This window comes from Clinocottus analis, unplaced genomic scaffold (genome assembly GCF_023055335.1).
Source record: "Clinocottus analis isolate CAN_PGR_092001 unplaced genomic scaffold, fCliAna1.0.p SCAF_3, whole genome shotgun sequence".
Classification (NCBI taxonomy): Eukaryota; Metazoa; Chordata; class Actinopteri; order Perciformes; family Cottidae; genus Clinocottus; species Clinocottus analis.
Genome location: NW_027176042.1, coordinates 16,321,451 through 16,382,398, shown reverse-complemented (window position 1 = coordinate 16,382,398; position 60,948 = coordinate 16,321,451). Strand labels below are relative to the sequence as shown.

General features: G+C 41.7%; 1 protein-coding gene across 4 annotated transcripts; it reads right to left on the bottom strand.

The window, feature by feature from the left end:
• Window positions 1–6,750: 6,750 nt before the first annotated feature.
• pax7a (paired box 7a) lies at window positions 6,751–52,064 on the bottom strand. 4 transcript variants are annotated; one of them, XM_068593649.1, is made up of 9 exons: window positions 51,613–52,064; window positions 49,979–50,214; window positions 49,187–49,331; window positions 48,684–48,812; window positions 30,388–30,587; window positions 22,886–23,051; window positions 22,282–22,475; window positions 10,734–10,974; window positions 6,751–9,542 (listed from the first exon to the last, which is right to left on the bottom strand). In XM_068593649.1, exons 1-9 carry the CDS (start codon window positions 51,698–51,700, stop codon window positions 9,427–9,429), a joined length of 1,515 nt encoding a protein of 504 aa, XP_068449750.1. In that variant the 5' UTR covers window positions 51,701–52,064; the 3' UTR covers window positions 6,751–9,426. The 4 variants fall into 4 exon arrangements, with proteins under 4 accessions (XP_068449750.1, XP_068449751.1, XP_068449752.1 ...); XM_068593650.1 differs by having other exon boundaries at window positions 49,202–49,331; XM_068593651.1 differs by lacking the exon at window positions 48,684–48,812.
• Between the last annotated feature and the right edge of the window lie 8,884 nt (window positions 52,065–60,948).

Below are 60,948 nucleotides of genomic sequence, written 5' to 3'. Positions count from 1 at the left end.
TGCTCTTTTATTTAGTAATATGTTCTATCTATAAACCAATACAGGATAATTCATGAATGTATCAGATTGTATGTGCGGCAAACATATCAAGAATGGTACTAATTGATATGCAATTGTAAATAAAAAAGAAAACATCCATAATAATTTACTTTCAAAGAAAACCTGCACATGCATTTTATTAAATACCATCTCAAAGATTAAATATTAAAGACACACTGTTGGCAATGCTTTAACCCGCAGTACTATTGATTTGTACAGATATTAAGAGGCGGAATAAGGGTGCTAGAAAGCTTCTTCATCCAGCCTTTCTCCTATCAATCCTTTCATTTGACTTTATTATTCAGACAATTGAAAAAGCGTTCTTGATGCTGAAGTGTTCATTTACATGAAGCATGCGGCGGAATATACGTGATCAAGTGACACATTTTAGGGGTAAGAACTCAAGTGAAACAACACAAAGTAGATTTTTTTTTGGTGATTTTATGATTGGAATTCAGACGTCTTTCGAAGTGTCAGTCAGTGTTTGATTAGCGATTGCTTATTATTACACACTTTGTATTTGACTACATTGAAGAGACCAGATGATGGAACGCATCGCGGTGTGTTTTTCTGTATTATTGTTTGCCATTTGATGGGTGTTGACGGTTTAGGGTTCGGGCAGCAGGGAGTTAAGAGGCACCGCAAGTCTCACGCTGAGTCCCCTGGTGCTGCCCCCTCTCATCTACGAGAAGAGTCTCTTCCCCCCTGCTAAGTTTGCAAAGTCCAATTTTCAGCTAATATGGAGGTCGCAACAGCAGGCGCAGAGGGCGTAGTAGGACATAATGGCTATGGGATTGTAAATATTGGTTTTAGAGAGACACAATTGGAGGGCAAGCGGAGAGAAATTTCCATAGAGTATGTGCTAGCGCCATTGGAGGCCTTGGCGCGGCAGAATAGATTTTCCATTCTAGTGTGTCACATTAGATTTTCGGAGGTGCTCAGTGGCAGGTACATGTCATTAGTAACACTTTAGCACAGTAATGAACCTTTTTATTTATCCGGTGCCTCTCTCATGAATGAATAAGGAGCTGCTCCCCAACTGTGCCCAGCCGTGAGGAGCAGACAGAGGAGGCAGAGAGAGAGAGAGAGGGAGAGAGAGAGGGAGAGAGAGAGAGAGAGAGAGAGCGAGAGGGAGGGAGAGCCGGGAGCACTACGAAGTCGAAAGGGGAACGTGGAGCCCTGGGGAATGCTGAGGAGGGTTAAATGATCATTATTGTGACACTTGCATGCACACACACTAACACACACATGCACTCACATATGCATCAGTGAACAAAAGAGCATACACACACACACTCATGCACACTCCCCACCTCTGCTCCCTGGGGTCCTGATCTGACACTCTATTTACACACACATTTACACAGTCTACTCCCTCCTTTATAAAGCTGACAGGTACTTAGGCGGTACATTACTCTGAGGAGCTCAAGCCTCACGGCGGTGTAACCAAACTGTCCATTCACAGCTAGCCTTGTCTCAGTGTTCATTCAATAATGGCCTCGGAAGAAACGCGCCCAGTAACGAGCGGTTGCAACTGGGCAGGTCTGACGCTAACCATCAGGAGACTTTTAAGATGGCCCCGGTTCATGGGTGGTAAAAAAAAAAAAACGTTCTGTCAGGGTTCAGTAGCTTCTAGAAACACTGAGAGCCACATGAGATCTCAGCTCTCCGAACCTGCCGGTGCTAGTGGAGTTGCTTGACCTGCTTCTGTTAATTTCATCAGAAATCAATAGCACAAGTGTGTTCATCAGAGTTTCAACATCATTGAAAAGCCAATCAGGGCATATATGTCTTAAGGTCGGTGACTTTAACCATTGTTATACAGGTGACAAACCTCATTCGTAGCCCCTCCTCCGTGGCGCTGCTCAGATCCCAGCCTGGTGCAGTGAAGCGGTGAGAGTGGCAATAGCTGGCGTGGTCAGGGCCCCATGTCACCCCCCAGCATCCTCAGTGTTCATTTCCCTTTCATCTTGAGTGTGAAATCGCTGCCGGTGCAGCACTGACCTCAGCATTAAGAGGTCAACTATTGAAATCTGATGTGCGCCTCTCTGGCTGAGGGACTTCAACAGATGGAGGGAAAGAGAGGGAAGGTAAGAAGTGGAAGGAGAAAGGAGGCGCTTCACACGTTGTCCATCATGGCTCTCGGTCTGAAAAAGTTTCTTTGCTCAAAAGAAGTTGAAGAATCGTTCAGTGGGGCGTGAAGCAGTTTCTGATTTTGGAATAGGAATATTACAATGGGAAATATGAATCGAAGGTCAAGCTCAATACTTTGACATACATGGTTTATAGTAGTTCATATGTTAGATTCCCATTTATCTGCTCGAAACATTATGTTTCACTTTCATGTTTCTCGTCACAGTTAAAGGCACTAGTATGTCTGAGTAGACAAACTCCAAAAACTCCAACTTTGCAGCTTATGGCAGCTTTCTACAAAATACAAGCCAGAACTTCTTGTCTCCGTGTGTTTCAAACATAAGGTTCTGCATTTAAAGTCAATTCGACACCTCATCTCAGTATGAATCCCCTCCGAAAGCATATGTGATATAAAGCGTCAGAGAAGGTTGAGGTCTTGTCTCATATTTCCCATCGGCTACACTTTCATCCCTCTTTCTGCAGCAGACCACCTCTAGCAACCCTGCCCAAATAAGGTGTTCTGCCTTCAAAACCCTCCTCTCTGAAGAATCTGAGGAGTTCAGAATCTGCCGAAACTTTGGATCTCAAACACAAACATCTTTTATTCAAAGGGTGTCTGTAATCACAAATAAATAGCATTTCTAGCGATGAGCACAAGGCACAAGAGAGAGAGAGAGAGAGGAGGAGAGAGAGAGGAGCCTATCTCAGGAGCAGATAACTAGTAGATATGATTCCTTAGATAAGGAGCAGTAATTTGGCTTTTAGAGATAGCTCCGGGGACCGCTGTGCAGAGCTGCGCTGATTTACTGTGTGTATGGGAGGTTGTTTTTTTCCACATTTTTATCTCTCCTGTTGAAGAGCTTTTCATCTCTGATGATTTTCTCTCTTTTTTATGTATTTCCCCCAGAAGGTGAGATCACAAACCCACAGAAGGCAGAGTGGCATGTTTTAAAGCGATGGACAAAATACAAATATTTGAAAATGTATTTCATGGTAATTATGTCAGGTTTCATGGCCTTGGCACAGTACTGAGGCACAGCCTGGATGCCTTAATTTGTGTAGAAACTGTAATCATTTGTTCATTTCAAGGTGAAAATTGCATTTTTTAATTTAAATTGTATCCTGCGTGATAGGCTATTATCTAGAAAAATTGTCACTGTGTATGGCGGTCTATGCCCTGCCGTCACGCCTGTTTAGAGCCCACCTCTCCTGAGAAAGGGCTTATATATGAATCTCCTGTCTGAATGCACCCAGCTTGCTCTTCACTTAGGGCCGCAACTGCACTCATTTCCATTTTGTTATTAATATTAATTAGTTTGAGAGCACAGCTCAGATTTTAAATGTAAATCAAGCTTGGCTTCACAGTGATTTTTATCTCGTTCAGATTTCTTAGATTTACAACTTTACTTGGACTTTTTCTTCTTCTTCTCCTTTTTTCATTTTTTAAAGCTGCTTTAAGGGAAAGTGTGCATATGTGTGTGTGTGTGTGTGTGTGTGTGTGTGTGTGTGTGTGTGTGTGTGTGTGTGTGTGTATTTGTACATATATGTTAACGCTTCTATTTGCAATATCTGACAGATTAAATAAACTGATGAAATGCTATAGGTGAAATATGTTATAATTGGGACACTGTTTCTGTTAAATCAGACGACTTCATACTATGACAATATCCCATTTGAGCTCCTGCTTTTTGCTTATACATGACAGATTGTCTATCTATAATACCTGAGAGGGGTAACCATGAAATTCAAAATACCTCAAATGTTCTGAAAATACGATTTTCTCCCTATGCAAAGCACACAGTTGGGTAGAAGATATATGCACACCAAGCTGCGCGTCTGTGTCTGTGTCAGTGGGATCCTTGAGGTGACGAGCACAAAGCTGAGGCTCAGGTACACGGCGTATGCTGGCATAATTACAGGATTTGGAGGATTATTATACTGTAAGTGCTTTCATGGCGACAGCTGGGAGCTTTTTACTCCCCGTGACACATAATCTCAAAGAATAAAACCAAGACCCCCAGAGCATCTCTTAATCATTTCTTAGCATACCTGCACACGGCTCTGAACTCTCTTTCTGAAGACAGATTTGTATAATTATAATATAATTATCATATCTGGTATAAATCATTCTAATGTCATGTTTTCAAACATATTTTCTTTAAAATGGAGAATTTCTTTGGCCTGTTTTTCTTTCTCACTGGATGCCCTCGCTGGTGGTTTGTACCTTCCTCCTCTTCTTCATGGCTTTCCAGAGTCTTCAGCAGCAGGTTATTTATCCCAGCATGGGCAGGTTCAGGGGCCCGGTCCTAAATTAGATCTGAATCAGAGCCTCTATTCCATGGCTCAGTTTGAAAGTGAGTATGACCCGGGTGAGTCTGTGACTTCTCTATCGCTGCCTCCTGAGCGATAGGGCCTCCTGGTCTCTACAGCGAGGCTCAGGAGTTTCATTTCCATCCCTGTGATCTAAACAAACCCATTACCGCCAGCCATTTATGCACAGGGGCAGTACGCAAGCCCCGGGTCTGAGGACACAGCCCACGGCTAAGCTACCGTGGCACCGAGCCACCTTCAATGGCCGTATGTCCATATAGAGAGAGGAGAGGAGGAACGGAGAGCTCGGGCCTCTGCACTTTATCTAAACCACTCCAGAGAGGCGAGTGGAATCGGCTCTTGTGGGCTCTGTTTATCCTCTGCTCCTGTAGTCAATCAATTAGGGGATCAAAGGAGGAGATGAGGGAAGTGTCACAAAGCTCTCCCACACACCACTGCCTGAGCTTCCACCTCGTCCAGTCTGAGTGACAGCAGACCAGAGGGAGACAAAACTCCAGGGCCGGCTCCTCAGAAGACAAGCTGGAGCAAAGGGGACAACCATAGCACATGCCAAGGTCTAATCTGGACAACCAGAACACAAACTTTTAGAGGAATATATAAGAGATGACACACAGCAGGCAGAGAGACATCTGATAATGCATATTAAATATGTTGAGAGAAGGTTTCCGACATGAGTGAACTCATACAGAAAAATATCAGTTTAGTTATTGACCATTTTCCTAAAATGTCTCGCCAGAAACCAGGAAAAGTTTTGTTTAAAAAAAAAAGTGTATTTAGTTTTTAACACTGAAGAGAATTTCCACTTGCATGAGCCTCAACAATATAATGCAGTGATGACAATTCAGTTTGGAGCTGATTTGAATCAGTAAATCTAAAGCGAATGCTAAATATACCAATGTCTATTTATACTAGCAGAAACGTTCAAATCTAAAAAATATTGAACAAAGTCTGAAATATGAATACTAGTTACCTCATGATGACACTGTAAGTTTAATCAAATGAGTCCTGAATTTATTTAGCATCAAATTAAGTCCTGATACAATTTGATGTTAATGATGTTAATACTTGTGATTAGATGCATTTCATTAGTTTCATATAATTGCAAATTAACGGTAAAGTATTGGTTGTTATTTTTGCACTATATAAAAGGTAAATACATCTCTCGCAGCACAACTTGGCATGATTTGCTGTCTTTACTAATTTACACAAGATTACAGACATTTTATAGCTGCAATGGCGGCAGATATAGACACCGTGTTGGAGGTGTTTAAAATCAGTCAGGACTGGATGGCGTGTTTGACATACCTCCAGCAGTGCCGATGGTAAAAACTGAATGAGCTCAAATGCTCTGACGTGTAATACGAAACACTGCGGATGCTTCCACGCCACACCGGTTAGTTCCCCTACATTCACGCCATGCCACAGAGATTTGCAGACAACATTCCTCGGTCAGCGGCGGGAGAGGAGAGTGCTGCTGGTCAGTGGGCACAATGAAAGACTTCCTACAGCTGCAACCAGACACACTCTGAGTCTGAGTCTCTGAGTCGGGGACGTCTGAGCTCTCATCACTCCCTAATCACATCACATCACTAGCACTGGATCAGTCTACTGGTGGCCCACTGGTTCCACTGATGTACTTTAACATGGAGGACACACTCACTCACACACACACACACGCACACACACACGCACACACACACACACACACACACACACACACATACACATTCACACACATAAACACACAGGCAATATGCTTGTGTATGCATATAAACAGAATGCGCAAAAGGCTCATTCAAACTTCATAACAAGGCTGCAACCAAATTTGACAGGAAAATAACCATCAGAGCCCAAAATGATGTCGTCACGCTGCATGTTTTGTCCAAACAGCTGGCAGCTGATATTTTTTGTTAAAAGAATGACTTCAATTTAAGATATTGTTTTAAATAAATTTCATGGAATGCATCAATTGAAAGAATCTCACTACTTTACCCAGAGTAAAATAACGAACCTGTTGGGCCATTTGCTCGGCTTCCAGTATTGCTGCTTGCAGCTTTCTGCAGAGCCGCTCATACAAAACAGCCTCACGCTCAAGAATGCACTTCTTTGGGTCCTCAGCATTACGGCCTCCATGTGGGAAGTCCATCAGATGAACGGTTGTCGAAACGGTTCCATTTCATTTTGAATAGAAAACAATCAACACACACACGATTAAAAAAAGAGACAAATGTCTGAATCAGTTTTGGATCTTTAATTGATAACAGTTACGCCAGTGTTACAGTAAACACACCAACAGGCTGAAGGTAGTAAATACCAGTACAAGTTTCCCACTACTCTAATACTTCATACAGCAGAATAAATTATACCATGATAATATACACACATGCGAAACAGAAAAAGGAGTAAAGCAAAGCACAGATGTCAGAAAGCAACTAAACAGGTTAAGGGTCAAACAGACGGGAGAGGGGATAAGGAGTTGTATGCTTTAAATATCCAAATGTTTATTGACGCAAGTGTTAGAAATGGGTTTGATACACTAAAGACGATTCTAAAATTCTTCCTTTTTAAAATATACACATGAGTGAGGCGTCTAAGCGTCGCAGTTGGAGCTGCTGCGGTTCAGTGCGGAGTCAGCGTTTCTTTGACTTCTTCTCCGGAAGTGTTATTGGTCCACAAATCAAACGTGACTTGATTCAGTTTCCCAGAGCAGAGAGGCCGCGTTCACCAGCTTCATCACCATCCTGGACCGTTGGTTAAGTCCCACACCCAAGTGTCTGGGGTCAGGTGTGTTAGGTCCGTGGTCCAGTCAAGTCTGGTCTGCACCAATAATCAGTCTGTGAGATCAGGTGGTTAAAAACACCCTCAAAATGCTCTAACACATGTTTCATCCAGCCACCTTTCAAATATACAGCGGTCCTGTGGTCCAGGGAGTCTCTCTGTGTCAAGCTTTCATTTTCCATTGAGCTCAGTTGGATCCTCTTTTAAACAATTTTTTTTATGGAATTCATATTTTACTAATTTATACAAATTTATTTTTTTTACCTGGGCCCAAAATCAGAAACCAAAAATTTGGTCAAAACAGGTAAACCAATTAAATGCAATCGAAACAAAACCAACAGAAAAACAAGCCAGTTAAGGAAACTCAAATCAAACATGTACTTCCACAGATCCCTTGCTTACCTACCATGTAGTTTTGTTTTAGTATAAAACATACTCTTTATAAACAAACAATACACAATCTGCTCCAGCTACTGTACAGTTTTCAGTTTTTAAAAGGCGACTGAGGACCAAATCCTGTCTTGAGATAAAGTGAACTAATCATCATCGTTACAATGATGTCAAAGAAAATGTCACAGACACCTCCAGGGAGCGGCTGGTCCTGGAGCGTGTCAAAAGTCAACTATGAGTGCTACACAAATGTCTCATATCATTAAAATGTTTTCTTCTTTTTGTACATTTCAGTGAAAACGTCAAAGCGGGGGATTCGAGGGGAGGGGAAGGGAGAGGGGGGCAATCAGTGGTGTTACCTGTGCCCTTTCATGACCGACTGGATTATATTTTCCAGCGTGCACGTGAATGGCACAGTTTGTGTACTTTTTAATCTTATAAGAGAGCGTTGGAATGCTTGTAGTGTATTCGTAGTTGGAGAGGGAGGAATGTTTCGAAGGAATGCTTGTTTAGTCTGATAGTGGAAGCCAACTGAAGGTGAATTTACAAAATGAGCTAATTATTCTATAAAAACAGAAATACTGGCTAGCAATGGTAAGGGTCACTGTGAATTAGCGTTGACACTATTTTGTGTGATTTAATCTGCTATTAAAGTCACACAGGGTTCCCTGGCAGATGGGATTTGGAAGGAGTAGAGGGGAGGGGGGGCGGGAGCGGGGGGGAATTGAGTTAGCCCTCCTTGGCAAGGTCCATATTTCTAAACAAAATACATTAATTTCCCCAATCCTGTTTTTGCAAACAATGCCCCCCTCCCCATGGACCGCGGCTAAGGATGGGATGGAGGTTAGAAGGGGAAAGCAAATTTGCCGCCAAAACACTGCTTTAATTCCCTGCAGAATCCATCCAGCCAGACTTCCCACAGAGTGGCCAAGTTCTTTAGGAATGTCAAGATGAATATGAAAGTGGGAAGGTCAAATCGCTCATGAACATTAGAGCTCAGGGAACAGGCAGAGGAACAGCAGCTTGGAAAACAATCATCCTCTCTTTGTGTGTCTGCGCCGACACGCAAAACATGCACGAGCAACAGACACTCACTCCCGAACGGTCTCAGTCATTCACACTGTGTTTTACACACCAACATCTAACAGAGAAAAGAGATACGAATGGAATCAAAGAACAACATAAATCACATTAACCATAATCATATAACAGCAACAATAATCTTAACAATATCAAAATGGAACAAGAATAAGAGTCGTTCAAATGATATTGGCTTTGTCAACTACTATGAACAGCAAGGTCAAAGTACATGTTGTTGATGGCTCTAAATGTGCGCTGGACTGCAGTCATGACAAACAGGAACCCGCGCCAAGGCGGCCTTCCATCCTCTGGTGTTCTTGGGTCCTGTCTGGCCTTCCGAGCAAAACAAAACAGGGTTCGGGGCTGGGGAAGGAGTTTGAGAAGCAGACAGAGACGCACAGAGATTGAGCAGAGAGGGTGCAGAGCCGCCTGGTGGTTGACAATGGTGTGAATAGTCTCATTCAACTCCCCAAAGTGTCTTGTCACACCCGCAAGTGTCACTTTCTCTGACACACAGCGAGGCTAAGTGTCTGTGCGCTGATGTCATGGTTGGGCTGCAGAGCAAGCAGCAGAGAGGCGAGCTGGAGTTGGAGTCCAGGCTTGATGGAGCATGGAGGAGGGTAGCAGAGGGCGAAGGAGGGTGGTGCAGGGCGCGTCCTGGGGGGGGGGGGGGCTTTAGTAGGCCTGTCCCGTCTCCACCTGCAGCAGTCCCAGCACGGCCGAGTGGTCTCCAAGTTTCATCCTCCTCTGAGTGGACAAGCTCACGTTCTTAGCCAGGTAGTCCACGGCAGCTGCACAGAGACAAAAAGACAAAACCAGATGTCAGACAGGTGGTAGATTCCTGAGACGTATGTCCTATTCACTCTCCTTTCACTCCTCTGATTAAGGCTGAAATAAGTTGTGGCAGAAGCGAGTGAGTCAAAGGAAAAACAATTCACAGTGAGAGTGAAAGATAAAAAACCCTTCCCCTGTCCCTTGTCTGAGGTTGGCACGCTGCTGGCACGGAGCATGTGCATCCTGGTAAAGTCTCCATGCTGTCACTCAGACGGGTGCCTGTGTGTGTTCTGTGTGCCAGTCTTCATTACACTTGGCATCTCTGATTTCATGCCCTCCACACTCCACATGGCCGATCATTTTCATCCGCAGACAGCAGCTCTCTCCTCTCTCCTCCATTCATTACCCATCCACTGTGCTCAATCACCATCTTAATTAACCTCACATCAGCTCACATCCGCACTGCCATCAGTTTCTTGCTCGCTGACAAAACACTGCGCACACACAACACGTGACACATTGGTACGCGCTCACGTACGCGCGCGCGCACAACAACATGAAAACAAAGATGCACAATACAGCAGATCGACTTGGAGCTGCACATAAATACAAACAAATGTCGGCTAGCTGGCGCTGGCTGGCTTGTTGGGGAAGTGTGCTTCATTTTACCTCTTATGAATGGCTGTGACAGCATCAGTCAATTATGCTAATCTAATAAAGCAAACTCTTTCCTGCCCTAAGGGTGTGTGTGCATGTGTCTCTATGTGTGTGTGTGTGTGTGTGTGTGTGTGTGTGTGTGTGTGTGTGTGATGGAGAAGAGAGAAAGAGGGAGAGAGGTGGGCAAGAGGACACTGTGGCCCCTGAGGGTGTGCCGTTCTTTGAAGTAGCCCTCTCCTCTTTCCCATCCAAGTGGAGTGGGGTGTGACTAAGGCAGCTCTCTTGGAGGATGGTGGTAGTGGTGGTGTTGGTGGTGGGTTGAGGGGGGTCTTTATCAAGAGCACGTGTCTGCCTCCACCAACAAAGGTGCAAAGGTCAGGAGGCTCTCTTGCCGAGGAGTTGGGCATCACTTCATAGGCTTTTTTTTTTTTTGTATTTAGTCAACTCAAGAGGAGAATATAAAGGAACAACTCTTGTTTGGACAAAAGTGCATGCAACTCCAGCTAAACACAAACACACATCATTGAAATGTCAATGCAGGGTTTACTCACTCTGGCCGTACTGGCTGTACTGGTAGCCTGCAGTGACGGGGTCAACGCTGTAGCTGGTGGCGCTGTAGGTGGGGGGGCAGTATGACTGAGAGGAAGCCAGACTGTCCTTGATGGAGTCGGAGCGCTGGCTGCAACTGGCTGAGATGGGGTTGGAGCTCTCCAGGCTGCCGTGCAGGGGGGAAATGGAAAAGTCGTGCTGGGGCTGGGAGGCTACGGAGGGGTTACTCAGGATACTCATCACCTGGAGGGGAAGGGGGAACGGAGGATGTTAGAAATTTGGAAAATTGAGGATCAAAGCATTGACAGAGTTGAGGGAAAGTACTTTTTTCTGCAAATATAGTGCCATCCTAGCACTTCACGGTAGAGATGCCAATAGAAATACCCCATTTCAACTTTGAAATGGGGAAAGGGAAAAACTTCCCCTTTTTTTAAAAAAAGAGCAGGGGGAAGGATACAAGGAGAGTGATGAGGTTAAAAAAGGAGAAAGGGAACAAGAGAGACTGTTTCCATTAGCTGGCACTGCCAGTAAGTGTTCTGCTGTGGGACAGAAGGGTCCCAGGGTGATAATAGACCCACCATCCGTGCCAGACAGCCCCTGTTCCGAAGCCTGAGGCCTGAGCCCGAGCCTACAGCACAACAAGCACCAAGGGAGTCCCTAATCCCTCGCCCCTAGCCTACCCATCTCATGAATAGTAATGGAGTTGGAACTGGTAAATGATCCCCTCAGATCCCCACACAAAGTAGCCTCTACAAACCTTACTGAGGGGCCCGCTGATACTGCAGGTTGAGGCTGGCCTGAATATCACAGTGTGTATATTATTCATAGTGTATAAAAGCTTGCAATTCAATATTCTAGATTAATGTAATAGCATGTGACATTCGTCAGAAGAAGGTCTCAAAATATGTTAAAATGGAAGAGATTACTTCTAGTGCTCCCTCAGTCTGAAGCACAGCGGCCCAGAATACTGTGAAGAATGTCGTTTTCTTATGCTGCGAGTTTCTTTAAGTGAAAAAGGAAAGTGGAGTGTGTGTGTGGGAGGGGATGGTAAAAAAAGGGAATTGTCCCACACATGCTTCATTCCTATAGCATGGAAGCCTTCCCTTCAACATCAGGTTCATGTTGAGTTTTGCTATGCTGCACTGGCCTTTGGCCCCTTGGCTGCTAAACCAATTAGCCCATCATGGAGGTGGTTACACAGGGGTGATACACACGCAGACATATGTTTGCATGCATGCACACATGAATGGACACATGCGTGCCTGCGCACATACGCTGCAAACATATATGCAGACAATGCAGACAGGGCAAGGCGCAAATGTCCACAAAGTCCACAAATGATGCACTAAGCCAGGAATATCCCACAGAGGGAAAATTAACGATATTCTGCAAGTTAATCATATCTTCAGGAAAGGCCTCCCAGGAAATATGAAGCACTCGAAGTACATCAGAAACATAACGTCTGGTTAGTCATTTCCACATGTTAATTCTATCAGTATGGAAACCCCCACCCATCGTCCCCTCCACATCTGTGGTCCGCGGACAAAGCATGTGACATGTATCCATAAGAGGGAGATTCATGGCTCTCTTTTTATGCTGGACACATGTGATGCTTCCTCCCATATGGAGCCGAGCTGCACACTATGAGGAGGACAAGAGGACTATGTGTCCTGATGTGCTGAGTGAAGGAGGGAGAGCTTGTTAAGTGTCCTGAGAGAGACAGCTGGAGGGCATGAGTCCATTTTAGTCATTGGTTATTAGTTAAAGCTTGATTACATCGCTTCCTCATGAAATAGAATAGCCAACAATTGAGCCGAATATTATTCATGCTCATAAAAGTTCTTCAAAAGAAAATTAATTCTTATCACTTATATTGTAGCAGCTTTGCGATTTTCGCGAATTAGGATGGGTCAACCACTTTAGAGGCTAACGAGTGTTGTCATCTGTGAGGACTTTGCTATCCTTAAGTCGTCCTTCCCCCAAAGAGGATTCTGTCTCAATGATTTGAGTTGTGCTAGACGGAGAAGGTGAGCTTTTACTAGAGTCATCAGGTTCTTATTGGATGTGCGTCAGTTACATTTTCTGTTCACACCACTGGAACAAAAATTCAAGGCTGTTTCAACATTGTTCCCTCAATCTGATGAAGGTGCTAAAGATGAACTTAGTTCACCCAGATCTACGGTATTTTATAATTTTCATCGGTCAATTTAGATGACTGACTTTGCTACTTTGATGTCCCCATGAAGTTCTCTCATTTCCCATTCAGGGGTTAAATGATACTTAGTCAAATAACCCGTAAAAAGAATTTGCACCCTTTGTAGAACAAGACTATTGATAATTCATTTGGGCACAAAGTGCAGTATTCCTGCTGGCAAAGTCATATCCATTGAATTTACTCACGGAGAGGAATGCAACGCATAAAAAAAGCATTTTGTAAAATGTGTTTATACATACATAACATATAGACAGCATGATAGATATTAATGGCATCCAGTTCCACTGAATGGGGTCTGGTGCACCAGGATGTCACTCAAGTGTTAAAGTACACCTCTCAGTACACACTGGTGCATTAAACAAGACTTGTGGAGTTTAAATTAATGATACATTTTAGTGCTGAGAATTTTCTTTTCACATCCATATTATTTTCCTCACCCAGTCTTTACACTCTTGTAGAGAAGACTTTCTCACTGCGTCTCTCCCTCCCTCTCTCTCTCTCCCCCTCCTCTCTCCCCCACCCCCCACCCCCACCTCCCTCTTTTTTTCTTGCATACAGCGTCCTCAGCAGCCCAGAGTTCGTTTGTTGTTTGACGTTGTGTGAGTGCTGGTTTGGGAGATAATGTGAGCCAGGACCTAGTTTAAAGGACAATGCTCCAGGGCCTTCCCTGCCTCTCTCACCCCCTCCCCTCACCCTCTCCTTTTTCCGCTCCCTCTCTACAGATAGATTACTTTATAAATAATAATAAAAAAGTAATTAATTCTCTCAACTTCTGAGCCCTCCAGCCTGTGGCGAAGTGAATGGGGGAGTGTAAATTGATACAATGTGCATCCTTTCAGATAAATAAATAGCGCACTTGAAACACAAAAAGAGGCCCTTTCATACCTCCCTAATTTCTTCAACAGTCAAATTACATTTATTTTGTTTGCGTGAATGTTTGACGAGATGTTCTTTGTTGGATTTCTTTCCAGAATATAACAATATGACAGAGCTGAGAGAAACAGTGAGTGTTACAAGAAAAAAACAAAAAAAACACACACACACAAAAAAGGAGGAAAAGTCTGCAAAGAAATAGAGTGCAGATGTTCTGCAGCAAGCCTATTTTTTCATTAAAAGTTGTTGTTGTAATTACATTTTGACAATTTAGCTCTTATATCTTTAACAATATTTAAATGTGCAGCATTTATGTTTTTTTATACTCGGCCGTATGAACTTAAATTGCCTCACATCTGTGACTCAGAGTTAGTTCTCGTTCAAGCACCTGACGATGATAAGTGGGCGCCTGAACTCTTGTGTTGGACTAAAACAACACAAATTCACGAATGTGAAAAAGGAAACGGAGCAGTGAAAATATGATAGCCTATAGAAAGAGGGCGAGAGGGGCAGAATAGGGGAGAGAAAGTGATATAGAGTGAGTGAGAGGAAAGTGGAGGCTTTGGGAAGTACAAAGACTCCTGTAGGACTGCGCTGGCCTGAGGGCTAGCCTGCCTGGAGAGCTGATAGGAGCCCCTTCTGTTCCATTCCCGGCGCCAGCTCCAACACACCCCACTCCACAAATACTCTTAATCTGCGCAAGACTGGATTAGTTCCTCTGTCACCGATAGCACCCTGTTCTGCCCGAATCGAAATGCCCCCAAGATGTACCTTTAAGTTAGGCAGAGGTCACCGGGGCAGACAGGGAAAAATGAGCACTCCAAATGTCTGTAAGTTATCTGGGTGGTGCAGAATAGCATCTTGCACCTTAGCAGATCTGCCCGGCTGATACTCGCTTCAGCTGAGAGTGATTAAAGACAGTGATGACATGACACTGAATTTTAGATCAATATTTGAAGGCCAGTCCTGAGGGTGTGATTACAGGACGAGAATATACTGTTTAATTCTGACACCGAGGACTCCTAAAGATCCAGTGTCTGACTTTGAGAACTGCCAAATATTGAACATATTTTAGACATATATGGACATAAAAACAGAATACAATATATATATATATATATATATATATATATATATATATATATATATATATATTCGTATGTATATACACAAACATATGTATGAACTCTAAAAGAGATTTTCTTTAATAACATTAGGAAATGAAACATACATTTTTATTAAATCCAATCCTCCTTTAAAAAAATGTGAATCAAACATCTAATTACCTAAAACAAAACAAAGATGAAAGAATAAATAGCAAATGAAAATATCAGGGACCCCAAAGTCAGTCGACTCCTGCTCCCACAATGTCCCACCCTTCCCCCATCCCTCACATGAGAGGGCCGGCCCAGCGGGCAGTAAGGCCCCTCATCTGAGCAGACAAAATGACTATTTAAAAATAACAGTGATTGCATAAATTGAATTAAAGCGGTTTGGTCACGGTGGAGGTGACGCGAGGGGTGGCGCGGGGCCGCAGCAGACAGCCGGGATGGTGGCAGGCAGCAGATGACGGGCTCTGGCCCGCATGCCACTGCGTTAATTGGCCGCGGCACATTAATAAAAACTGAAAAGTGTCTTCCACCATCGCCATAGGATGAAGAGACAGAATGAGAGGTAGAATGGGAGGAAGGGTGAAGGGTGCTGGAGGGAGCGAAATGAGCCTTTGAAGAATGTGGTGCGCGTGGGGGAGGGGGTGGGGAGTGCTAATTGTGTTCAATTAATTGGCTGATTGGCACTGACAGAATCTGGGCACTGACAAGTCAGGCACAGATGAGGACGATTAGTGGGCACTGGAACAAGCTGTCACTCCTCACAACATGTTAGCCATCTCGCGCCTGTGTCCCTTCTCCCTGTGAAGCTGTTCATGCATACAAAGGAAGCTAAAACAAGTGGAAAATGAATATTTATTTTGGGATTGTCCATACTTCTTCTCTCTCTTTGCAAATTTTCATTAAGCTAAATCCTCTCCAGCCCACTTTGGCTCATGCTAGTTTTAGTGTTGAAGAAAGCACAGCTGCTCCAGCTGAAGGAAGGTCCCCCTCCCTCTTAAACATCCCACAGTTTAAGCTATAAACTTGGCCCCCGCGCTAACCAGAGGTTAATATGCCGTCTATTGGACTGCAATTGGAGAACGTGTGGGGAGCAATCCTCTATTCTCTGCTAGTGATATGCTTGAGTAACTATGGGATGGATTCAGCCACTGGGAACAAGAGAGGCCCCTTCAAAGTGCACACACACACACACACACACACACACACACACACAAGCAGACTTCAACTCTCCGCACCTTGCACCAACGCCTCTTTTAAATTAAACGGCAGATTTTCTGATTCCAGGAGAGTGGTTTCAGCGAGGCAGGGCTTGTGTGTGTGTGTGTTAGTGTGTGTGTGTTAGTGTGTGTGTGTGTGTGTTAGTGTGTGTGTGTGTGTGTGTGTGTGTGTGTGTGTGAGGGAGCAGCTACAGAAGGAAAGCGAGGCGGATCGAAGGAGAGGAGAAAAAAAGGGGAGGAAGATGAGGAGGAGGGTGGGGGTTGTTTGCTAAAAACCGCAGGGGCCAGGTCTAGTGAAAAATGTCAGGTCAAATTGTTCTTGACAGTGTTAATATCTGCACCTCATAGCCATAATTACATGTAAATAAATAGTGAAATAGCTCTCAGCTGGAGACTGAGTGTGGAGAGCTGCTGCACGAGGCAACCAGCTGAGGACCCAACCTCCTCCCATATTCTCATGTTATTCTGAAGAGGAAGAGAGGAGGAGAGAGAAAGAGACACGAGCAATGAACCATGCTGGCAATAGATACTTGTATTTCAACCTTTTTTTAAAAAAAAGGCTAAGCAAACTGTGAGTGTTAAATCAACTTTGCAAATGGGTCACCAGCAAAGCAAAGTCCACAGCGGAGCAGGGACCAGGAAACCAATGAGGGACATGCAGGAGGAGACCGGGGGAAGGAGGGACAGAAGGAGAAAACGTGAGAGAAAGTCAGAGAGAGTATTAATCACAGCTATGCACCTGTCAGAGTGGCATCTGGAACTAAGAGGAACCACATGCAGATAGACAACAACCCGAGACCTCCGGCTAGCAGGACAGGTTCACAGCGAACCAGCCCTTCTTCTTCCCCAGCCGTCCCATAACCCCCTGCACCCTGACCCGTGACCCCAGAGATGGTCATCTAGCGTATGCACCACAGCCACTTCACCTGCCCTGCTGTTACAGCTCATTATTATCCATAATATTATTATTATTATTATTATTTCAGTATAAGTCACCTTCAAATTGTGTATGTATGAGACTGGGAATTGCCACAGATGAGCATGTGACACAGTGCATGTCCGTGTGTAATAGGTATTTTAGATAGGATCAATGTCTGTGCCTATAATAAAGCAGTATCACTCTCCACCTTATAGGCATTTCAACTGCGTAGGACACACAGCATGTGAATCAGTCTCAGTCATTTTCCTCCTTAAATCCCCATCTTCTAGGATTTACTGAAATTCATATTGGCTGCCTCTGCAAGATAAATGTAAATCACATTCCCTTATATTTACTATTTATCAGGATGCAGCAGCTCACTTTCAGCAGGAAATATCTCTCACCCGCACACAAACACCCTTGCATTTAAATAGCATTTTTATTGTCCGCCATAGCCTTTCATCTGGGCGTAGGGAGAAGAGCTGCCTCTCCAGGGGAGAGAGTTGGAGCAAGAGAGGAAGGTGGGGAGAGAGAGAGAAAGAGCAAAGCACTATTGGCAAGGCATCATGGGATGACAAAACGCCAAATGGAGGGAAGGAAGGTTGGTAGGTGAAAAATAGATTATGAATACATAAAGCTCCAACTGAAAATATTTTGGAATGGAAAAGAAAATGGCTTCACTTGGTGCTCGGGAGACATTAGAGATGTGGGGAGCAACAAATGGTATACAGACGGTTAGGAGGCTTTGGTACTGTCAGCTGCTAGCAAATGAGAGCCGTGTGTGAAGCTGCAGCTATGACCGTGATGTGCTGCAAGGTGTCACGAAGCTTTGAGTTTAGAAGGAGAACCCCATCCTAATTGTTCTGTCATACTTCATAAAAACTACAGTCCGTCCAGGCATAAGTCTCTTCAAGCTGCAGAAACAAACCAAGATACAGAAGACGAAGAGCCAACGCAACACGACGACGACGACCACGGTGTGCACAGAGGTGTATTTCTGGTGTCACAGACACAGAATCTTTCCTCAGAGTTCAAAAGTGTTGCAAAACAACAGCAACGACTAATAATCTGTGCAGAAACAGTATAGCCAGTGGATATGATTTACAGTCCCTGGATTTTCTTGGCAGCTGCCAACAGCAGGTCTCTTTTTTCTGAAAGCCTCTTACATCTTTTTTTATACTTGCCAAATTGAAACAGTATTTGTTTTAATGGGAGTTCTAATTAACCAGTATGTATTCCCCCTCTTGCTCTGCGAGTGGCTGAGCTATGAATGCAGGCTATGTGCTCATCCCCTTTGATTTGTTGTCAGTGGAGCCTGCCAGCTGACACAGTGCCCGGTGAGAGGCTTAATGCCCAAGTTTTAATAATGTGGGGGACTACATGAATCTCCCCCTCTCATTGGTATTCAGGTGCAGAATGTCTTGTTAGAAGTCAGGGAGGGAGGCGGAATGAAGCCAGAGCTCCAGATTGTTCCGTATATTTTCCCCTCTCCATTTTTTTTTTTTTTTTTTTTTTTTTGGCAACGGTAGAGCTTGCTTCTTAAAAATAATTCATCCCGTTTTTAAAAGAAGCGTCTGCGCTAGCTAATGGAAGAGCAGCAGCACAGTTTGGAGTCTCCCCTGGCTTATCTCTCTCAGACAGTTGTGGGGAGTCGCTGGTGAGCATGGTGTCAGCGTGCGTGGTACGGTGCAGCGCTGCGCGGGCAGGCAGGCCTGGGGACACAGATCAAAGGGAGGCAGGGGTGAGAGCCGCTCTGCCTCTGATCCCGTGTACGTGTGTGTGTGTGCGTGTGTGTGTGCGTGCGTGTGTGTGTGCGGAGGCCCGGCCCACTCACACAGCCCAAAGGCCCTCCTCAGATACAGACACACATCCTTGTCATTCCAAAACACACAACACTTTCATAAAACTGCTAAACAGAAAAGAAAAAAAGTTCCCCGCAAAACTTTGTTAACTTCCTTGATTAAAACGGAAATCAAATCTCTGTCCATCATACCTTTGACTTCTCCCGATCACTTTTCCTTATCATTTTAAATAGCATCATACGACATCACTGCAAAGCATTTCCTGCTTTTACTGCAATTTTTAGGTCTTATTATTTAATTTATATATATATATATATTCTAGAAATTTCTCTGAAGAGTGAAACCCAACTCTGCCACTGAGCTTCTCTTGCATCGCCTCAGCGCTCCACCAGTGCAGTTGTTTTCTTTCCTCTCCCAGCAGGTGTCCCTGTCATGCAATAATGAGGAATTCAGCCCAAACGTCTCCCCACGTATAAAATGCTCATGAACACTGCTTCAAAGAAACATTTGAGAAGTATCTAAAAGGCTCTTTAGAGTTTCATATTACCAGGTTGTTGTTTTTTTCTTTACGTATAGCATATTCTTAATAGATGACTGTGTCTGGCTGTCGAAGCATGCCCTCTTCAATTATAGGAAGACTGCTTGTCTTGTTGTTTTCTAGTCAACATATGCAAAATTCAAATTTAAAGCATCGTGGTGGCCATTTGGGGCCGAGACAAAAGCTTATGTCAAATGGATTATTAAAAATGAAAAAATGCCACACAGTAAAAAAGCAAACGTGAGCTTAAATCTTTAGGTAACAACAGATAGAAAAATACTGGACTGGCTGTCCCCTGTGCCCTTGCCTTTCCTTCTTGCAAACCCCTGCTGTGCCGCTAAACGAAACAAGACCAACAACAAAACACACTTCTAGTTTCATACCTTTTGCCCAGCCATGCACAGCTTCACTCTGACCCCTAATATATTGCTCCCTCAACCAGCCAAACACGTTGTATATCCCACAATGACAGCAACCAGTTTGAGTGCGGACGGTTTTTCCACCGGCTGTAATGGGAAAATGTGTGCTGTCGGGATAGGTTATGGGATTGGGATGGACGCAAGCTCCTGTCGGGATCGCTGAACGTTGCAGGATTCCATTACAGACTTGGCACCATGCCACCACAGCCCATTTACTGGGAATCAGAGAATTTTTGTCAATCTTTACAGCAACCGCTAGGCCATCAATGCCAGACACTTGAAGAAATAACTTGCACATACCAATGCACAAGCATATCTCACGCAAACAGATGCTCTCTGTAACTTACAATATCACATTCTCAATTCCATCTCGATAGAGACTTTCTTTGTGTGTCTTTTTTTTCCATTAGAGGAAAGGGAAAAAACAGGAAGTTACGGAAAAATCAACAGTGAGGTGTTGTATGTGTGTCGATGATTTTACAACGCTGAAACAGATTTTTTTTTTAAATTGTTAAAATGCAAAGACTAAACAAGGTCGGATATGGAAAACTTTTTGTAATTTTCAGATATTTTTTCATGCGCCGTGAGATTTTTGGATAGAGAGAGAGAGAGAGAGAGAGAGAGAGAGAGAGAGAGAGAGAGAGAGAGAGAGAGAGAGAGAGAGAGATGGGGGCTGCCCAGCCCAGCAGGACGCTGCACCACAGAGTGAACTGTGATTCTGCTGTCAGTGTGAACATTCATCTCCATGCTGAGAGACTGATGGGAATGCCACACAGCATTCTGCATGCATTCAATACATTTCAATTCGGTGCCACGCAAACATCCCATCAAAACATCCACACCACATGCATTTCACAAAAAAAAAAATAAATCCACAATTTAAGTTACAAATAAAGAACTGCATTACAAAACTGGTAAAAATGTATTTCAGGTGTTTTTCTTTTTTAAAGACTTTAATCAAACACTCTTGATAGAGTAATTGAATAGTGAAAATCCATGCTGTACAGTTGCCCAAAGGCCTCTGTCCTAATCCTCACTATGACAGGAAATGTTTAATATCCCGAAACATTCTTGAATGCCTGTGAAGAGGGAGCGAAAGCGACACTGCACCCCATGCCAGTATTAGAGAGAGCCATTAATGAAAAAAAAGCGACTCCATGTTCCTGGTGTTTTTCTGCAGGTTTGCAGTGAGAGCATTAGCAGTTAAAGCCCCTGTGCCACGATTAACAATCAAACACGCTGTGAGCCTCCATGTTATCCTCCGTTGCTCCAGCAGGAGAGAAAATCTCTTTTTTGTCACAAAATCCTTAATTCTTTCTTCTCTGAAGAAAGAGGGTAATACCAAGAATGTTTCCAATCTGCTTTGAGAAATATTTGAAGAAGAAGAAAAAAAAAACTCCCAATAAAACACGTGTGAACGACGGGGTAATTGTGGACAAATGCAGCATTGAAATTCATTTTCAACTCTTTACACACCATTTCAATCTTATTTTCTGCCTGTTAACCACATCCTGTTGGTGAGGGTGGGCAAGACTGGCCAGTATTGATGGGTAATTATGTATAATTCACTCCGTACACACGATTTGCATCAATACAAATCATGTTTTATTCTGTGCTACTTAAAGCTCAACCCTTACCATAGAGTCGAATTTAAACGCTCATTAATGGAGGTGTCCGAGGAGGTTAAGTTGGTTAAATCCAGCGCTCTTCCAAAGAAGAAGCAAACAAACCTGCACATACTGTGTGACACATTAAGATGGCACAGAGGAGAATGTGTAGAGAAGATATTTTAGGGATTTAAACTGCAATTAAGAAACCCAGAAACCTAAGTAGCCTGGGTAATATTCTTCTTTATCATGACGGGAGCGCACAAGAGCATGTGTCCGGTAGGAAAAATCTACCAGAAAACCTCACAAGAAGAGAGCACATCGCCTCTGACACTCTGAACACATAGAGCTGCCATGGAAATCATGCAGTAAAGAGATGAAGAAAATCGTGAGTCTTCCAGCTGCAGACAATTACGTGTAGAAGATTATGGGGCTACATTTATAAGCTTTAGCTAATTATTTCATCTGCATGTGTTCTCACTGCGCTGCGCAAGGATTTAGATGTCCCAGGAAAGTCGAAATCGCTGTTTGGAGCAGCTTGAGTACTTGCGGTACTATCAAGATGAATTTTAATTTGTTGATGTTAATCCAATTGTTTTACAAATGTAGCAATTTAGAGTAGCTAAAATAAATCCAGGGCTTTGGAAGGCGAACATAAAAGCCCACACTGACAGTTATTTTGCTGAACATGCTGTTTCTGAATTTTAATTTCAGTCAAATACAATTAAATATGGTGAACAGCGAGAGGAGGAGGGTGGTAGATGAATGACGAATGGGAATTCTCACCTATTTGTGGGAACGTTATATAAACGGGTAACCTTCGTGGAGGTGAAACTTGTTGGACTGACCTGTGGGGAGAGCCCGTTGCCGACAGAGTTCATGTGGTTGCTGGATGCCGAGGGGCTCATGAAAGTATCGGAGTAGCTGGAGAAGCCGTGGCGATTGGACGAGAGACCGTAAGCAGAGCTGCCGTCTGCAGTCAGGCCTCCCTGGTGCATGGAGGATGGAGGCAAGGGTTGGGGTCTGTGCAACGTGCTGCCCTCTGACACCAAGAACAACAGAAACAGGTCAGAGAGAATTTAGGAAAACTGAAGCTAAGCAAGAATCCATATACAGCAGCCTCAAGGTTTAAGGTCCTAACTCAAACATTAAGTGTCCTTCTTCAAATTGATTACCAAAAAGAAAAGTCTCTTGATGCAAAGACTTTATTACGTGAAGGCTCATTTCTGTTTCACTATGACAGGATGTGATTGTAAACTGGTTGCTGCATGGTTGTTATAAGCTGCACATGGTTCATATGTAATTCATAATGCTATTCCCATGAACATAAAATAAGGATGGCATACCACAAATAAATAGGGCTAATGTAATCTTTCTTAAAAATTAGATTAAACTCAAAGTACAGAGCATACTTAAATTATCTTTCCTGTCTGAACTATTTTGTGCTCTTACCCTGCGATAGCGTGGTGCCGGGGTAGCTGGACTCTTGTAGCTGGTATGTGGGTAGACTTGGCATCCCTGTGGGAGGGAATCCTCCAGGAAGCAGGTGGTTGAAGGCCGCTAGCTGATTGGCCCCGGCCTGTTTACGCCACCGAGCGCGCCTGTTGCTAAACCACACCTGAAAGAAGAGCGTTAAAATGATTAGTTTAAACTCATGAGTTTAAACTCATTTTCATCTTTGAATGTTGAGCTCCTGCAGGTTACAAGTTGTTTTTGTTTAATTTTCAAATTCACTCAAACTCCATTTATGTTTGCTCTGTGAGCATTTGACTGCAGGAGACTCTCAGTGGAGTCTGCTGGCTCCTGCCACCTGTGATTAATCTGCCAGTTAGTGCGAGTGGTGGTGCTGGTGGTAGTTGAGAGAGTCCCTGTGGGAGCTGCCATTGAGGCTCAGTGGTCCGTCCCTGTTGTTCTTAAGTGGCTGAAGCTGTGATCTGTGTAAACAGGCTGCCCTAAGCCCCCTTCAGAGGGGAGAAGTCATTTAAAGGTCAGAGGTAGTCCACTAGCCTTCAAATCATACACCTCAAGTATGTTCGTGAAGCTAGTGGAGGCTTTGAAAGAGGCCATTTCTCTCGAGACGCAGATAAACAATAACTGCTATGCTGTTTAATATGGTTGTTTTTAAAGTCAGTTTAAAGAGAAGGAAACAGTTTTAAACTTTGGAGTCAAGACACAGAGTTCTAAGGCTGCAAATAGCAAAACGCTCACAAAACGAGCAGGACCAAAGCGCAGACACACAATGTCAATTCCCTGAATGAAAAGGGGGAAAAATAGGACTCTTTTGAACCGCCAAGATTTACACATTTTAAAAAGGCTTCTGCTTCAACAAAACATGAATATAATCAGGCCCTTTTGAAAAGAGCCAGCAACCTGTTCCATTTAACCAAGACAAGGCCCGGGCTTCACTGTGTGCTAAGGGTTGAAGGACATTGATCTATGCCTCGCACAGGCAATTCATCAGAGTTTAATACACTGTCAGCGCAGTTCATCTACTGTTGTGTTTCAAACGGCCCGGACTATTGTGAGAGCACATGAAAGAGGGGGACAAAAGCCCCTCCATACGCCACGGAGAACAGTGGACACAAAGAGGGGGCGTCCCTTTTAAACAGGTCTTAAAGAGGGACACTTTCAAGGGGACTTACCCAGCGACATACTCACTGCTTTTTGGGGGCTGCCTCTTTTTGTACACACAAACATACATATAAACTCGTATAGGCCTACAAGGGATCTCGGTCCAACGGAGATCTTAATTTGAATGTGGGTTCTTTCTCACAGAGTCGCTGCTTCTACAAAGAGCAGATGTTATTTTTTTTCTTGCCTATACCTTGGTTTAGTCACCAGAAAGAATATTGGATGCAACAGGCGATGACTGTGTCGGATGAACCCCAAACTCACAACTAAAACACTAACAGGGAATCTTTATCTCAGGCCTAATTGCTTCTAAAGACCCCGTTTGAATCCCTCAATCAGCTATTACAAAACAAATGTGGTGAGTGGCTCCAGTGAAATTTCTGCTATTGGGATGTAGTGGAGCGTAGTCCAGGGTCTGAACTAAGCTCCTACTGGGCCAGACAAACAGCTGCCTGGCCAAGGGGAGGGGGGCACGGGGGCACACCCCTTTCTTCCACACACTCCCCATCACCCCACCCCGCAGTGCCACTTCACCTCCGACCTCATCCACTCACCCCACCCTTCTTTTATGTTCATTTTAACTTCCTTCCCCCATTGTCATCCAAGCATAGGAAGGAGGTGTTCCATCACGGCAGACACAAAACACTTAAACGTTTAAGTCTGCTCTTTGCTTTTGCCATTTTCCTTTTGTCAGTGTTGCATTTCAGTTCTTTCTTCAACTCCTAACTATACTTTATCCTATTGTTTCTAGTGCATGCGTGGAATTATATGTTCAACAGTACATTTAATAATCATATATGATCTAATGGTTGTTATCATTGTAGTTTAAATGTAAATAAGAAAAACAATTTCAATAGGAAGCTGCTGAATTACTTTTCGAACACAAAGATTTGGGTTTTAGTTCAGCTCTGTGTCTTGTACTTCATGTCACTGTTGATTTGTCAATATCAAGCAAGAACCGGATCTTACCCTGACCAAGTGTTGTGAGTGGCTAAGCATAACCATAAAGAAGTTGAAGCATGCTTTAGTTGATTCAAGCAGATACATAAAGTGAAGGCTGATGCAAGCAACCAATAAATTAAATAAGTTGCCCGTAAACACTTGGCTCGCAGTATCTTGTGACGTTTCCATATCATGTTGATAGAAAATGTGACCCAGCCTACATGTTTCTTTAAAATGCGTTTGCTGTTTCAAATTAGTAGACTATAAACAATGTTCAGGAGGACATGGTTGTCCAATCACCAGAAAATCTCTCATAGAGGAATGTCATTGAAGGGTACCCTTGTAATTTATTGTAATTTAGAGTATTCTTAGGCTTTGAATAGGCTCGCTTCAACGTTGACACACAAAATGTACCTAAACTTTGAAACACGCGGAGGCTCTATTTAGTCTGAGAGCACAAAAGCCGGGTGCAGTGTGTTCACTTCAACATATGGGCATGCCCCACTCACTGAGTGGACAATTGTCGAGTTCTCAACACAGACTTGGATGAACATGTACGCAAGTGGCAAATCACAGTGTGCATACGCTATCACACACATGCATACAGTACGCACACACATTCACTCGCACATGGACTAACCCACAGCCTGAAGCTGAGGATTTGAGGCTGTGCTCTGGAACCTGATCACAAAGTCACCTTGGACCACAGATTCTCCTCTGCGCTCCACAATCCGGTTAAATTCTCTGCAGTACAGAGAGCTGCAGCGCTCCTCCATGTCTTCCCTATCTACCTACAAGTGTGCCGCCGAATTCATGTGGCTCACTTCTGTTTCCTTTTCACGCACTAAAAGGGTTCCCTGCATCTAGTGCACTTGGATACGTCTGCACTCTATCTCTGAATGGTTATGGGAAAGTTTTCGGAGGCAGGGAGGATGGAGGAGCAGTAACCCATCTTACAGAAGTCAAGCTTAGCCCTGCTTGTGAGACAAAAGAGGAAGGCTTGGAGGAAGACACAGTTGGAGGAGGGTGAAGGTTGTTGTTAAGCACAACTAGAAGAGGATCTAGTTGGAAGCCTCAAACAGCAGACATTCAGTTTTAGTCCCTAGTTTGGTGGCTTGCATTGCCTCATATGCCTTTAATCTCTCATTCACTCTCAGCCGACAGAATCAAAGCGATAAAGTGGCATTTTGCATTTCCTTATCGCCGATCAGCGATAACATGCACTCACAAACACTGTAAATGTGTGACACTGCACTGCAGTAAAAATCTCTCTCTGTTGTTTCTCTTAAATAGGATCACTCATATTTCAAAATTCCCCGTTCAGACAATCCTCCATGAATTATTTTGTCAAAGACGAGCACTGAATGTGTGACGCCTTTCAGGAGCCAATTTGCAACATTCGGTAGATGAATACCAAGAGCCGAGATAATGACAAAACAAAATGTGCTGCTGACTTCATATCCACAAAAACACAGAGGGGTGATGCAACCAACCTCAACATACAAATCCTCTTCTGTCTCATACCACGCAATACCCCCCTCCTTCTCCTCTCTGCTCCCCCTCTTCTTTCCCCCCTCTCTCTCTCTCTCTCTCTCTCTGATTCCCTCCCTGCTTGCCTTCCAGACTGGCACTATGCTAATTAAAGTAGCTAGGAGTGTGAATTTGAGAGGAGAGTGGGATTAGCTTGATAAGTATCAGGAGTACAGAAGCACTGTACCAAAGTCATTTAAATTCTAATAATAAGAAACTGTTAGAACATTCACACTGATGCATTGCAACAATTTCTGCCCTACAATCTACACAAATCCTATTTATTCCTTTATGAAACATAAACCCATACTGGCGGGAATACAGTTGCCTGTTGGGTTTGGTTGTCACCACTCAGCTCCATTGTGATTGTCTCTCTTGCCGCTGGTACTCTACTGGTATTATAACAATCAAGAAACTGTGTAGCACCTCCTGATACCTCCCGATGGGATTATATTCACACTATCTGTGTTGACAACTTATGTTGGAATTTGCCTATACTGATCTGTCACATGAAGCTATGAAGACCAGTACACAGTCTGCATATCCGTCTTTTCGCTCTGCTCATTCCATTGCATCAACAGGCGAACACAAGCCATAGATAAAGAGAGAAACTTTTTACCAAATTGATTTGCACGCTTCGTAAAACGCAATGCTTCTACCTTATTAGATTCCACTAAGTATAATAGCTACATGCAGAATGTTTATTGGTAATGAAAGAGGATCTATGTGACAGATTCTGTAAAGCGAGCCGGAGGCGGCATGCTGAGATGATGAGCCTCAGCCGAGTCTCAGGAGTCACTCTCTTAAAAACTTTCAGTCTAAATAGAGAAGAATGTAATTTGCTTCATCTGAGAGCGCTGATTTACAGCGGCCTGCAGCCTATTGCCAGTTACCCCTCCCCCCAGCGCTCCCCTCACCTGGTCCACTCTGCAGAGGAAACCGACACAAATGATGCCCTCTTCTCCTAATAGCTCAGAGAACGAGCTCTGCTGCCTGCTCCGGTTAAAACTGAGCGGTTATCAGATGGAAAGTGGCAGCGCACAGTGCATCAGCGGCGCACATACCGAAGGTGGACTTGGCAGTATCCCGTCTCACTGAGATAGCCTGGAACTAATTGCTGAGAGATACGGATCATATCCCACAATTTGACAGTGTGGTAATAAAAACCATTGCCGGGCTCATAGTGGTGAAGGAGCGCTAGTCGCTCTGCTGAAAGGGGCAGCGGGGCTGATAAAGATGGATGGTGGAAGGGTGTTAAAATGGTAGACGAGGGCAACCACGAGGGAGTTGGCTCTGTTTATGAGTTTAGGTTGTGAGTCAGCGCTAAGCTAAACACTCATCACTTCCTCAAGAACCTAGCAGGTTAATTTGGAACACAGCTTTGGGCTGTGGTGTTTTAGTGCCAGTGCAGCCACGTTTGTCTCAGAAATACAGTTTACCTCCAAATCCAACCTGAGAAAAAAATGCTCTGCACATTATCCCCATGTTTAATGACAAATGGGTGAACCCGTGAACCATGAACACAGATTCAAGTTAAAATATGAGACTGTGGGAGTACTGACACCCTCTGACTATCCTTCTCTCTCAGCCCCAAACACCAGTTTGTCTGCAACAACATCTGGAAGATGCGTCACTGCAGCTGTGCTGGAGAAGCTTTGCTCTCAGGCCAAAGGGTCTCCTCTCTCCTGCCCTGTGATGGGCCTTTTTGGTACCTATGTAAAAGCCCAGCTGGTGGACATTTTCAAAACGCTGTGAAGCAAACAATATCGACATGCACACACCATATAATTCAGATTTAAACTACATTATTCCAGATCGAGTTAAATTTATTATCTAATTCTCCATAAACAATGTTAGCTGTTAAGGTTGTTCCTTTGAAATGCATTTGGGAAAATACTACAAGAATACTTTATAGGCATTATTTATTTTGGCTACCGGAGACACTTTCTTCGTAACCTTCTCAGAAAATTAAGTTTGAGTTGACCTTTTGAGACTTTCAAAGCCTTTAAAAATTAGATTATGAGGAAAACAGCATTAAGAAATTATAGCCGTGACTCAAATTCCTCAGGTTTTCACATGACATCATTTAAGTCTATTATCTAACAGCAAACACACAGCAGTCACCCAGCCGTCTTTCTTTCTCTCACTTTCATGTTTAGATATTTTAGTTTGGCTCCAGAAATACACAGGTGCGGAAGAGTGGATTTTGTTTTCAAACCTGAAGTGTTACTGTCCTCCATGATGATTTTGAATTAAAGTAGATTGATGCATTTATACCTGACTTTTACTACCAGCGTTAAACATTTGACAGAAAATGCAGTTTTAGTAATTAGGAATGAATCTATTAAATCAAAGAACTAAATCTACAAAATGCTATATTGAATTTACTTTCTAGATACTTATTTCCTAATGTATTTGAGGAGATTTACAATGGAAATTATTGATGCTTTAACTTCTTCCCCCTCCACATTTACTTGAACATAAACTAATATATTGCCTTATAACAGCCATGAGATAAATTTCTCCTCCCTTGAGTGAGGCATTAAACACTCAGACATTCAGGACATCCTTGCGTGTTGGGGGGTTTCAAGACGGACAAAGACATGTGTGGAATTAGTTACCCCAACTGCATGTTTGTAGTGTGATGAACAGTTAGCATGCGGTGAGGAGTTTGGGGGGTTCAGAGGGAGTGTGAACGACTGTGGTAAGAGGAGAGGGTGCCCCAGACCTTCTTTTTTTTTACTAGCGGCTGATTGATTAATGTTGTTGTCGGGGCATTGGGTCCCTGGAGAGGATGAGGAACCCTGTGTGATATGTGGAGGGTTTTACAAGCAGCGGCAAGCTTGAAAGTGATGGGATGAGATCCTGGCCAAAGGCCGAAATGAGGAATCCATCAGGAATGCATTCCCTTACTCGCCTCTCCTCTTTTTTTCTCCCTCTCTCTGTCTTTGGAACAGCTGCTGCTATAACTCTACTGTATATATATTCCTTCAATCTTACATGCAACAGCAGGGCACCCAGGCTGTCAGACAGGTTCCTGTGTCTGAAGTGTGAAAGATTTGGAGCATTTATCTAAAACATCTTGAACATGAAGGCTAATGATAAGTAGCAAGCTCCCTTACAAGTGCAGTACTATACTGTAAGGACAACTTCTTCTGGACAGATGAGTAAATTCATTGCTGAAAGAAAGGCAATATTCATATGTTTTCAGAGCATCCGAGACGATGCTTTTTGCACACCGCGTCTGATGTTTCAGAGCATCAGAAGATGGTATTTGCTGTTCGCGCAGCATAGATCTAGTTGAGGCACGCACAAGGTGAAACGTAGTGTGAGCTACTTTTTCCTCAGGAGTCTCTGAGCGACTACAGAGCATTGATGTTGGCAGGTGGAGTTTTTAAAGTAAGCATATGTGTTTAAAGCATGGGATTACCTGAAATAACTTTTTTTCCCTCCCAATTACCTCTCGGTAATCTTCGGTTGCATTTGCCCGGGTTTTGAGGTTTCCGTATCTGAGATTTTTGCCCCAATACGATACTGATGAATCAAATTACGTTGAAGAGAAGTCGTGAGCAGTCCAACGTCTTTTTAATTTAGGCTGATCAACACATGGCACGGTTTGTTCTTTGGCTATCCAGAGTAAAAGGGACATTCATAATGTTGCTGTAAATTTCTTAACATCAAATTCATGGGTTCATTGGTGAAGTGCAGAAATCTCATGGACCAATTAAACTCAACCCCTCTGCAGAGCTAGGGACCATTATATGTAGGTGTATGTTTAGATAATTTGGGTAAAACGAAATGCAGGCAAACTGTAGCACATTGCTTGGTCTCACTGGTTCTGTCACTAGTACCTGTACTCTGGCCTCTGTGAGTTTTGTCCTCTGGGCCAGCTCCTCTCTGGTGTAGATATCTGGGTAATGTGTCCTTTCAAAAGCCTTCTCCAGCTCCTCCAGCTGCTCAGCGGTGAAGGTGGTGCGACTGCGTCTCTGCTTCCTCTTCAGGGGCAAGTCGGGCTCTGAATCTACATCTGAACCTTCGTCTGTGCGGTTACCTGAGTTGGAAAGGAAGAAGACAGAGGACTGTGTGATTATGAAGTTATGGAGTGTTTTGTGGAAATCAACTGAGGGGTGTCTGTAAAAAAAAAAGAAGCATGTAATCTGAGCTGCAACTGATCAAGAAAGGAGTCTAACAGCATTATCTACATTTTGGAGTCTCTTTTGTTGCTCCAGAGAGAGCGAGACTGGCAACACAGAGGATTCAAGTGACAGCAACTCTTCTCTAAATATACAACTGGGAGAATATTATCTTAATCTGTGGATATTTATTTAATATAGAAGAGGCCCTGATACACAATCCTGCCTCTGTCAGGGGCCCCAGAGGCTGTGAAGGCAGAGGGCTGAGGGGGAGCGGGGGTGTCGGTGGGTAGCGGGGTTAATCTGCACAGGCCACCTTGCTGCTCCTCACCCTGCTTTTCTCTCTCATTGGCCCAGGGCACACTGATCATACACAGCTCAGCCAAAGTGTATAAAATAGAACACAATATCACACCAAAACCATTCAGTCCCATGTGTTTCCATCTGCTGTCATTAAATGAATTAGAACATTTTTTACATTACTTTTTAGGCATTCAACTAAGCTGAATTTTTGCTCGAGGAATATAGATACAGCACAAAGCTGTACAATCCGGCCCGACAGGGAAATTTTTGACAGCAAATACGCATTACCATTGCACATTACCATTATAACTGAATTTAGAAAATTGCATCATTTTCACCTCCTCTGCATGTCTATTCAAACTACATGGCCCTTTTCATTTCATGTCATAAAATTCATATTTTCATAATTTCCTCATTGAGACATTGACAAGGCGGCATGATGTGCCAGTGTTGCTCCAGGCCTAGTTGGATTGCATCATGCACAGTCCAGAAAGTGTGGGAGAGAGAAAATAAAGGGAGATATTGAAGAAGAGGGTGTATGAAGAGATTTCTGCTTCTGACAGAGGCCCTTCACTATTCAGCTCGAATGAAAACTATAATGCTCACCTGAATGTCTTCCCGGGTGAGTTCCTACCGCCTAACTCATTGTTTTTCAGCTTCGATCTGTGTTTATAGCTCACTCCAGTCAAATCTTTCAACATAAGTGGACAAAAGAATACTCAAACCTAGCCTCCAAATAACAACTGTGAGAACAAAAGAGCAACAGAGCTGGCGGAGTCTCAAGGCCAGCTCCAGAGTTTAATTAAACAAGGAATTATGGGATTATATGGAGACTATCATTACAGGCCACTCTATGAGTCGTCTACGAACATTTTTGTCCCCCTGAGCTCATGCTCAATGATTCTCTGCGGATTACATGTGGCTGCAGGACATGAGGCCGCATTCATTAAATCAATTCTTCAGTCTTATCCTTTTTAATAAAGATTGATTCTTGAAGCACAGGCTCACTTCGCTGCAGAACACCCTTGAACATACAAAGTTGAATATGTACATACACCACATATCCCTTTGTTGGTTTTCATGAGGATGCGTATATCCATTTGCCCGGTAACTTGCCATGACGACACTTGAGACCAGCCATGCAGTCTGCAGATCACTTTCCAAAGTCACCTCTGTGTCCTACGGGGAGAGGTGGAGCCAGAGTAGACACATACTCGAGGGGCTCTGAGGAAGACACTAACGTCCTCTCCACCTCAAATGATTTTCTTTTCCTCCCCTTTGTTTGAGGCGCTTTCACAGACTTCATTTTGCAAGTAAACTGCTGCGGCAATCTGTGTCACATTTAGCATGCTATCAGGCTAATGCCTGATAAAACTCAACAGACAATAGGTTGTACTGCTGCTCTCCATTAAGCCCTATGAGCCAACACATCTGCTCTTGTACATGATCCAGAAGCACAAGGTCAACAGCGCTTCCTGTAATGAGCAAGGGAAAATGGAAAATGGCACACGCTGCATGGGTCCAGCAGGGATTGGGGTTGGATGTAAATCTCATCTATATGCCGACTACATTTGGGCGAATAGACAACAGAAAATACATTAAAACACATGGCTGCTTTCCATGTTGATGTAAGAAAGAGCCTGATACTGACTTCTGGTTTACACACTGTGGTTTTACTGGAGTCCGCCCAAAGCGAAGATGACTTACAAACTGGCTGGAATACATCAGCCAGTCAGTATAGGCTCAAGCAGATATGAAGATATAAAGACAGCCATTTATCAGTCTTTTTATAACCAATAAAAGCCCTTTAAAATCTTAATTTCATGTCTCTTTTTCTCCTCACAGATGTGCAAATGTTAACAATCACAGACAAAATAGGACTCAGCGAACAAAATCCCTGCAGGGCTGTTGAGGTCAATTCCTTAATAGTCTGCTCGGCACAAAAAGGTACATTCTGATTAGACCTTCCTATAATACGACGGTGGTAATTCCATTCACAGGTTCATGGGATATTGATAAACCACTCATGCCTTGTCTCATTACTTATCATCCAATTAGAATCTAATTATGTGCCATCCAGTGGGCATGATTACCACCGTGTACTCTCCTCCAGGGGCCCTCTAAGGTTTTTCCCCAATATTGATTTAAAATAGCACCTATTATAAATAGGAATTAATCAGGTTTACACATTACTATTGCTAGACAAGTGCTTGATTGAGATTAGAAATAACACTAGGTATGGTTTGAGTAAAAGCTACCTTAACCTAAATTGTAATGAATGTCATGGCATGTGGTAGCGATGGTTTCATTACAGGAAATTGTTTAAAATGCAAGACGATCAATCCCTGACCTATAATAGGACTGTGCTGCATATAATTGACAAAACATTAAAAAAAAAAAAAGTGTTGTGCAGCAAGTCATGTTGTGACCGAGGCAATGTTGTACCGGAAAATAAATAATGGTTGTTCAATGACTGAAAACTATCAGTCGATGTATTTACAGTGAGATTCTCAATTCAAAATTCAGAGCACAGGGATTGTCTCCACACGAGTCTCAGCATGACAACAGCTGAGCCGGCGACTAGAAGCTAACGGTGCTAACAGGGCAAACAATGGCAGCAGTGCTGGCTGAGCTAACAGTGTTTATCTGAGAATGACATGCACTAAAGGGCACCCGGCAAAGCATGCACATAGTTGTATTACAACGCACACACAATGAAGGAGTGTGATTTCATTCTCTGCTCACTTATTACACTAAACCTTTACATAGCAAATACGTTAAGTGCTGCTATTAACACTCTGAATTTTAAACTGAGAACCTTTAACTGTTTTAACAGTTTTTGCTATAAGAATGCTTTAATTCTGACCAGATCTTTGGAAGGACTTGGGCTGCTAGTTAACAGCTTTAAAGTTACTATGCGGTTTAAAGCCTGCTCTCTTCCCAGATGCTCCTCTGGTGACCCCACAGACAGACTCCTCAGACGATGCCGGCAGATGGGATCCTCATCATCACCCTGTTTCCTCAAAGCCCTTTCACTCCTCTTATCGACCCCCAACCCAGCTCCTTCTCTTCTTCTCCCTCCAACCCCTCGGACTCCTTCAGTCCTCCACCTTTACCCCCGCGACGCTGAGGTAATGCTGATTAAACACACAGCTGTCCTCTCAATAGCGGCAATTAGCCAAGTGATCTATAAGGTTACAGATTTATGACTCATAACAAGTGCAATAAACTTCATGTCTACCAGGTTGTTAAACAATGTTGACGAAATAGTTGAGTCTGATTCTTAGAGAAAAACAACATCTATGGCCTTGAGTAAATGCTCATTATGAAGCATTACAATCAGGAGGAGCAAAACTCTCTGACATTTTGTCAATATAAATTACACCAAGTAAAAAATAAAAAAAGGTAAATAAGCTTTATTTTGAAAATGAGTAAATTAAAAACTAAAACTAAAAAATGGGTGAATATCTACAATCCAGATGTGAAGGCTTTTTAATAACTAGAAGAAAACGCAAAGTTCATCATAAAAACTAAAAAATTAAAAATAATGAAACACACCAACAACACTGACACTTTTTTGCTATTTTAGACAATGAAATACACATCAATAAATCCCTCCATATGCAACTAAAATGTAGTAATAATCAGAAAGCGCAGGTGTACTACATGTTAAAGGACAGGTTTTTGAAAGGAGTCCGTTTTTTTTTATCCCTCATCTCTGACTCACCTGTGAGCAGTTTTAGCCTAAAGTTAAGTAGTGCTCATCCTAGTCAGACTGTCTCTGATATCATAACCCATGGCCTCAATATCAGCCATACCTTTGCAAACTATCCAAGACAGAGGGACAAAAACAGACAGGGCTTTGGCAGTGCAGCATTAGCTCATAATGGCTCATTTTGAAAAGCATATTAGTTCCAGCATAATTACAATCAGGCCTCACGCTCTGTGTTTTGCAGGCATTCACAGGACCAGCCTCTGAGCACCGAGTCACACCAGTTGACTGTGACTGACAGCAGATTTAGTTTAAAATGGTGTTTTTCCTCCCTCTTTTTTTCCCACAGGACAAAAATAACACCGCGTCTTTTCTCCCTATTTATGTTGACTTGTTTATTTTGTGCCTACCTTTTGTCGTAGTTGATACTGCAATTATACTTTTTGTCAGTCAGAGGGGGTGAATATCAAAAGGCCTAATTATGCAAACAGGCCTGTGATAAGAGGCATCTGCCTGAGATGGGATCTGCTATCTCTGACATGCATCTGTCTCTGCGCTGTCTTTGCTGCTCCAGGCCTGCATATAAACAGCCCTGCCTGTCCCCAGGACTGCATGCGATTCAACCACCAACACTGGAGTGGAGGGATGTTTCGGGGGCGGGGGGGATCACGCAGCAACATCAAATAACTAACAACTTCCCAATTTGCATTTTTCCGAGAATGGTGCGGCATCTCTGCTTAATGCACTTGCCTGTTCAACCCAAAGGGCTTGCCAAGTTAAGGGAGGCATGTGATTCAAGGCATTTACCGAAGGATGTATCTGAGATAGGAACCTTATGTGAATACAAGATAGACGACAGCGATAACCAGAATGGTTTAAAGACAAATTCTCTATGAATAATCTTCTCCTGTAGTTATCTCCTTGCAAGTGAAAAACAAAAACAAAACTCTAAAAGTGAGCGTAGCCTTTGCATAATCGGAATTTATTAATACAGTATATTAGATTAAAATATTAAGATCAACATACCGAACAATTTGTAAAAAGACTCCATACGTTGTAAAATCAAGTTAACTGTTTACTTGGTTTGGTAACATGCCAAAATGCACCATCCATTTCCTCTGGTTGTCAGTGACCTTCTCTGGGCCATAATTTGACATTTAGCTGAAATTGAATCTGGATGAGATGTGTAACTTTACACGAGGATATTAAAAACCCACCGTCTATCGGAAATAAAAATCATTCTCAGCTCACCTTTATGGACAGATGTCATTGGATTCAGCTTTGTCTCATGCCTATCATGTCAATTACCAGTTTATAGCTGGTGGCCGAGGGCCGAGGGCACCGAAAATCTATTTCAAGTGTTAAGACAGGACAAGTGAGAAAGAAAAGCAGGAGTGAACAAGAGCTCTAAACTTTAGTGCAACTTTGACTCTGCGGTTCCAAGACGAAGTTTCAAACTACCTGCTGAAAAAAGAAACAGCTTTTTTTTTTGCCACCAAATGCACAACCTCTCGTTGCCAGTGTCAGTTTTAATCTCTTTTACGTCAACATTCCGCAGGAATTCCTCTGTCTCTCGGACAAAAATCTCATTCTTTAGAAAAGGAGTATAGGGCGCTGTTGAAAAAGACTAGAAAAAGGCAAGGGAGGAGGAAAGATGGGAGGCTCTATAATCTTTGGCTCTCACAACAAACAATTAGCCCCCTTTTCTCTGTTTGAGGTGGGGAGAAAGTGAGAGAGAGAGGAGGGAGGGTGGGGGAGACGCAAGAGAAAGCAAAGGAGACAGAGAGGGAGAAGCAGCGAGAGCGATGCTCTTTTATGGCTCTTGTCATATGGATGAAGGCGCGGCGCGTCCATGAGAGCGCACGCTCACCTTCAACAACAGGGCGTCCACTGGGCCTCCCGGCCTTTTCAGCCCAGAGAGACAAGCTCCTCGGGGGGCCATTAGAGCATGAATAGGGGCCTGACAGCCCTGTGCAGCTCCGCAGGGCATCCATAAACGCTGACATATTGACTCCCCATGCCTCTGCGCTGCCTGAGTGTGAAAGCGTGAAGGACTTGAAGGGTGGGATTTTTTTTCTTTAATATAACTACTAACTACAACTGGGATATTAACCCGAAAATATACTTGAAGGCAAATACTGATGTACTGAGTGCTGTTTCATTTTTAAAAAATATTATATCAATAATTGTTTTGAAAGACTTCTTTTGAAGGAAAACATGCGCTTCATTCCATATGTTCATTTTCATCCTTCACGCTATGCAAAATCCCACATTTTTTAATTCACTTGCTCACTCATTATGTAATTCTGTCGACACGAGACCCATAAAGACTTCAGAGGACACAAGACAGGAACCTTGTTAGGAAGACTGTTGCCACCTCTCACTTCCCGCTCACTAAGACTGAGCTTTGCACCAGGTTTCCTCTTCTGTCAAGCAGAATGTCACCGCTGGAGCAAGAGTCTTCACTAATTGAGGTCACAGCGAAAGTAATGAAATTAACAGAGAGCACAAGAAAGTAAAAAAGGAGCCCGTAGGGGTCTCTGCCAAATGGCACTGGAGCCAGAGCCTCGGTCCCCCAGCAAAAAGCTCTAAAAAACCTACGCAGGAAATCAAACAGTAACGTCTCAGGGCTATGAGCCGAGGTCTCCTGCAGGAACAAATCATTTTCTCAACAAAGCCAAAGAGAGATTACTGGGCACAGTATAGGAATGCACAGTGGACATTTTTAGGTGCCCAAGGGAAGTTTCCTAATTTTCTGGACAAGGCTGGGCAGCAAATATTGTGGAAAAGTTTGTGCGACATCAAGGACACTAGTAGGGAAAGAAGAGTTGTGAAGAATGATACAAACTTTAATAAAAAAAAGACTACTTCACGTGACTGTTTTAGCGCTATTATGGCTATTGCTGTATACTAAGTTATATGTCTGAATATTACTTTATTCCTGTACAAAAGAAAAACAGTGTAGCTGGTTTTGAAACCTCAGGAAAAAATGGCTTCATAATCTTTTGTAGAAGTGGAAAATATTAAACATATCTTCAAAAATACTATTATACTCCACAGTGGACTGTCATTCCATGGATTACAAGTGAACAAAGTGTTTCCTTTATATTCAACAATTTAATGAATATTTCCTCTAAAGAGCTTTTTTTTTTCCTGTGCACAGTGAAGCATTACAGTGCTTGGCATTAATTTCTGAGATCCCTCCATATTGAGGGGTTGTAATGTGGCACAGTAGCAAAGCTTTTTATACTGAGACTACATGTTCCCCAAGGAGAGAATGACTGACGATGCAGAAATAAGCCCATTAGTTGAAAATAGCGGACAACATTTGAAGTTGTTATTTTGTCGACAAGGACAGGAGCTCCACCCCACTGTTTGGACAACCCCTTACACATTTTAACTTGGTGGGAAAAAACACATTTCTGATTTGCAACACTTAGGGAACATGTTTATTGTCTTTGTGGGTCTGAACAAAACCATGCACAATTAAAACAAATGAATATTTCAGTGGTGAAGCAGATCAAGAGCATAAAATGTGAAATGTTCTGGCCCTAAGTAGCATAGGCTAATGGCGATTTTTAAACTAGCAGACCATGGTCAATGTTTCTCATTCATCACTGAGGGAGAGCATGGACGCACTATGCTAAACGTAATTACTGTTGCACATTATGTGGGCTATTCCTGTATTGTAATAAAATTAGCCAGAAATGCCTTTTGTCTTTTCTAATGCAGCGCCATGGTAACCAGTGGATGGTCATAATGCAACACACTGTCGCCGATCTGTGCCAGCTGTCAGAGTTTGACAACCTTAGGTGGCAAGGCGAATTGGAGGAAACTACATTTCTTTCAATAAATGATCTGGCTCTGACCTGCTCATCCATTGCACAATTTAACATGGACATAATAAAGCTTGAGATGTACTGTATACTCATTTGTTTGATCCTTCAGCTTTATTGTTTGGCAGAGTAACAATGGTTTAATCACCAAGACAAAGATCTATTCCTGCCAAAGGTCCCGCTTATTATTACCATGTTCATCTTAACATTTTTACTGAGATTACTCCAGACAGGCAGGAAATTCAATTACGCTATGTAGTTTATTCTATATTATTCAAGCACAAGAGACAAATCTTCAAAGTGGGATTTTACATAAAATGTAAATGCTACATTTAACCAACATAGATTTTTGTAATGACAGTGCTACAAAACAAGCGATTTACTGTTTTCATAATTATCAACATAATTTATATTTCTAAAATGTAAAAAGGACATTACACTATCTTAAATGTGAATCTATAAAATAATATTTGGTGGAAAGTACAGTCTGAAATCAGTTAGCAAAAACTATCTTTCTCAGGGTTTAAAAAGCATGCTATCAAATGTAACGCAAAATAAAGACTGTGAAGTCTAATTGAGCCAGAAATATTAGCTGGTACTGATGCATCAGCTGGAAGATTATATTTGGATGAACTCAAAGAGGCAAATGCACATCAATCCTTGTCTCCTCGCCGATATGGCCAACATAAATATACTGAAGAATTACTGGTGGATCTTTCACAAATTAACAGGCCTTTGTCATTGTTTCAAATTATCTGACAGCCAGCAACAACATTTTGTTGTTTGGTAGATAACTTATTAGACAAAATGGGGATGATTTATGGAATTACATGGTTAATTAGATACTGCTTGAAGCTGAAATTACTCTGTAAACTGTCTGTCCCTTTTGGCAATTCACCTAGTCGAGACAAAAACAACATTGCATTTTAAATTCTGATTAGTCTCTGTTCGGGGATTCTTCTCTGCCTGCATGAACGCTCCGAATCATTTTATTGCTCGTCGACATTGTTATTGGTGCTTTCTGACAACAGGCGCCATTGTCTGTTGAGGTCATGAGGTCAGTTAATTATATTTGTTTATTGCAGCAAAATGATGGCAGCTCCTCTGATGATGCTAGCAGAACAACTGCACCGGGAGGTTCGTTTTAGCGGATGTTACCTGAATTGAACTTCTTGTATTCTTTCTCCTGGCAGAAGTAAAGTGGCTAAGAGCACTTCTCAAAGCAATTAAATGAGAGTTCTGTCCGATATTATAGGGTTTTCCATTAAAACCTCAGGAAATAATCTCCCCTGCTGAGAACACTTGTCTCTCCTCGTGGCATGGCTGGGAATCAACAGTGAGAGATAAATAAATAGCCTTTAAAAAAACATTGGCCCTCTTGTCAAGACACATATCCACTCGAGAACAGCGACAATCCACATGTCAACTCGTTTTCGTCCCATTTCCTCTGCTCCCTTTGCTCAGACACTCCTGACTAATGAAGGAGAGGGACTGCAATCCCACAGGGCTAAGCAGAGCTCTGTCAGCCCTGAGTGTTGTTTTCCCTCCGGACAGCCCAGTCATCGTCCACTATCGAAGGTAATACTCACCAATCAGGATTCATTACAACACCGATTCTATGAATGAACTGCCCACTGAAAGCGAAATCCGCAACTAACACACAACTGGCCGGGAGAAGAAATAGGCCTCCCAGGGACCCCCCTGCAGACTAAATTGGATTGCCAATACGGCCCACAGACGTTTGAGAAGTCGAGAAAAACAATGGAGCAGAAAATAAATACTCCAAAGCCACAATGATGACTCCACTTGGTAAACTAACACAGTATTGATCTTCTTCGGGTTTTTTTTTTTGTTTGTTTGTTTAGAAAAGCCTCATCCCTGCTAATAGCTGTCTGAGAGTGTAATCTCTCCCTTGTCCTCCCCCTCCTCTCCTCCCCCTCCACATTCCCTATTATGTGGCTCCTTTCAGCGCGCCTCAAATAGTTTAGGTTCAGTGTCGCACTGGGGTCCGGGGCATGGGACTGGGGACCAATTGTTTGCTAATGTTGACACCTGCCAGAGCAGGCTTGGTCTATTTGGGGCCCGCCAAGCTGCAAACTGGATGCTCCCCCTCTTTAGCGAGATTAAGTGTGGGTTGCTGGGGTCACAAATCACTGGACTCCCTCTGATGTTGTGAGGCACAGAGCCAGCGACTGAGAGGACTAAAAGAGAAAGCTGGAGAGGGAGGGACAGAGGAGGGAAGAGGGATAAAGAGTGACAGTCTATTGTTTACTGAAAAGGAGGGGAATAATGTATCTCCTTGAGTGCGCGTAACCAGCGAGCCCCATTCAAAAAAACATATCAACAGTGAATCCACGTCGCCAAAGCACACAAACGATTTCGGCCTCGTTTTCTGTTTCCTTACGGGCGCTACATGTTCAGGAATAGTTGAAAGTGTTTTGTTTGAAATTCAGCACAGCGACAGAGAAGACCAATTGTCACACTGCTATTGCTCTTAACATAACAGCTTGCGTGATTTCCACAGCCAAAATATAATATTAGTAGTAGGAAAAAATAGGATACAAAGTATTAAAACATCTGCTTTTATGATGATTCAGAGGACATCATTTATTTGGCTTGTATTTTACCAAATATAAAGCTGATAAAAAAATGACCTCGGTTCTTTAAGAATAAATAAACATGAGGACAGACTCTGTTTCTATAAACTATAATTTCCTCAGAGAAAAGTGAGACAAAAGTGCTTGTTTACTCAAACATATAAACATATCTTCTTTAAAGTTTTTTCCAGCACACATTAAGTGTAAATCCCAAAGGAGAACCAGCGTGGCGTTGACAGACAGTGCCCAGCTCCTCCTCCCCCTCCTTCCTTTGCAGATGTACATTAATGCAAAAAAAAGGCAGAGATCTGAGCTGCAGCAGAAGCACCCTCTCTCCCTTTAAAACTGCTGCTGTCCAGCCTGATCGTGTCAGTTTGAAGGCCCCTATTCAAAAGTATTCATGCATCTGCCTTTGAGGCACAATAGCAGCTAGTTTATAAACTGTCTGCCCAGGCACCCAAAGGCTTTAGTTCTTATTGTTTTCAGCCCCTTAATAAACTTTTTGGAGGAGTTCATCAACTTGCCTGAATAGCCTATGCAGCAAGTCTCAAGACAGAAAATAACAGAAGGGCCTTTTCTCCTCCCTCTTCTTTCTCTCGTCCTTTTCTAGTGGCTGTTCATCCAACAATGGTGAGAGTAGGCTGTCAGACATCACAGGGCTTTTTTTGTACCAATACAAGAAAAAAAGTTCTCAATAAAAAGAGAATGTGGCCTCTTAAAATGGGAATATAAGGCAATTGTATTTTTGTATTTGCACAGGACGTGTTTATTGCTAAGTGACGCAGTTAAAGTTAAAACGTTGTTTCAAACATTTTAATGTGAATGTAACATAAATAGCAGAAATTGTAGAGAAATATTATATAGATTTAGATTTCAAATTCCCGTATTTTAATTTATTTTTTAAGTTACTGTTGGGGGGAAAAAACAAGCAAATAAATGATTTAATTTTTCTCTTGCCTATAAATTAAAAAAATGCCTGACACCTGTTAGACAGGCAGAAATGATGGGATGCAATAAAATGTAATTTTGGCTGTAAGCCATTAATCCACTGTTATACCTTTAAACTCTGTGGAAAAAAAAATTAGCCAAACTTAAAAGTCTTTAATAGATGTCTGCTCTAATTAATTTCATACCTAATTAAAGCAGGCTACAGTCCATGCAGGCTGGCCTGTTTAGCCCGCTGGATGGCCATAATTGAAGTAATAGCGTAAAAGAAGGCCTGCATAGAAAATAAGACCCCGCAGCGGTCCAATTCAACAACATCACCATCCAACCCCGCTGCTCAACCCCCCTCCACCTCCACCATCTGACCCAAAAAGGCCTTATTGGCTGCCCCAGACCAACCACCTACTGTTTCCCACCGATGCACTTGGTGCGTTTTAACACCCTAATTAGATGTGACAAGTTCAACGAGCTGGTTTCAGAGGAGGAAAAGCCGGTCAGGTTATGATTTCCGAGTCAGACTCACAGGGGAATCTCTGGACAGCTGATTCCTGTCAGCCTCATTCATCTTCTTCCAGCCAATTAAACATCACTGCTAACAAAGCGGTGGCAATTTGGGGCATACATTTAACGCCTCAAGTGGAAATGTAAATGTTTGAGGCCGATGTCAGCAGGCTGGTAACACTAACAGGATAAAACGGTAAAATACAAAATAAATCATTATAATGATCATTAATGTCAACAATTATCTACTTAGCTGATAAAATATTTTTCATTGTCAGCAGGTAAAGTGTAAAAAATGTGATGATGAATTTAAAATAGTTCATATTTGCCATATTTCATAGGGTGATAAATAAAATGATAGGGTAATATAAAAAAGAAATAAAATATACAATAATCGGGAAATGTATGAAATATTAGGTTCAAATATAAACTAATGTGGTAACACATATACATATCAACTGTCAAAAATAAAATAATTGTATATCTATATAGATATTCAGTAAAAGATCTTAACAAAATCACCCTTTGAATTACAACAAAATTAATTTACCTTTTAGAAACATTATAAATTCAGAATTAACTTCTGTTTGAATAACAATATCCATTTATGACCTCATATTTCTAAGAGGACTTATGCCAAAAACAAATCATGTGGCAAACATTAAGTTTGACTAAATTAAATATGTTTTGTTACTAACACCCCCCACCTGTTGGCCTGAATGTGTGATGCACATGCGAAGGTGTGTGTGTGTGTGTGTGTGTGTGTGTGTGTGTGTGTGTGTGTGTGTGTGGTTGTGTGTGTCAGAGAGAAGAAGAAGAAGAGAGAGAGAGAGAGAGAGAGAGAGAGAGAGAGAGAGAGAGAGAGAGAGAGAGAGAGAGAGAGAGAGAGTAAAACTTGGGAAAGAAAATTATTTTGGACTACCGCCCTGCAGGCAGGATCCTGGAGCCCCGTAGTGAAAATTGGCGGAATAAAACACAGACAGAAATGAGAGTCGCGCCCTACTGTTGTGACAGGATACCTGGAGGGCAGCACTTCCTCTTTAATTTGTCTCGTATGGTTTGAGACCCCCAACCAGACAGTCAATCCTCAGAGTGTTCGTAAGCCTACTGAGTGTAATTCTCAATGGTGAAATGATATGCTATAATTAAATATCGTATCATTAAAAAAATGCTCGCTGGCATAAAAGCATCTTATCAACTTGGTCTTCCTCGGCTTCGTCCTTGTTATCACATTAATAGTAACAACATCTAAAATGGGCCTATCAGCATTTGTGGGGGGGGAATTGCGGGCTAAACAAAGGGCACCTATGGGCTTACAGCTTATATTCAGATATTTTTGAGCAGGAAATGTTAACCTTGAAATGCTACTATCTGCACTTAACAATGTGTGATCATAACCCCATAAATGAGGGGAGAAATTGAATCCTTTTAAGTTATTAAGCAGGAAAGGATTATAAACTCCTCTTTATAAATGAGCTAGAAATCCCCATGTCTTCCTCTGTACACTTTTAAATTTCCCACAAGAAGCTGGAGAGGAAAGATTGCCCCTTTTCAAGAGCCCCACAAGAGATGGAAAAACCATTTTTGTGCCCAGATAGGGAGTCGTCCCACATGGTAAGCGCCACTTTAATTAATAGACAGCCTTGAGAGGTATCACTGTCAGCCTGGATAATGGCGGCAGAGTCAGTGTTTGTGCTTCCATGAATATTTCTGATGTGATCAAAGTCAAATGCCAGCACAGAATGAATTTAAGCCTACTCCATTTTTTTTTTATTTAGCCTAATGCAGCCGACACTTAAAGCTCCTGACACTGAAACGTGTCTGCGGTGTGGCGGTAGGCCTACAAGCTTAAACTGCCCTCTTTCAAATTGATGCATTACTCATTACTCATAAGCAATGGGTTTCATGTTATTATGTTGCACGGTTTGCTCATGTTACCTTGCTGGAACCAATAGCCTAATTTGTTACACTGGTAGTAGCTCTTCACCATAAAATGTAGTAATATGTCATTAACGACAAATTATACCAGCATTTTTTTAAAGAGCTAAATAAATATGCTAAATAAAAAAAACCTCACCCTTTTCCTTCCGGTTGAATTGCTGTTGTTGACATTTTTTTGGTTTAAGTGTCAATGGATGGAGGCAAACATATGTTAAGGTAAGAGTGTCCACAAAAACTGTGATTGTAGCCCATTTCTGAAGCTAACACTGGAATGTGTTACACTAATGTTGGCCTACTGACTGAGATACTGCAGCTAGTTCACAACCAAATAATTAACTTCAATTTAAGATAGCTAGTGTGCTCACTACTGATCTAATTCTGTTATTATTTTAAGTATTATTAAGCAGCATGTGGTCCCAGAGACATGTCATCCTGCCACTGCTCATTGCAATCATATAGAAAGACTACAAATGGCCTAGCTGTCATTTATGGCAACTCAACATCACCTCAACAACATGGAAACAATACAGACACTTTTCCTTTGAATTTAGAGATGCTCGAAAGGCCAAATGCAGAATTCTTTAAAATATGTGGGCAATAAAAACACATATGTATTTTTCACCTGAAAATGTCCAAAAAGTACATTTTGTAGTATCACTAGAATTAAATATTGTATTTAAATAGAACAACCAACATTTAGATTATTATTATTATTACTGGTCTTCCGCTGCTGCCCCCTCTATAAGAAGAAATAGGCCTACCGATGTAAATTCCAGTGAAATATGGCTTGAGTGGCTGCGGGGACAGGGGAGGTTAATCCGAGTTTAATGCAGTGAAGCACAGCGCAGGGTCTGGGCTATGATGGGTATGTTATCTCTGCCCAACATTTGGGTCTCCCTCAATTTCCACCCAGCCAAATAGCTGCGAGAAAGTGCAGATGGAGTCACTCTCAATGCCTGAGGAAAAAACGTTATTAATAGCTAAATAACTTCCCCATACTTTCACTGAATCTCTCTCACACACTGTTCCAGATGGATTTGTTTGAAGTGGTCTCTCGCTTCATTCCCCTGTCCTTCTCATTCAGCACGGCTTTAGACCCGAAATATAGCTACATTATATTACCATACACTTAGAGACCGCGCGTGCGTGTGTGCGCGAAAGTGAGTGTGTATGTGCTAGTGTGTGCGTGGTGGTGACGTATGGAGAGCGTGGAGGCGGCCGCTTTGGACACATTTTAATCAGGCCGTGTTTATCGTTAATAACAGCAACAATATATATATATATATATATATATATATATATATATATATATATATATATATATATATATATATATATATATATATATATATATATATATATATATATATATATGTGTGTGTAATTTTCATAGCTCGATTTTTTTTTTTTTGCCTAATTGTTTCACGTTTGACGTAAATTAACAAACATACCGACAGGTAACTCTGAAAGAGAAGATGCTTTTTGTTTCTCCCATTATGTTTAAAACAAAGTATACGTCGCGATTTACGCCTCAGATGCATTCCACTATACAAATAACATTTAGTAACCTCCTTTCAGCCATGCAACCCTAACCTGCATCTGACTTTCCTCACACCTCTCTGCTGCTCTGTCACTTTCCTGCCTTGATGCTCGGAAGTAATCCCACCTGACATCTGTTTAATTAGATGGAGGACCTCAGGTAATCCTGCGATTTGCTGAAGTGTCCATCGCCTGTCTGCGCCTCATCTGACGGTCAGGTCGGTTGCGTCAGTGTGGCAGATGGACGCCGGACAGCTGATGCACCTTTTTTTTTTTTGGAGCGGTGTGGCGCAAAACAAAAAGGATGTCCAGGTTTGCACAGATGTAGCGCAACCTTTCCACAATATTGTGCACGTGTTGCAACTTTGGCACATCATTTAACGGTTGTACCTGACAATTAAAGTGAGGACTAACTTACTGAACAAAAGGAACGGTGGGTGGACCGAAGTGATCAACAGACGATCAACAATTATCACAAATAAAAAGGGCCACAATCAACAATTCGAGGTATTTTTTTTTTTTTTTTTTTAGCTTTGGTTGGTTTAACTTCTGCTATGTTTCTGGGAAATAACAGCTGACTCCAAGCAATAACGTAAAATGTACAATATTGTAAAAATGCTTAGCAGTTTGAATACACGTTAAATAAAGCTAGATTAGAGCTGGGATAAATCCGTGATGTAACCCCCTGAGAAAATCAAATACACAGGACTAATAAACAAATAGATAAATAAATAAAGTCTTAAAAATCTGGATAAGTAAACGAAAAAAAAAAATCTCATGAATTTTGTGCCCTGGGCGAGCCACTGTGAGCTCCGCTCAGAGATGAAAGTGAAAAGAAATAAAAGGCTCTATTTAATCTGCTTTAAAACCCTCTCCACATAAGGACTGTGCTTCAAACTCGCAGAGTGAGGGGCTGATTGGGGATAAATACATTTCTTACCATGCCTGCGAGCTATTACACCCGGCACGAACACAGCCACCTATTCAGCAACCATCGTTTCCAGCGCTTACTCTAATAAGTATTAACATTATTAAATGCCATCCGGATGCCTGTAGTCTAAACTGCTTTGCGCAGAAGATGCGTCTCTTTTTATAGCCACGTAATTGAGTCCCAATTTAAAACACAATAAGCGCAAACAAACAACAACATTATGTTGATATGTTGCACCGACAGTAGACAGTCAATAATAATGCAATGCTAAAGTATTTAATACTTTACAAGTCAAACTATCGCATCTGAAAACCATGTGCTCGTTCCACGCGACAGAGTTGTGCGTAACGAGCAGAGTCTTCAAATACATTTTGGTAATTTATAGCCAACAGGGTTTACAAACCATCTGTATGGACGCTTGAAACATTTGCAATAAAATTGTGACATTTTTTCTCGTAACATGAATGCGTGGTGTGACAGAAAAAAAGACCGTTTTCACGCTATCAACTGATTCTTCTCCAACGGGCCATTATATAAAATTACAAAACTATCTACCAGCGGGGCGTACTGAATAATTCATCTCCTTTTATGTCTCTCCTGGCTCTTTGTCCAAAGTTTTCTCTATTTTTCCCGATTTTTGAATGAGAATAGACGGGTCCATATACTCTGCTTTTTGCTGCCCTGCTTTCCAGGATTTGCTTTTGTACCTCGGACTCTTCACTTCAGAAACGCATCAATGGAGGGGACGTTTCGCTCGTGAAGTTCATCTTCAAGTTTGAAAATGTTTTGGCATGTGTCTTTTTGAGGGAAAAAAAATAGGCTTTTGTGACCTCTCATCTAAACTCCATACATTTACATTTACTAATCAAAAAGAGCCAACCTTTATATCGTTTGGAAGCTGTGCATTTTTCACTCGATAACAATAAAACAAACAAAGCACTGAACATAATGTGACAATTAAATATGACAATAAAATCAGACGTTCTTCATTTCAAACAAGTCTATACTCATACAACTGAGAATATGAAACATGTCACATTATCTCATTTCACTTTAAATTCCTTCTAAAGTCCCCCGTGGGTTATTTCTCACGTGTAATATATTATGTAATATGTTTTAAATATATAAAACATGCTACAAATATATTGCATACCACAGAAAATGCCAATACATTTAAGTTTATTATAATAAATATTATCGTTCAAACACTGGCAGCAAATATCTGCGCTTTATTTCCCCCTCGTCGCATCATTACTAATAGAGCAAATAGAAATATGAACATTGATTTCCACTTCAACTGACAAGTGGTGAAATGTCAGTGAACTGACATCGATTGTGATTGGGTCAACTGTCAGCTGTCATTTAGAGGTCGTTAAATGACTAAAAGAATGAGGAGGAATTCGCGACACAAATTAATTTTCTGCAGTTAAATACCTTCTGCCAAGGCTCTCATAAATAATTGAGTGAATGAACAACTGCTGGCTCGGAGTTAAAAGCCGGAATACATTCTCTGCGTTTAGCTGCAGCTCGGATGTGGGACAATGTCCCAAGAGGACGTAAAGTAGGAAGTGTAGTTAAAACACTTGCTCCCTGCTTACAAGGCTGCAATTTACCCTCCATAAAAATGATGATATAATAATAATAATAATGATAATTTGATATTTCAGACATAAACAAAAAGGGCCATATACTTTCTGCTGTTAACTTACATTTATCACCGAGGATGCCATCGATGCTATGCTTTGTTTTCTTTTCTCCATCTTCATCCTTCTTATCACAGTCATCCTCGTCATCTTTTTTGCCAAATCGGGCCCTCAATACGCGGCTGATGGAGCTCACTAATGGCAACAAAAAGGTAAATGGGTGATTAGCTCTAAAACCCATAAAAGAACCATTGTAATCCTATCATACATTTTTTTAGGATACCATATTAAAAAAAAGCACAGAAAAAGTTGTACATGAAGAAGCTGCGTTGAAAAAAAAAACTATATGAAAGGAAAAATGACACTATAAATACAATAAATAAAAATATCTATTGAGCACCAAAGGCAGGGTGATTTTGTTCTGGGTCACATAACTATGTGTGCTTCCTGCTACACTGAAACATGTTATTATCAGTAACTGGGGCTTAAAACATGTTGGATTCAAAGTGATGTTCAGAAGTGTTGCTGCAGTGTTCGCTCGTAATAAGAAAAAAAAAAGTGCAGCTTACCAGATGAAGCCTCACCTGAAGGAACTGTGCTTCTGTCGCACACCCCGTCCTTCAGCAGCTTATCCCGGATCTCCCAGCTGAACATACCGGGGTTTTCTCTCTTGTACTCCTCGATCCGCTTCTCCACGTCAGGAGTTGCCACCTGCTTTAGGTTTGAAACGGTATAAGGGGAGGAAATGGGCAAACAAAGGAAGACATTTCCGTTTCAATTGAGGGGCTTTTTTTAAAAAAAAAAAAAAAAAAAGATAGACAAAAATGTGATCATTAAAATATAGGCTATCTTTTTTTGTGGACATTTTATAAAAACGAAATAAAAAAACACCAGTGAAAAAATATTCACCATAATATAATACAAATGCTGTAATGGAAAGAAAATAATACCATTATTTAGTATTGAATAAACACAGTATTTATAAGCAATCAATATAAGCACATTAGACAACAATTATTATTTTTATTATTATTTAATTATTATTATTATTATTATGGGAAGTGTTTTCAATTGTATTTATTCTTTACTCATTACAATATTTAGCAAGAACAAAATAGCAGCTACAAAGTTTGACTTGAGAAAACATGTTACAGGTGGGCAGAAATGTAAACGTAATTTTAATAAGATCATTATTATTATCGTCATTATTATTCAGGCCAAAAAAAAACACCCCAAAAGAGGAGATCGATACTCTTTTTTTTTTGTCTGGTCGTGCATGCTTTCTATCATAACGTAATAACCCATGACACTCAGGTGTGCTGCTCCTCGCGACCCGCAGCCCCGCTCATGGACCCACTCACCCTGGGCTTGCTGCCTCCTATGGCTCCCGGACGGATCGAGCCGGTCTCTTGGTATCGGCAGAGGATCTTGGAGACACAACCGTGAGAAACTCGCAGTTGTCGCGAGATTACGCAGGGTCGGATGCCGTGGTGGGCCATCTCCACTATCTTGTGTCGGATGTGATTTGGCAGGGGCCTCCCGTTGATGAACACACCGCCAAGCTGGTTCACCCTACCCTGGCCCAGAGGGGTGGATACTGCGCCACAATAAACAATAAAAGTCTCAAAAACAACACAAAAACAACAACAACACACCCAGTCCTCTAAATATTTACTTAAATGTTGGCTGTTTAAAGCAAAATCTCCTCGAGTTATAGTCAAACAGCGCCGTGTTTGCTATGTTACTGACTTTTAATGGGACGCAGTTTACGCACATTATCATATTATACATTTTCAAGAGAGCGTCGTGCCAAATTCATCCAGCGTCAGTCTGGCTGACAGCGTGGATCCGAGGCCACTTCAGGATCCAATTTCACATTCAAGAGACACTAAAGAGGGTGACACTTCCCACCTTGATTATTCCTAGTCATGCTGTACAAATATTGATGTGATCCTTTGAGTCATCTCTTTGCTGTGTGTATTATTGCCATTTCCAGCAGCAGGACACTTGAACAAATCCCGCAGCTCGAGTAACTTGCGGGCTACGTGTTTTTTCTACATTTCAGTCCAGAGCACTTGAGCACGAACTAGTTGTAATGGGAAAACTGTTTCCATAAATGCATGCAAATACGAAGTGATCTTTTTTTCCGCCCATATGTTCAGAAGACTTGAGTGGGCATCGAAGTTTAAAAAAAAAATTACCAATTAGATTGCTTTTTTTGTGTGAGTGTGTGCGTGTTTGTGTGAGTGTGCCTGCGTGTGCGTGTGCCTGCGTGTGCGTGCGCGTGTGTGTACGTGTGTGTGTGTGTGTGTGTGTGTGTGTGTGTGTGTGTGTGTGTGTGTGTGTGTGTGCAATGGCAGTAACAATTGAAGCTTGACAAAAATAAATGTTGCTTAAAATGTCCCTCCAAAAAAACAGTCTGCTTATCCTGTCATCTAAAATGTTATTAAGATAAATTATTGTCAGGTTGGCTTTAATTTTATTACAAATAATAATTTAAAAATACAACATTTTATGGTCCTATAATTATTATTATGATGATTAATACAATACACCCATAATTTAAAAGTCAAAGCATCAAAAACATAAAACAAATACAAAAATGACTCAATCTAAATTAATAGAAACATTTCGGGTAGATCGTATAATACAATGGGATTACTGAGAGTAGATATCTAAACACAAATACATTAAAATCAGTTACAAATAAATATACAGATGAACACATCAATTCCTATTATAATATATGTAAACACGCTGTGGTAAATGTTCAAAGCACGAGCTGATGCTTTCCATGAAACTATAATTCTCCTTGGATTCAGGTTGTTAACTTTAATCATCTCTGACTGGAGGTCGAGCTTGTTCACCCACCTTTTTATTTCCCAGCATGTGGCCGGTAACGAACTGCGCCGTGTGTGAGTCTCAGAGTGGATTACTGATGAGTTTTGTCACAGCACAAGTTCAAACATCAAACACACGTTGTCATGTCTCTTACCTTCCAGGGGGAAGCCGGTCCGGGGGTAGTTCTGGCCCGGCGCAGGGCGCATCATCCGAGGCATCGTTCCTGGTAAAGTAGCCATCATTTGGACGAACACACAACGGATTCCCGTCCAAGTTCAAAACGGAATGTCTTCAAAATGATCAATATGATGCTCAGTCTGCTGTCAAATCCCAATCCCAGGCGGAGAAACTGGACAAGCCCTTCTTCCACCGGGGGGGAAAAAAAATAAAGTGATGCTCTCCTCTGGTGCGATGAACGTGCCAAAATATATTCAAAAAGATAACAGCTGCTGCAAATAAATTAACAACCCCTTCAAACTGGGATGTCTGCAAAATAGAACACCTAAAGTTGTGTGTGTGTGTGTGTGTGTGTGTGTGAGTTGGAAAAAAAATGCACTGTTATTCTTTTCCCTTGGTGTAGTTTGGGTTCAGTATAATGTCTGCTGCCTGGTGGGAAGTAGTTTAAGTGGCCAACTTTCGTGCATGTCGTAGGAGGAGACAGCCGAGCGCTCCCATAGGCTCCCTGGCCTTTCTTTTATGGATGAAAGCGAGTGGGTTTAGCCAGGAGCCGGACGACCAATCAGAGCCACACATTCCACTTTTAATTCACTGCCTCCCTCATAAGACTCCATACACCAAAAAGCAGTTCAAAATGTTATTATGTCTAAATGTTATTCTAAAGCCATGTCTTTTCAAAATGTGTCTGGTTCCCTGACATTCAGCTGTTGGAACCTGTGGAATATTAATGATTTTGAAATGGTAATAATAATTCCCTTTCGCTTTCTTTCTTTCTTTCTTTCTTTCTTTGCTTGATATAGAAAAAATTCGAGCAAAGGGAAAAAAATATATAGCAAAAAAAAAACACTACTCCTATACCATTCAATTTAAAGTTAAATAATAATAAAACACAATTGTAATATATTTACTCCACGCAGATTAAGAATGACATTCAAATTAAAATATCATTATCATAAAAAAAGTATTAATAACTGAATCAATTGACCCAAACCATTCGGTTTAAAAAAAAAAAAAATTAAAAAAAAAGTTGACAAGTCAAATTTCCGGTAAATACGCGAAAGCTTAAAAAAAAAAATCACGGCCCAAAATACTTGGGTCAGGAGTTGGCGATGTGGTTTGTGAACAGACAAAGGCGGCGGACACGCAGCGCTGCCTGGCGAGGACTCGACCATCAGATGCTTTTGGCTTGTTAACCTTTCAATTAAGTAAATGCGCGCAGCATGAACGTGTAAATCGCTCCTATAGCTGCTGTGGTAATTACAACATTTGGATCGACCCGCTATTGATGACAACAGGTTGACTTGCCCTTAAGTACATACAAGAGTAATTGCTTAAAGGTAATTGTTAAAAAAAAAAAAAAATACAAAATAATACACCGCTATTAAACACCAATAAAAAGAGCACATATGGCAGAAAAGAAGAGGTGCATGTGTCAACTCTGTGGGCCCACCGTGCATATGAAATTGTGTGACAATTGCCGTGGAAAACACTCCTGGTGGAAGGCAATTTCACAAATAATTTTAGCAACAATTAGGGAGTGTGGAGGGGTGAAATGGCGATTTCACATGCAGATGTGCCGGTGGGAAGGATCTGGTACCCTGCCGAATAGCTATGACCCTCACTCTCCCGCTTTGGTTTGCTTCACATGGGACAGAGAGGCACAAAGAGAGCGCCTCGCCCTCCTGGGAAGGCGCAGAGAGCACTGGATTAAGTCAAGCATCAATCATGCGAAATCCAAACAATGGCACATTTCTCTTATGGAAAACACGTTTTTTTGTGTGTTTTTTTTAAACAAATATGTCACCTCTCTCTTTCTCTGAAGATACAACAGGTATTTTTTTTAAATCACACGGACACGCAAATAAAGCAAATAACCAGCAAATATCATTGGTTCACCACCATCAGGTCTGGCTTCTGTTATCCTAATCATTATTAGCCTGTTATTCATTTGTTATGCAGCTGTCGATGATTACACCCAAAAGAAAAGAGTTGGCAGTGTGCAGAGAAATATTGGACCATTCACATGATTATGAAAGTAAATCTTTTTCATTAAAAATGTTGCAAACATAAAGACACTTGTCAGACTGACATTAGTAATCCTGACATTTTTGTTTATTTTGAGGTATTTTGAGAATTTTGGTCCATGTAGTTACAATTACAGCCATCAACTGTACAAAAACAAACAAACAAACAACTTTAGAGCTGAAAAAGACACACACACACAAACACACTAACTAAAGTATGTATTGCATCACTTGAATCACACTTTATTTTAGAGTTGTGTGTTGGTCTGTGTTCAAGTTGTTGATGTAACACCATGTTCAAGATCATTTTCAATGAGGCCAGATGATGTGAAAAGGTGATGCATCCTTGCATTTAACTTCAATTTTAGTAAACTAAAGGCAGAAGTGTTAAATATAACTAGTTTTTACGGCCTCCTTTTTAAATGTTTTGAGCCAGTTTTGCTTTTACTAGAACACAACACAGAGAGCTAAACAATGCAACTTAAAAAGTTGATTTAAATATTGCAAAGGCTTGCAGATGATCTTGTTTGTCTGAGTTATTTTACTATGTTGGTCTGTTTATTAAAATTGTTGTGGCACCATGTCCACTAGTGGGCGACTACTGTTCCACTTTTTCAATCAGTAAACTCATTTGGGGAAAAGTCACATTGGGCACCTGATGTGTTATATGTTTGTTGCTCCAGTTTCATATTCCTAATATTTGTGCAAATGCGTTATGTTTTTGTATTATTTGACCACAAGTGGCATCTGAATCCCACTTGTCCTCGTCACACCCTAAACTGTATTTATCCTGGTTGTTTCTGCAGGCTTCGGCTCAGCGTCTGGCTCATATAAGTAACTCTGTCACTTAAGTTTCCTTTTAGCTGCAGCAGACAGAAAAACACTTCCTCTCTCTCATGATACTGTCTCCAATCTTATCTTGATCAGCACCGCTCTTCAAACACTTTCCTACATAGCCTCTCATTATTTGTGTTATGGCAATTACCAAAGTTTCTTTTTTGCTTGTAGGTGAACACTTTCCCCCGTCTCCTATCTACATTTATTTTCTCCATACACAACGTTTAGCTATTCACGTTGAGGAGCACAAAGAGAAAACACCTTTGATGAGAGGCATCGCCAATTTAGGCTTTATCTTTGTCTGAGCCGAACAAAGGCGAGAAGCACAAGCATTAAGTGTATACAGGCATTATTTTGCAGTCTATTTAAATTGTGCTTTTTATCTCACAGTAAGTGTTGAACAACACTTTTTGTCTTTTGTGAATGCTGTGCAGAATATCTTTAGATTGTTATTATTATTATGTTATTATTTGTGCAGTATAGCAGATATTACGACGGCAAATTACCGTTCTGAAAGATATCTGCCAGAGATGATGTTTCTCTGTTCTGCATTGTCTGCAGAGCAGAGTTAATAAAATGAAAAAAAAGAATAACCTTGTTTTTCATCTCCAAATTTGGACCTTATTTAAATGGGAGGATATAGACCGTGAAAACTGTTTAACATCCTGTTTTTATAATACACAATTTAGTTCTTAAAACACACACACACACACACACACACACACACACACACACAGTAAACATTCAGACAAATACTGTCTCCTGCTGTCTTGTGATCCCTGCTGGCCTGAAGTATAAACAAATAAAAATAAATTCATGAATTTAATTCAATAGTTTCCTGAAGCATTTTCCATTTTGTGGGCATATTAATGCTGAAGGCAAGTTCTGTTTTTAAAAATAGTCTTACAATGTACTCAGCACACGAATCATAAGCTACTTTCTCTGCCCTCGACTGTGGCAACTTCCTGCGTGTAAAAACACACTGGTCCCTGCGATAGACTGCCACCCAAAGATTTCAATGAGGATGTTTCTGAGTGCATGAAGCCCCAAAAAATAGTGAACAATCATTTTTCCATCATCTTCCGTCCATTTATTCATAGTTTACCTCCACTGCTTAAGGCTCTGGAGAGACGTTCTTGCTGCTTTAACAGTGACAAGATCTGCACTTCCTCCACAGCCTTGTTAACGTGTTGAAACTTTTTCACATCTGCTCAGAATTATCCAAATGTGTAATCACTTCCTGATGGGAAATATTTTATCACGATACCGAGCGAGAGAGAGAGAGAGAGAGCGTATAAAATGTGCTCTTAGCAGCAGAATGGCTAAAACCTTACTTTGCGTTCAACTAAAGAAAGCTGATTTGAGATAACCATCTCATTATGTGTGGCACAGGGAGGAGCGCTGAACAGGCATGTAGGGCCTGACAAGGTGTTGTTTGGTTAATAAGAGAGCAAGGAGCATTCCTCACACTCATTTGGAACAAGTTAGCCAACGTGTGAACCTTGCTTGAACTCCCTGTTCAGTCTCCTCCTAGCTGGCTTTATACAAAACATATATAAGAAACACAGAATAAAGTCAGCAAGCCAAGGCAGCTAGTGTGGAAAATCGAATGCTATTCCCCAAAGAACAACAGACAACCCCATTTCTTCCAACCATAAAGACTGCAACAATCCAGCATCACAGTCCCTTTTTGTATCCTGACGCCCTGAAGACCGAATGGATAGCAATTGAAAAAAAGAACTGTACACAACATTTGTTTTGTTTTTCTTATTATTTTTCTTATTTTTTGTTTACTAAACACTGAAATTGTCAACCTTTTAGGCCTCAAAGTGCAACAAGAAGAGAAAAGAAGATTGCTAGTTTATCTTTGGTGGGTCACAAGTAGATATGGTTGAATTTAATATACAAAACCTCAAGCGTCTTCTCAAGAGCACAAGACATATCATGAAGACCTTACTCTTCCCTATCACCGCATACTCTACACAACGTGTGGTAGGGGAGTGGGAAAACAACATATGTTATGCTGTCATCTGAGTCTGGCGTCTGAGTTATGACTCACAGAGACATCTATAACTCAACCAGTGATCAAACACAGCCAAAGGCCACTTAGAGAGGGCAGCTTTCTCTGGATTTCCAAGGAGATCAGAGGTATGAGAGCGAGGACAAGCGGGACATGGAAAATACCAAGAGATGGCGCAACTGTGGTAAAAATGAGACAAAAAAATTACTCATATCAGAGAAAGACAGGGCAAAAAGAGACAGTGAATGTTGCCTCCTTGTTGCAACACCATCAACAGAGAAAACCCTCTATGGAAACAACCGGGGTGACATCACACAAACTGGCAGACTCAGCTGGAAGGGTGCAGGTGGGTGCAGGGGTGGCAGCAGCGGGCTGGGGGTTGATATCCTGTCACTGCTCATTAGAGTGTGAATTCAGTGTACCCTCAATAGCACCTTCACTTGGCACCAGCAGAACAAACTGGTGATGCGACACTGGAGATAGAGGTCCCGGAGGAAAGAATGAAAACAATGGGGACGGTGGACAATTCACCGCACAAAGAAAGACAATCTGAAGTCTTCGAATGAGAGCGATCTCCCTATTTGAAGCCAGGAAGTAACAGGGAACAAATCAGTACAAAATACACGACGCATCACAAAGCCATGATGGCTGTTGTCTCCTCGGCGTCTCAGGAGGTGCAACAGTGCTCCTTTATCCTCCTTGAACAATGCGAGGGGACCTGTTGTCTGTATATCCGAGGCTCTTATCGCCGCAGAGCAGAGCTTACCTGTCCTCTTCTGTTCAGCACAATAGAAAACCAATAATGCATCTCTTTCTTTTCCACTGTCACAAGATATCACACTTTCACTCCAACACCAGCTTGTTAAACGTTTGTGTACGTGAGGACGGCGCTGGTCGTGAGAGTTTAACGCGACGCCTGCTACTCTGAGTTGTGCGTAAACAAGGCACCATGTCAAAGCCAACCACTGATCTCGTGTCTTTGATGATTTGCCTCAGACCGGCACAAACGCATTCAGATAATGCAACATTTTAAATGCTGTATAACTTGTCATGGCCGCCTACGATGTCCCCAAGATAAGACACCTTTTGGTTTAGTGTCAGGTTCCTGAGAGAGGGGCTTCATTACACGAGGAGTAATCTCTGCATTGCTACTGGGTGTTCAATAAACAGGTTACACTCACACCTAAATGTGAAAGATCACAGATGAACAGATTTCCCTGAAGCATGTATGAACATGACTGAGACTAAATCAGCGAGCGAGCATTTAGGAAGAATTTGTCCCCGTTGATAGATGTCACTTTGCTCAAAATCCCATCAAAGCTTTGATTATACAACCACAAGGGTTTCTCTATTAATTGGTACGTTTCTTTTTAATTGGTCAAAGGAAAAGTAAATCTTTTTTTAAGTTTAGCAAACCTGTTTGTGTTCTGTCCAGTAAACTGAACATGAGGAAGGCTTTAGCGTTCTGCCTGCAGTAACAGGAAACAGATTAGTTGCAATGTAAAAATATACATGTTGCTGAAACTCCTTTTAATGCTGTAACAACACTGGTCTCTGGGAGTACACTGGCACCTTTAGAGAGTTTCCCTGTAAAGGAATACTGTGGGTTGCTGGCATCATTTCATTACAGTGGCCAGTGTTACAATCCATTTTACACGACCAAGAATGCTCTGTGTGCGTGTTGTACTTGTGTGTGTGTGTGTGCGTGTTGTACTTGTGTGTGTGTGTGTGTGTGTGTGTGTGCGTGCGTGTGTGTGTGTGTGTGGCATGTGATAGGACCAAAATTCTTGGGTATCACGCTCTGATGTGCATGCCAAATCCACTTGTCCTCTCACACAACCTACCAGTGTGGCTCTGCCGTTTCAGCCCTGCCAGCTGAGGTCTGGGGAGAGCAGCAGCACAGGAAGCAGGTCACGAACCCTTATTGCAGAAATCGCAATGTGATGTGCTTACTGAATTTGACCAAACATTACCTTTAACAGGCTATAGTTATCCTGTATGAAAACTCTTACTGTTTTGCTAAGAATGATATTTATATTGCTTCTAATGTGAGTGTTAATATATTCTATGTTGTTACATTTTTATATGTCTTTTTATATTCATTATGATATTTAATGGAGCCTTCTAGCGTAAGCGTTTCACACGATTGTACTGAGAATAAACATCTAGAATTTGGAATCTCCCCGGACGCTATTTCTATCATAATGTCGATTGTGAATAGTGGCTTCCTAAAAAAAAAAAAAAAGTATGATCATTTCTAAATAGAGGTTTTTGTTTTGTTTTAAAACCCAGATTGTAATATATCTAACTAAATGACTATTGCTGAACAAAGAAATTGACATAAACAGAATTAATGGAAACATCTGTGTGTATGTGTACGCCTTTGGTACTACAGCAGTGGTGGAAGTCTTCCAATCTTTGAATTAAGTAAAAGTACTAATTCCACAATGTAAAAGTCCTGCATTCAAAAGGTAGTCCAGAAATATAATCAGCAAAATATAAAAAAATAACACATTTTGCAGATGCACAAACATGTAGGAACATTTCACTGTTGTACCTGCTTGAGATGAAGGTACTTGTCGACACTTTGTATACTGGTAGTTTAATCTATAACATTGTGTCATATTTGATTTCCTGTTTGCATGATATGGATGTGAATCTGCATCTGCAATGCACAAATGTGGAGATGTAAAAAGCTTTCCCTCACAAATGTAGCGCAGTTCGAAGAAGTCGTAGTAAATGGAAATCCTTGCGGTGGGTATAAGCGCCTCAAAACTACACACATTGGACTGTGGCATTAATTACACTTGCCTCAGCTCTTTCTTTGTCTTTGATTGAGTGCAATGTGCAACTGTTAAATGAGCAATTGTTTGCGTCTTCAAAATGTAATTTCCTAAAAGGAGGAGCTCACTTTATAATCAGACCGACATGTTTGTTCTACAAGTACAAGCATGGTCACAAACGTTTGCTATTTATTAGGCCAAAGAGATTAGTATGTTTTGGACATTTTCCTGTTTCCAATGCTGAAGAAGATACAAAGTCATTAAAAACGTAATAGAAAGTGTACTTTAAAACCCAATTTCAGGGAGTTGATCACAACAATCCTTTGAACGTCCTGCTTTGAAGACTTACATGATATCTGACCGCGTTCAAACCCAACGAGAGTTAGTTAGTTTCTCAAAGCTAAAGCTGGTGAGGAGGTTGCGTTGTACAAGATGAAAATGATGGAAAACAACATTTTACTATTTATTGGTCAAGGTTGAGAGACATTATACAGCAACAGTTTGCTTTGGTAAATTAACGTAGTTACTACAGAATTAGTGACAAATAAAATCTGTTCAAAGTAACAGTATTAGTTATTTCAAATCAGAGTATTTAAGACGTTTGTCGAATGAAATATTGTGTATCACCCACAACATTAACTACTTTGTGCTGTTGAGGCAAGTAACTACATGCCTCTCAATTCCAAAGAACACAGATCATTTCTGCCTTAATCAGTAGCTTCGAAAGTAAAGAAATCTTCAACAACAAAAAAGTAACAGTAAAATAAATAGTCTCTTTGTTAATGAAGATAAAAGTAATGCCTCCATTTTGCATGCTATCACAATTAGTCTCACCACAACCCTCTGAAAGATCCTTCCAGAGAAGGAAGATCACTTGACCCCCCATCTGTGACCAAATCGTGTCTTTCCATTAGGTGCTCTCCGTAACCATAATGTCTATATCTGCTCATGCTGGACACAGATGCTTAAAAAAGCACGGGGCATCACAAAGAGCTCACAGACAAGAAGTCACACGGCTCCTGTGATTGAAAAGATCCATTATTATGACGAACTCAGCTGAAGAATCTTGTGCATATCATCCCTTTCTAAGACTTAACATAAAACTACAAACTTAGATTTCCATTCAGTGTAAAAGAACATTTTGACCAGCTGTTTTACTGATAATCTACCTTATAAAATGTATGATTTGGTGCAGAAATGGTGGTCAGGAATAAGTAGCATAAAATGGTTTAAAGCATTCAGTTGGGATGATTCAGTGGTTAACACAGGCGCTTAGGTTTGATCCCAGTTGGTTTTTATGCGGTATTTCAATGTTTCACAGACAAGAAATGAAAATTCCCTTATTGTGTGACTTTCACCTCTTGCTCAGGTCAGAGAAATTCATCATGGCCTCTCGTGTTGAGATCTGCCTGCTGATCGATTCTGGACCATCTAGTGATTGCATGTGCACGTGTTCATGTGTGTTTCTCTCGGGTACTCCAATAGTTTCATTGAACATGTCAAAATCATGCAAATTAATTGGATTAGGCAATATTTTTCAAACATACGAATGCAAGTTTTCACAGTATTTGTGATGGAATGTTCTCTCCAATATTCCTGTATGGCCATAATCTTACCTCGAAAACAATATCACGATATAGTATGTTTTT

What these genes read in the sequence shown, in the direction of transcription:
- pax7a (XM_068593649.1), bottom strand. Translation starts at nt 51,700, where the DNA reads ATGATGGCTACTTTACCAGGAACGATGCCTCGGATGATGCGCCCTGCG. An exon ending in GACCGGCTTCCCCCTGGAAG is followed by an intron (nt 50,215 to 51,612) that starts GTAAGAGACATG and finishes ATTGTGGCGCAG; the next exon opens with TATCCACCCCTCTGGGCCAG. An exon ending in CGGCACCACGCTATCGCAGG is followed by an intron (nt 22,476 to 22,885) that starts GTAAGAGCACAA and finishes TCTTGGTGTCAG; the next exon opens with AGGGCAGCACGTTGCACAGA.